General features: G+C 43.6%; 2 non-coding genes across 2 annotated transcripts; one reads left to right on the top strand and one right to left on the bottom strand.

The window, feature by feature from the left end:
• Positions 1–28,853: 28,853 nt before the first annotated feature.
• Positions 28,854–28,992, bottom strand: LOC119938039. The gene has a single exon (XR_005454331.1). It is a non-coding gene; the product is annotated as a small nucleolar RNA SNORA7 (small nucleolar RNA).
• A 13,035-nt stretch (positions 28,993–42,027) lies between these two features.
• On the top strand, positions 42,028–42,165 carry LOC119937701. The gene has a single exon (XR_005454186.1). It is a non-coding gene; the product is annotated as a small nucleolar RNA SNORA7 (small nucleolar RNA).
• The last annotated feature ends 29,924 nt before the right edge of the window (positions 42,166–72,089 follow it).

The raw sequence follows: 72,089 nt of genomic DNA, 5'->3' as shown, positions 1-72,089 counted from the left end.
TGACCCAGGTGGGGCTTAGTCTCGACCCCCATTTTACAGATGAGGTAACTGAGGCAAAGAAGAATAAAACGACTTGCCCAAGTGACAGAGCCAGAATTAGAACCCATGACCTTCTGATTCCCATCATCATCATCATCATCATCATCAATCGTATTTATTGAGCACTTACTATGTTTAGAGCACTGTACTAAGCGCTTGGGAAGTACAAATTGGCAACATATAGAGAGAGTCCCTACCCAACAGTGGGCTCACAGTCTAAAAGGGGGAGACAGAGAACAAGACCAAACATACTAACAAAATAAAATAAATAGAATAGATATGTACAAATAAAATAAATAAATAAATAGAGTAATAAATATGTACAAACATATATACATATATACAGGTGCTGTGGGGAAGGGAAGGAGGTAAGATGGGGGGGATGGAGAGGGGGACGAGGGGGAAAGGAAGGAAGGGGCTCAGTCTGGGAAGGCCTCCTGGAGGAGGTGAGCTCTCAGTAGGGCCTTGAAGGGAGGAAGAGAGCTAGCTTGGCGGATGGGCAGAGGGAGGGCATTCCGGGCCCGGGGGATGACGTGGGCCGGGGGGTCGATGGCGGGACAGGCGAGAACGAGGTACGGTGAGGAGATTAGCGGCGGAGGAGCGGAGGGTGCAGGCTGGGCTGGAGAAGGAGAGAAGGGAGGTGAGGTAGGAGGGGGCTAGGGGATGGACAGCCTTGAAGCCCAGGGTGAGGAGTTCCCAGGCTCATGCGCCATGCACGATGCCGTGCTGCTTCTTTTTTATTAGATGCAGCATTCTCAATCTAGAGAAGCAGCATAGCTCAGTCGAAGGAGCACAAGCTTGGGAGTCAGAGGTCATGGGTTCTAATCCCGGCTCCTCCACATATCTGCTGTGTGACCTTGGGCAAGTCACTTAACTTCTCTGAGCCTCAATTACCTCATCTGTAAAATAGGGATGAATCAATCAATCAATCATATTTATTGAGCGCTTACTGTGTGCAGAGCACTGTACTAAGCACTTGGGAAGTACAAGTTGGCAACAGGTAGAGACGGTCCCTACCCGACAGTGGGCTCACAGTCTAGAAGGGGGAGACAGAGAACAAAACAAAACATATTAACAAAATAAAATACATAGAATAGATACGTACAAGTAGAATAAATATATAGAGTAATAAAACCGAACAAACATATATACATATATACAGGTGCTGTGGGGAAGGAAAGGAGGTAAGGCAGAGGGGGAGGAGTGGGAGAGGAAGGAGGGAGCTCAGCCTGGGAGGGCCTCCTGGAGGAGGTGATATCTCAGTAGGGCTTTGAAGAGAGCTAGTTTGGTGGATGTGCAGAGGGAGGGCATTTCAGGCCAGGGGTAGGACGTGGGCCGGGGGTCGACGGCGGGACAGGTGAGAACGAGGCACGGTGAGGAGATTAGCAGCAGAGGAGCGGAGGGTGTGGGCTGGGCTGGAGAAGGAGAGAAGGGAGGTGAGGTAGGAGGGGGCGAGGTGATGGACAGCCTTGAAGCCCAGGGTGAGGAGTTTCTGCCTGATGCGTAGGTTGATTGGTAGCCACTGGAGATTTTTGAGGAGGGGAGTAACATGCCCAGAACCTTTCTGGACAAAGACAATTCGGGCAGCGGCGTGAAGTATGGATTGAAGTGGGGAGAGACAAGAGGTTGGGAGATTGGAGAGGAGGCTGATACAGTAGTCCAGATGGGATCGGATGAGAGCTTGAATGAGCAGGGTAGTGGTTTGGATGGAGAAGAAAGGGTAGATCTTGGCAATGTTGCAGAGCTGAGACCGGCAGGTTTTGGTAGTCTTCAGGATCAAGACTGTGAGCACCACATGGGACAACCTGATCAACTTGTATCTCCCCCAGCGCTTAGAACAGTGCTTCGCACATAGTAAGCGCTTAACAAATACCATCATTATTATTATTTTATCCCCATTTTACCGATGGGAAAACTGAGACCCAAGAGCCATTAAGTGACTTTTCTTAGGTCATGCAGTAATAATAATACTAATAATAGTATTTGTTAAATACTTACTAGGTGCCAAGCACTGTTTTAAGTCCTGGAGTAGATACAAGGCAATCAGATTGGACACAGTCCCTGTCCTGCATGTGGCTCACAGTCTCAATCCCCATTTTACAGGTGAAGTAACTGAGGTAACTTGTCTTGCCCAAGGTCTCACAGCAGACACGTCATTGAGCCTGAATTAGAACCCACATCTTCTAACTTCCAGTCTTGTGCTTTATCCACTAGGCCATGCTGCTTCTCTAATATACTGGATGGGTAGGTGAGGATTGATCCCTGATCTCCTATCCAGTGTTTTAACATTAGGACAAGGCAACTGACTAAAGAACAATAGTGATACGAAAGGTGTTCAGGATAATTTACAGTCACAGTGAGGCAACATCTTTCAAACTCGCTGACGTTTGTTAGAATGATCTTACTAAGTGTACCTGGAGAAATTGGATGACATCAAAAATTCTTTCTCAAAAAGGGCCTGCAGCTCATGATTTTTAAGCCAAAAAGATTACTGTTAAACCTAAATCCCACCGTCCCCATATGAGCTTTTCCTTGGACTTCCTTACTGTTTCGGGTAAAGCTTGGTGCCTTCCTAGTTCATTCCAGCTGTCCCATGACAAGAAGTTTATTTGCGTTGAATAGAGTATTTCTGACAGTAAAATCTGCTCTCAGGATCACACCTGGAGAGTTTGCAGTACTCTACCAGTCTTGGCTACGGGAGGAAGAGTCAAGCAGTGGCATATCCATTCCATTCCTGACTTGGGCAGTAGCTAGGGAGTGACAGGCAATCTGCTACTGTCAAAACTCCTCTGTGCTGGGCAGCAGCAGCATGGGAGAGCGTCGAGGGCAAAGACTTAAGTTTCTGTGGGGAAGTGTAAACCATTTCCATATTTTCACCAGGAAACCTCCACGGATACACTTCCAGAATGAATGCAGATGGCAGTGGGGCAATCTGGGAGAGATGTGTTCATGGAGTCGTTACGGGTCAGAGATGACTCAAGAGTGTAAGACCAGACAATAGTGAAATAATGAAGAAAGCTTGTGTCAGCTTTAATTCCAAATTCTTGTCATTACAGCAGTTTCTTCTCGGGAGATTATCTGGATGATTTACTATGCGCCAAGTAGCGTGGCTCAGTGGAGAGAGCACGGGCTTTGGAGTCAGAGGTCATGAGTTCAAATCCCGGCTCTGCCAACTGTCAGCTGTGTGACCTTGGGCAAGTCACTTAACTTCTCTGGGCCTCAGTTCCCTCATCTGCAAAATGGGGATTGAGACTGTGAGCCCCATGTGGGACAACCTGATCACCTTGTATCCCCCCAGCACTTAGAACAGTGCTTTGCATGTAGTAAGCGCTTAACAAATATCATTATTATTATTATTATTATTATTAAGTACTGTTCTAAGTCCTGGGGTAGATACAAAATAATCAGGCTGGACAAAGGCCATGTCCCATGTGGGACTCACACCTTTCATTTTACAGATGAGGTGACTGAGGAAAAGGGAAGTTAAGTGACTTGCCCAGGGTCATACAGGAGACAAGAGGTAGAGCTGGGATTAGTAACTAGGTCCTCTGTCTACCAGGTCCATGGTCCTTCCAGTAAGCCATGCTGCTTGTGTTTTCTTGTGCTGAAATTTAGGACCAGCCTTGATGTAATAATAATAATAATAACAATAATGGCATTTATTAAGTGCTTACTATGTGCAAAGCACTGTTCTAAGTGCTGGGGAGGTTACAAGGTGATCAGCTTGTCCCCCGGGGAACTCACAGCCTTAATCCCCATTTTACAGATGAGGGAACTGGGGCACAGAGAATCAATCAATCAATCAATCAATCGTATTTATTGAGCGCTTACTGTGTGCAGAGCACTGTACTAAGTGCTTGGGAAGTACAAGTTGGCAACATATAGAGACGGTCTCTACCCAACAGTGAGCTCACAGTCTAGCAGAAAAGTTGATCAGGTTGTCCCACGAGGGGCTCACAGTTTTAATCCCCATTTTACAGATGAGGTAACTGAGGCACAGAGAAGTTAAGTGACTTGCCCAAAGTCACACAGCTGACAGGTGGTGGAGCCAGGATTTGAACCCATAACCTCTGACTCCCAAGCCCGTGCTCTTTCCACTGAGCCACGCTGCTTCTCCGTGCTTCTCCGTGAATGATGTGGTCCGATGTCATTTCTCAAAGTCACTCAGTCTAAAACTGGGGAACATGTCTCCTCTTTGTCCTATGGGCTGGAGTTAGTAGACATGTCCTCGCCCTATTTTAGAAAAGTAAATTGTACTATTATACTAATCAAGTGCTTTCTCTCAATTCGTAAATGTTAATCTCCCGAAACCTACATTTCTTCTTTTAGGTATATTGGATATTCAGGAGGCTTGTATTGAATAGGCAGAAGTTTATTGATACAGCCAGAGTCAAAACTCTGAATTAATCACAAATAGAAATACAGAAAAAGAAGATGCTTAAGATCTCCAGTTATATTTCAGGGTTCTCTGTCATTTATTTCCAGTGGGAAGAAATAATATCAGAGGGTGACAGATACAAGGCGTAGAGATTAACAGCTGATGCAAATTCACTTTGCCACTTTGCTAGCTCCAAAAAAAATCCACCTCACATGCTGTTCTAGCTCATTTTGAAGAAATAAGAGATTTTACAGTTCCATGGTGGCGTAGTTCCTTATGCTATAGATTTTTCTGCTGTTTACAGATTTCTCAGTCTTTGTTGGCCCAGGAAGTGAGGATTTCATTATCAGGTTATCAGCTGGAGAAATAACATGTAGCCTAAATGGAATAGATTTGTGTCATGGGGCTTGGTTTTCTAATTAAAGGGCTAGTGCCAAGGTTCATTCATTCATTCAATCGTATTCATTGAGCGCTTACTGTGTGCAGAGCACTGTACTAAGCGCTTGGGAAGTACAAGTTGGCAACATATAGCGATCGTCCCTACCCAACAGTGGGCTCACAGTCTAGAAGCTCACACATTCCTGTGACTGGGCCTGCTTGTTAACATGTTTTTGTGATCCTTATATGGGTCATTGGCATTTTAATGACATTTTAACATTTTAATGTTAATAAATCAATGAATGATATTTATTGAGTGCTTGCTGTGTGATAAACATTGTACTTATCACTTGGGAGAGTCCAGTACTACAAAGCTAGTGGACACAGTCTCGGCCCACATGTGAAGCACTTACTATGTGATAGGTACTGCACTAAGTGCTGGGGAAATTCAAGATAATCATGTTGGACACAATCCAAGGCTCACATAAAGCTCACAGTCTTTATCAACCTTTTACAGATGAGACAACTGAGGCACAGAGAAGTTAAGTGTCTTGCCCAAGATCACACGGCAGTCAAGTGGTGGAGTCATGATTAGAACCCAGGGCCTCTGGCTCCCAAGTCTGTGCTCTTTCCACTACACCATGGTGCCTCTGGAGAACTTTTTCTTCTTGAGAAGCAGCATGGCGTGGTGGAAAGAGCATGGCCCCGGGAGTCAGAAGGTCATGGGTTCTAATTCCTGCTCTGCCCCGTGCCTGCCATGTAATAATAATAATAATGGCATTTTATTTATTATTATTATTATTATTTATTATTTATTATGGCATCAGAGAAGCAGCGTGGCTCAGTGGAAAGAGCACGGGCTTTGGAGCCAGAGGTCGTGGGTTTGAATCCCGCCTCCGCCACATGTCTGCTGTGTGACCTTGGGCAAGTCACTTAGCTTCTCAGAGCCTCAGTTCCCTCATCTGTAAAATGGGGGTGAAGACTTGAGCCCCGTGCGGGACAACCGGATCACCTTGTATCCCCCAGCGCTTAGAACAGTGCTTTGTACATAGTAAGCGCTTAACAAATGCCATTATTATTAAATGTGACCTTGGGCAAGTCAGTTCACTTCTCCGTGCCTCAGTTACCTCATCTGTAAAATGGGGATTGAGACTGTGAACCCAACGTGGGATAGGGACTGTGTTCAAACTGACTTACTTGTATCCACCTCAGTGCTTAGTACAGTGCCTGGCACATAGTAAGCGCTTAACAAATACCAGACTTATTATTACTTTTATCCTGAAAGAACATCACACAAGAAAAGGCAACCAGACTTTAATGGATCGGGAGAGAGAGAGAGAGAGAGAGAGAGAGAGAGAGAGAGAGAGAGAGAGAGAGAGAGAGACACAGAGAGAGAGAGAGAGAGAGAGAGAGAGAGAGAGAGAGAGAGAATTAAAGACCTGAAAAAAGGAGGAAAGTACTCCAATAATAATAATTATTATTTCTTTGTGCCAAGCACTGTTATAACCACTGGGAAAGAAACAAGGCAATCAGGTTGTCCCACATGGGGCTCACAGTCTTAATCCCCATTTTACAGATGGCATAACTGAGGCACAGAGAAGTTAAGTGATCTGCCCAACGTCACACAGCAGACAAGTGGCGGAGCCAGGATTAGAACCCACATTCTCTAATTCCCAAGTCCATGTTCTTCCCACGAGGCCATGCTGCTTCCCTGATGACTGGGATTGTGTCTTCCAAAGCCACAAGTACAGTGTTCTGCATAGAATTAATGCTCAGTAAATACAAGTGATTGATTGATTGATTGATTGAAAAAGGCAGGGTTATTCACTCTGGAGGAATAAGAGCAGCGTGGCTTAGTGGATAGAGCTTAGGCCTGGAAGTCCGAAGAACCTAGGTTCTAACCTCGACTCCACCACTTGTCTGTACGTGACCTTGGGCAAGTCACTTAACTTCTCTGTGCCTCAGTTACCTCACCTGTAAAATGGGGTTTAAGATTTTGAGCCCCATGTGGGACAGAGTCTTTGTCCAACCTGTTTAGCTTGTATCTATCCCAGCATCCCCACAAGTGCCTAACACATAGTAAGTGCTTAACAAAATCATCATTATTATAATGCAGTTAATGGTGACCAGAGATTGCTTCCCTGCAGGTAGATGAAGATGAAGGGGTTTACACAGGAGCATGAGGGATTTAGGTTAGATGTGGGTTCTGCCCCTTTAACAAATACCAGACATTATTACTTTTATCCTGAAAGAACATCACACGAGAAAAGGCAACCAGACTTTTCTCCTTTTTTTTATAGTTTTTTTATAGTTTTATAAATTATAATAAATTATAAATTATAATATAATATAGTTTTATAGTTTTATAGTTTTATAGTTTTTTATAGTTTTTTTTATAGTTCCTTTTTTGATTTAATTACAGGTTTCAGTGGTTGAGTACATGGGCCCAATTTGTGTGATTACTCAGGGCTGAGTGTTGTAGGTGGGCTGCTTTGAGGATGCTGGGTTGAAGTAAGGTGCTAGCGCTTTCTATAAAATATGCACTTAAGAAGTATCTTTGATTTTAAATGCCCCATGGACAGGGATTGTCCCAAAAACATAGTACAGTGCTCTGCACATAGTAAGGGCTCAGTAGATACAATTACTTGATTGGTTCCTTAGCCAAGGGTGTGCTGCTGGAAAAGCTGGCTGAAAAGAAAATAGGGATAGGATAGCTATGCCATCACCGTCAGGAAGAGGAAGGGAGTACGAGTACTTGCCGATGAGCTGGTTAGGGGTCTGTTCTGTCTTTTGCTGGGGAAAAGTGTTTTTCTTGCCACCCAGAGCCCCATCTAAGAAGAGGATCTTGGATGAACAAGGTACTTCTCCATGCAGTTGAAGGAAAGCAACAGAAAAAATCAGGTAATCTACATCTTCAGGAAGCACTAGGGACTTTAGATGGATTATTGAGGACAGTGAATGTGAGACGGGATTCACTGTCTCAGCTCTGTTCTTTGTGAGTGAAGTGTGTGTGACTTTGTCTACAGCTATCCTCTATATTTGAAAAAGACACTATTATTACTTTTACTGAGTGCCGTCAAGTCGTTTCGTTTTCATAGCAACTCCATGAATATGCTTTCTCCAGAACGTCTTACCGTCTACCATAATCTGCAACATTTCTAACAGTTCTTCCATTATCGTTGTTATGGTCTCTATCCATCTAGCTGCCAGTGTGCCTCTTCCACATTTTTCCCTGGACTTATCCTAGCATTAGTGTCTTCTCCAGAGAATTAGTCCTCCTGATTATGTGTCCACACTGATGGTAAAGTTCACCTATAAGGGCTGTTCTTTGTGGTGTTGTCATGCTTAATGTTTGCAGGGCCTGGTATTCTTTCTTTTGTCTCTCCCTCCTTAAAAATCTTTTACTTGAGAAGTGTCATTCCTTTCTTGATAGCAGTGAGCCCTGTTAGTCTATTTTCAGCAGGTGGGATGTCACAATGTCTGCGGCTGTGTTTTGCTGGGTCCTTATACCATGACTTTTAATTTCTCAATTTCAGCTTTTCCTGTAGCAATTTCTTGGGTATCTTTATTTCATGCCCACATGTCATATGTGACACACCATCGTGCTCCCCATCTTTTAAAGGATTATTAAAATGACATTTCCTGCAAGAGGCCTTCCCCAATAAGCCCTCATTTCCCCTACTCCCTCTCCCTTCTGCATCACCTACATGCTTGAATCTGAGCCCTTTAGGCACTTGATAGTCACCTTAGCCCACAATACTTAGGTACAAACCTATAATTTATTTTCATGCCAGTCACCCCCTCTAGACGGTGAGCTCCTTGTAGACAGGGAACATGTCTACCAACTCTGCTTTATTGCATCTTCCCGAGCACTAAGCACAGTACTCTGCACAGAGTGGGCACTCAAATATCATTCATTGATCACTCATTCTCTGCAAATGCCCCACCCAGCATATTTGTGTTAAGGTGAGCCCAACTTGGATGCTAGGAGACTATGTTTGAGAACTTCATTGTTTGTGATTCTTTTTGTTTTGTTTTGTTTTGTCATTTGATGTGGAGTCTGACCTATGACTGACACTGAGTGCTCTGTACACAGTAAAAGTTTAATAAATATCATTAACTATTCACTGAGCTGGATGTCATCTGATTATGGTTTAGGGCTCACAGATGGAGAGGGACAACAGTCCAACTAGGGAAACTTTTAGTTGCTGATGCAGCAGAGCATTTAGAATAGGGGAGGATAATAATAATAACAGCATTTATTAAGCAGTTACTATGTGCAAAGCACTGTTCTAAGCGCTGGGGAGGTTACAAGGTGATCAGGTTGTCCCACAGGGGGCTCACAGTCTTCATCCCCATTTTCCAGATGAGGTCCCTGAGGCGCAGAGAAGTGAAGTGACTTGCCCAAAGTCACACAGCTGACAAGTGGCGGAGCTGGGATTCGAACCCATGACCTCTGACTCCAAAGCCCGGGCTCTTTCCACTGAGCCATGCTGCTTTTCCACATACTCTGTGTGTTCAGTAAATACCCTCTGTACTAAAGTAACTCAAACTGCAGTATTCCTAATATCAATTTATCATTTATTATAATAACAATAATGGCACTTGTTAAGCCCTTACTCTGTCCTGAGCACTGTTCTAAGCACTGGTGTAGATACAATCAATCAATCAATCATATTTATTGAGCGCTTACTGTGTTCAGAGCACTGTACTAAGCACTTGGGAAGTACAAGTTGGCAACATATAGAGACAGTCCCTACCCAACAGCGGGCTCACAGTCTAGAAGACTGTACAAAGTAATCAGGTTGTCCCACATGGGACTCACATTTTACAGATGAGGAAACTGAGGCACAGGCAAGTTAAGTGACTTGCCCAAAGTCACAGCTGCCAAGTGGCAGAGCCGGGATTAGAACCCACGACCTTTGACTCCCAAGCCCATGCTCTTTCCATTAAGCCACACTGCTTCTCTATTGAGCACTTACTGTGTGTAGAGCACTGAACTAATGTGAAAGTACAATACACCAGAGTTGCCATGTTCCCTGCCCTCTATGAGCTTGCAGTTTAGAGGGGAGATAGACTTCAATATAAATAAATTACAGATATGTACATAAATTCTGTGAGGCTGAAGGAGAGGTGAAGAAACCTATCCCGCCTCTGACTTCTCGTCCACGTTGTGCCTCTGGCCTGGAATGTCAATCAATCAATCAATCGTATTTATTGAGCGCTTACTATGTGCAGAGCACTGTATTAAGCGCTTGGGAAGTACAAATTGGCAACATATAGAGACAGTCCCTACCCAACAGTGGGCTCACAGTCTAAAAGGGGGAGACAGAGAATAAAACCAAACATACTAACAAAATAAAATAAATAGGATAGATATCCTACAGACGATTAGTACAGTGCTAAGCACTTAGTACAGTGCTCTGCACACAGTAAGCACTCAATAAATACTATTGATTGATTTATCACTCTTTCCACCTTCAAAGCTTTAGTGAAGGCTCATCTTAAAGAGGTCTTTGCTGGCTAGATCCTCATTTCCTTTTCTACTCCCCTCTGTGCTGCCCGTGGATTTCCATTCTTTATTCAGCCCTCCCTCAGCACCACAGCACTTACGTACATCTCCGTAATTCATTTAAATTAATGCCTGTCTCTCTAGACTGTAAGCTTGTGAGCAGGGAACATGTCTAGCAACTGTTATAGTGTACTTTCCCAAGTACTTAATGCATGCCCTGCACACAGTAAGCATTAAATATGATTGAAATGTGCAAATCCAAATGCATGACCGACACAGAAGGGTGTAGTAGAAAAGGAAATGACGGCTCAGAAGGGGAAGATCTCTTGCAGGAGATGTGCTTTTAAGATGAGGAACAGCATGGCATGGTGGATAGAGCATGAGCCTGCGAGTCACAAGGTCATGGGTTCTAATCCCAGCTCTGCCACTTGTCTGCTGTGTGGCCTTGGGCAAATCACTTCTCTTTGCCTCAGTTATGTCATTTAATAATAATAATGAAAATGATGGCATTTATTAAATGCTTACTATGTGCAAACTGTTCTAAGCGCTGGGGAGGATACAAGGTAATCAGGTTGTCCCACGGTGGGCTCACAGTCTTAATCCCCATTTTACAGATTAGGTAACTGAGGCCCAGAGAAGTGAAGTGACTTGCCCAAAGTCACACAGCTGAAAATTGGTGGAGCCGGGATTTGAACCCATGACCTCTGACTCCAAAGTCCATGCTCTTTCCACTGAGCCACGCTGCTGCATTTGTAAAATGGACGTGAACATTGTGAGCCCTATGTGGGACAGGGACCATACAGTGCCTGGCACAGAATTGCTTAAACAAATACCATAATTATTAGGGAAGCAGCGTGGCTTAGTGGCAACAGCACAGGTTTGGGAGTCAGAGAACCTGAGTTCTAATCCCGGCTCTGCCACTTGTCTGCTGTGTGACCTTGGGCAAGTCACCTGACATCTCTGGGCCTTAGTTACCTCATCTATAAAATGGGGATTAAGACTGTGAGACCCACGTGGGACAAACTGAGTACCTTGTATCTACCCCAGTGCTTAGACCAGTGCTTGGCACATAGTAAATACTTAACAAATACCATTACTATTATTATTATTATTATTATTATTATTAGAGTACAGCTTCCTCACTCTTTATATACCACTCCTATGAAGTTGATCAAACCAGGATTCAGTTGTTAGGAGAGAGCAAGGAGAAAGTGAAGGAAGGGCTTGTTTTCTGGCATCTCTTCTCCTGCTCCGCATCTTCAAAATGAAACTATCCCCTTAGTGTAACATGTACAGAAAGTCCCCGACCTTCAAGGAGCTGCCCCATTCCAGAGAAGCAGTGTGGTTCAGTGGAGAGAGCACGAGATTTGGAGTCAGAGGTCATGGGTTCAAATCTCGGCTCTGCCAATTGTCAGCTGTGTGACTTTGGGCAAGTCACTTAACTTCTCTTGCCTGTTACCTCATCTGTAAAATGGAGATAGATTAAGACTGTGAGCCTCCTGCGGGACAATCTGATCACCTTGTAACCTCCCCAGCACTTAGAACAGTGCTCTGCACATGGCAAGCACTTAACAAATGTCATCATTATTATTATTCCCCGTCATTTATTTATTTAAATGTTTGTTTCCCCCTTCTAGACTGTGTTCTCCTTGTGGACAGGGATCAATCCTACCAACTCAACTACATTGTTCTCACTCAAGAGCCTAGTGTAGTGCTCAGCACATAGGAAGTGCTCAAGAAATAACCACTGATTGACAGGTGTTAGAATTTTATGTTCTTTGCCACCTAGCATCATTTTGGAGAATTCGTCATAATAGCCTTGCTCCACGATCCCAAACTACCCATCCCCCCCTTGCTTTTTAATGGTATTTATTAAGTGCTTACTATTTTCCAGACATTTTATTAAGCACTGGGGTAAATGCAAGCTAATTGGGTTGGATACAGTCCATCAATCAATCAATCAATCGTATTTATTGAGCACTTACTGTGTGCAGAGCACTGTACTAAGCACTTGGGAAGTACAAGTTGGCAACATATAAAGACAGTCCTACTCAACAGTGGGCTCACAGTCTAGAAGTCTAGTCCATGTCCCACATGGGGCTCATAGTCAATCCCCATTTTGCAGCTGAGGTCATCTAAGCACAGAGAAATGAAGTGAATTGTCCAAGGTCACACAACAGATAAATGGCAGATCTGGGATTAAAGTCTTTCTGACATCATCATCATCATCATCAATCATATTTATTGAGCACTTACTATGTGCAGAGCACTGTACTAAGCGCTTGGGAAGTACAAATTGGCAACATATAGAGACACCCAGGCTCTAACCACAAGGCCAACCCCACACTTTCTTCAGACCTTCTCATCTCTGAACAGTTAAGATGAAGTCGACTCCCTTTTAAAGTAAATATGCCACATCTAAAAGGTTAATGAATTATATCCTGACAACTTCATTGAAAGAATCTATGAAGATTGAGCTACTTTTTGGAACAGTGAGTTTCATTATGTGCATGAGCCTCAGTACTGATAAATTCAAATCATTAATGTATGCTTACAGTTTCCTAATGGAATCCAGTCCCTATAGACAGAATGTTCAGTGATTACATTAGATAAATCATTAATGCTAAAGTGATCAGTGGTATGGCTACCATCACAGGATTCTCGTTGTTTCAATTAGGCTTTCTGCCCTCCTGAGGTTGGAAGCAAATGAGAGGGTGGTGAATAATAATAATAATAACAATAATGATAGCATTTATTAAGCACTTACTATGTGCAAAGCACTGTTCTAAGCTCTGGAAAGGCTACAAGGTGATCAGGTTGTCCCATGTGGGGCTCACAGTCTTAATTTCCATTCTACAGATGAGGGAACTGAGGCCCAGAGAAGTGAAGTGACCTGCCCAGCTGACGATTGGCGGAGCCGGGATTTGAACCCATGACCTCCGACTCCAAAACCCAGGCTCTTTCCATGGAGCCACACTGTCGGCTTTGTGATTTAAGCTTCCTATTTTCTCCCCGAAAAGAGGATACAAAAAAGTCTTCACCAGAAAACATGGTACAGTCTATACCAAATGAAGCCGTGTGACGTGTAAGCCTGGGCTTGGGAACTGGAAGGACTTGGGTTCCAATCCCAGTTTGGCCACTTGTCCGCTGTGTGACCTTGGGCAAGTCACTTCCCGTCTATGCCTCAGTTACCTCATCCGCAAAATGGGGATGAAGATATCGAGCCTCATGTGGGACAGGTGAAGGAACTGGAGTGTTTAGAATCAATCAGTCTTATTTATTGAGCACTCACTGGGTGCAGAACACTGAACTAAGTGCTTGGGAGAGGACAGTATAACAGAGTTGCTAGACATATTCCCTGCCCACGGTGAGTTTACAGCCTAGAGGGGGAGACAGACATTAATATAAATAAATTATGAATATGTACATAAGTGCCATAGGGCTAAGGGAGGAAATCCAAGTGCAAAATCAACATAGGAGTGGGAAAAGAGGAAAGGAGGGCTTAATCAGGGAAGACCTCTGGGAGATGTGCCTTCAATGAGGTTTCGAAGGTGGGGAAAGGGACAGTCTGTCAGATATGAAGAGGGAGGGCATTCCAGGCCATCAGCAGGTCTTGGGTGATAGGTCAACAGAGAGACAGATGAAATCAGGGTACAGTGAGAAGGGTAACATTGGAAAAGTGAAGTGTGTGGGCTGGATTGTAGTAGGAGAATAATGAGGTGACATAGGAGTGGTGAAGGGGATTGAGTGCCTTAATGAGGCAATTGAGTAGCAGAAACTCACTCTTCAGAGGGAAGGCTGCTTTGTCTGTGAGAGATATGAATTCTCCATGGAATTGTTTTGAAGAGCAAACAAGAACAAAAAATGATACTTGTTCAACTACTTTTCATTCATGGTTCCCCATAAGTGTTTGAAACTCCAGTGGATTAAATCTCATCTCAGGAGGCTTGGGTTTCTATTTTGAAAAGTGGGGCCCCTCTTGGTGATACCAAGAAGTAGCTTGAGACTGTTTGGAGTTGAATGTGTGACTGTTAGTTTGCAATCTTAACACAGATTGGAAATCTCAACAGCATAACCCACTCAATCACTTGTGCCACGTTGTGCAATCCTATTCTCTCTCTTCAAATTCAGCCCAAAGATTTGAATGATCAGATGATGCAGCTTATTTTGTGAAAAAATAAAATACAAATGCCATTTGTCCTTTTTTATGGTATTTGTTTTGGGCTTTCTGTGTGCCAGGCACTGTACTAAGCACTGGAGTAGATGGAAGCTAATTAGGTTGGTTACAGTCCTTATTCCCACAAAGGGTTCACAGTCTTTAATCCCTATTTTAAATGAGGTAACTAAAACACAGAGAAGTTAAGTGACTTGCCCAAGATCAGACAGGAGACACAAGGGATTAGAACCCATGTCCTCTGATTTCCAAGTCTCTTTTCTTGCCACTAGGCCACACCACAAGGATGAAGAAAGAAGTATGGGTCATTTAGCAGTCTTAAAACCAGATATTACACCTATCTGGGGATAACACAATTAGTAGCAACCTCAGTTAACTTCAGTTCTCCCACACTAGACTGATAGCTTGTTGTGGGCAAAGATGGTATCTACGAACTCTGTTATAATAATAATAATAATGATATATGTTAAGCACTTACTATGTGCCAAGCACTGTTCTAAGCACTGGGGTGGATACAAGCTAATCAAGTTGTCCCACATGAGGCTCACAGTCTTAATCCCCATTTTACAGATGAGGGAACTGAGGCCCAGAGAAGTTAAATGGTGTGCCCAAGGTCACACAGCAGAAAAGTGGTGGAGGCAGGATTAGAACCCAAGTCCTCTGACTTTCAGGCCCGTGCACTTTCCACTAAGCCACACTGTTATGTTTTGCTCTCCCAAGGTTTTAGTAAATATGATTGATTAATCAAGTAAAATTGTTTAAAAAAACACAGAAGGTAACATTAACACAGGCCCAACTTAGAAAGAAATAAAGGTGAGGGAAAAGTAAAATAAGGATGATAATTATGGTATTTGTTAAGGACTTACTATGTGCTATTCATTCATTCAATCATATTTATTGAGTGCTTACTGTGTGCAGACCACTGCACTAAGCGTTTGGGAAGTACAAATCGGCAACATATAGAGACGGTCCCTTCCCAACAATGGGCTTACAGTCTAGAAGGGGGAGACAGACAACAAAACAAAACAAGTACAGTGCCAGGCACTGTACTAAGCACTAGGGTAGATAGAAGCAAATTGGGCGGACACAGTCCCTGTCCCATGTGGGGCTCCCAGTCTCAATCCCCATTTTACTGATGAGGTAACTGAGGCATAGAGAAAGTGAAGTAGTTTGCCCAAGGCCCCACAGCAGATAAGTGGCATATCCGGGATTAGATCCCGTTACCTTCCAACCTCCAGGTCCATGCTGTACCCACTACATCATTCTGCTCCTTCGTTTTGTAAAAACAAACAAAATTTTGAGGCCTGGGGAAAGAGCTTAAAGAAACATGGGAAGTCTTCCTCCCTGAAAAATTTGCATCTAGTCTGTGAAAGCCTACGGCTGGAATCAAATAGCTCTCATGACCCTAATAATAACGATGGTATTTCTTAAGAACTTACTGTGTGCCAGGGACCGTACTAAGCGCTGAGGCAGATAGAGGCAAATCAAATTGTATATAGTCCCTGTCCCACATGGGGCTCACAGCCTCAATCACCATTTTACAGATAAATCAACTGAGACCCAGGGAAATAAAGTAAATTGCCCAAGGTCAAACAGCAGACAAGTAGCAGAGCTGAGATTAGAACCCATAACCTTCTGGCTCCCAGCTCTATGCTTCTACATCTCTGCCCCTGCTCTCTCCCCCTCTATCCAGGCTCGCATCTCCTCCTGCCTTCAGGACATCTCCATCTGGATGTCTGCCTGCCACCTAAAACTCAACATGTCGAAGACTGAACTCCTTGTCTTCCCTCCCAAACCCTGCCCTCTTTCTGACTTTCCCATCTCTGTTGAGGGCACTACCACCCTTCCCATCTCACAAGCCTGCAACCTTGGTGCCATCCTCGACTCCGCTCTCTCATTCACCCCTCACATCTAAGCCGTCACCAAAACCTGCCGGTCTCAGCTCCGCAACATTGCCAAGATCTGCCCTTTCCTCTCCATCCATACCGCTACCCTGCTCATTCAAGCTCTCATCCTATCCCGTCTGGACTACTGCATCAGCCTTCTCTCTGATCTCCCATCATTGTGTCTCTCCCCACTTCAATCCCTATTTCATGCTGCTGCCTGGATTGTCTTTGTCCAGAAACGCTCTGGGCATGTTACTCCCCTCCTCAAAAATCTCCAGCGGCTACCAATCAATCTGCGCATCAGGCAGAAACTCCTCACCCTGGGCTTCAAGGCTATCCATTACCTTGCCCCCTCCTACCTTACGTCCCTTCTCTCCTTCTACAGCCCATCCCGTACCCTCCGCTCCTCCGCTGCTAATCTCCTCACCGTACCTCGTTCTCGCCTGTCCCGCCATCGACCCCCGGCCCACGTCATCCCCCGGGCCTGGAATGCCCTCCCTCTGCCCATCCGCCAAGCTAGCTCTCTTCCTCCCTTCAAGGCCCTACTGAGAGCTCACCTCTGCCAGGAGGCCTTCCCACACTGAGCCCCTTCCTTCCTCTCCCCCTCGTCCCCCTCTCCATCCCGCCATCTTACCTTCTTCCCTTCCCCACAGCACCTGTATATATGTATATATGTTTGTACATATTTATTACTCTATTTATTTTACTTGTTCATATCTATTCTATTTATTTTATTTTGTCAGTATGTTTGGTTTTGTTCTCTGTCTCCCCCTTTTAGACTGTGAGCCCACTGTTGGGTAGGGACTGTCTCTAGATGTTGCCAACTTGTACTTCCCAAGCGCTTAGTACAGTGCTCTGCACACAGTAAGCACTCAATAAATACAATTGATTGATTCTAGACTGTGAGCCCGTTATTGGGTTGGGACTGTCTCTGTATGTTGCCGCCTTGTACTTCCCAAGCACTTAGTACAGTGCTCTGCACAGAGTAAGTGCTCAATAAATATGATTGAATGAATGAATGCTCTATCCACCAGGCCTGGTGGATACACTGTGGATTTTTCATATTAAAAGGTTTGTGGTGTTTGATCCCCAAAGAACGGCACAGATGCTTTTACCACCTATTTGAAAAAAGCAGAGAGCTTTGATAGTATCAAATCAGAGACCGCTGTTATTTAGTGTAATGAACAGCATCCACTTCCAAAAATGTACTCTTTTCCTCCTCTTTTGGAGAAGACTGAGCAGTCTGTGAACTCTTGATCTCTCCCTCTATCCTGCTCCCCTGTCATGTAAAGTGAAAAAGGAAACCTTTCTCCTGGGGAGAGTTACTTGGTAGTATAACTGTGCTCACAGAAAGGGAAGCAAGAACTCATGCATTTAAAAAATCAAATGAAGTTCCAATCCATCAGTGGCATTTGAGGTCTTACTTTCTGTACAGTACTAAATTTAGTTCTTGGGAGAGTGCTTAGAGCTAGAGGCCTAATCCCTGCCCTCAGTGAGTTTACAATCTAGTTAGGAAGTAGATATTGCATATTGCATAAAACATATTGCGGGTAGAGGAAGCATCCAAATATAAAGATTTTATACATAAGTGCTGTGTGGGAGGAGAGAGTGGAAGTGGTCAGTGGCTAAGGACTCAAATGCAGAGGTGACCAATAAAGAGCCTACAGTCTAGCTGGGGGGAAACCACTAAAATAAATTACAAGTAGGCTGAAACAACAGAGTTAAAAATTTTGTATGGAAGTACTACCCACAGGGGTGCAGGTAAGTACCCAAGTGCTTAGATGAGGCTGAAGTTGCGGTAGATGAAAATCAGTCAATCATATTTATTAAGCACTTCCTATGTGCAGAGCACTGTACTAAGCGCTTGGCAGAGTACAATATAATAGTATTGGTAGACACATTCCTTGCCCAAGAGTTTAGTCTAGAGCGGGAGACAGACATTAATATGAATAAATAAATTTTGGATATGTACATAAGTGCTGTGGGGCTGAGGGAGGGGTGACTAAAGGATTAATTCATTCATTCAATCATATTTATTGAGTGCTTACTGTGTGCAGAGCACTATACTAAGCTCTTGGGAAGTACAAGTTGGCTAAATATAGAGACGGTCCCTACCCAAAAGCGGGCTCAAAGTCTAGAAGGGGGGAGACAGACATGTCTCCAACATGTTGCCAACTTGGCAAGTTATGTTGCCAACTTGTATTTCCCAAGCGCTTAGTACAGTGCTCTGCACACAGTAAGTGCTCAATAAATACGATTGAATGAATGAATAGAAGGGGGATGAAAATGCAAGGAAAATAGGGTGAGGAGATGAGTGATTAATCAGGGAAGGCCTCCTGGAGAAAATGCAATTTCAGAAGGGCTTTGAGGATGCGGAGAGCAATGGACTTCTGGATGTGAGGCAGGGGGAACAGGAAACAGGGTGCTGAGGAAGAGGCACTGGGTAGATTGGGCTTGAGAGGAGTGAAATGGGTGAGCTCTGGAGTGGTGAGCGAGGAGCAAGGATAAAGGTGAGAGGGAGAAAGGTGATTGAGTGCCTTAAAGCCGGTGGTCAGAAGTTTCTGCTATATGTCTAGAGTGATGGGCAACTATTGGAGGTTTTTGAGAAGTGGGGAAACGGGTACGAAGCTATGGTTTAGAAAATGTTCTGGGCAGCATAGTGAAGTATTCATTCATTCAATCATTTATTGAGCACTTACTGGGTACAGTGCACTGTACAAAGCGCTTGCAAAGTACAATTCAGCACCAGAAACCATTCATTCAATCATCTTTATTGAGCGCTTACTGTGTGCAGAGCACTGTACTAAGTGCTTGGGAAACAATTCAGCAACAGAGACAATCTCTGCCCACAATGGGCTCACAGTCTAGAAGGGGGGAGACAGACATCAAAGGAACTAAACAGGCATCAGTAGCATCATTATTAATAAATAGAATTATATATATATATATATATATATATATACAACATTAGTAAAAATGTACATAAGTATTGATTGGAGAGGCTGGAATCAGAGAAGCATCAAGGAGGCTGACCCAGTAGTAAAGGTGGGATATAACTAGCTCCTCACTAGTGTGGGAAGGAGAGGATTCAGGAGAAGCAGCATGGCCTAAATGCTAGATAATAATAATAACAATAATGATATTTAAGTGCTTACTATGTGTCAATCACTGTTTTAAGCGCTGGGGTAGATAGATCATCAGGCTGAACACAGCGTCTGTCCCATATGGGACTCATAGTCCTAATCCCCATTTTACAGATGAGGTAACTGAGGAACAGAGAAGTCAGGTGACTTGCCCAAAGTCACCCAGCAGACAAGTGGTGGAGCCAGAATAAGAACCCTCATCCTTCTATCAGGTCCCATTCTTATAATAATAATAATAATAATAACAATGTTGGCATTTGTTAAGCGCTTACTATGTGCAAAGCACTGTTCTAAGCGCTTGGGGGATACAAAGTGATCAGGTTGTCCCACATGGGGCTCACAGTCTTAATCCCCATTTTACAGATGAGGTAACTGAGGCTCAGAGAAGTTACGTGACTTGCCCAAGGTCACACAGCAGACATGTGGTGGAGCCGGGATTCGAACCCATGACCTCTGACTCCAAAGACCGTGCTCTTTCCACTGGGCCACGCTGCTTCTCCTATCCTTATTCTCTTATCTCTTATTCTTCTCTTATTCTTATCCACTAAGCCATGAGCCTGGGATTCAGGAGGACCTAGGTTCTAATCTTCACTCCTCTACTTGAATGCTAAGTCATCACACTTCTCTGTGCCTCAGTTATGTTATCTGTAAAATGGGATTGAGACCGAGAGCCATGTGGGACGTGGACTGTGTCCAACCTGATGAACTTGTATCTACGCCAGGGTTTAGTACAGTGCCTGGCACATAGTAAGTACTTAATAATTACCATTAAAAACACTGTGAAAAAAGAACTGGCATAATTTGACAACTGAGTGAATTGTTTGACTCTTCTCAGCTGTTGTACAGCCAAGAATAGGTAGCATTCATTCATTCACTCATTTGTATTTATTGAGTGCTTACTGTATGCAGAGCACTGTACTAAGCGCTTGGGAATTACAAGTTGGCAATATATAAAGACGGTCCCTACTGAACAACGGGCTCACAGTCTAGAAGAGGAAGACAGACAACGAAACAGCAGCGTTGAAGCCTCAAACTGAGTAAAAATAAACCATTATCAAGTGATGGCCAGAACTCCTGGGAACCACAGAAATTTCCCGCTTCTCAGATGCTCTGGTAGCTAACAGATCGAACAGCAAATACAGAGACTTAAGTATTCCCTAGTGTATATACTGTGGGTTTGATTTCTTACTGGCACGTTGCAGTTTCACAGCTTTTTCAATCTTCCAGAGCAGAGGTGTTTTGAACTCTGGATACTTGGAGCCACGTGAATCCATTTCAGAAGTTCAAAGGTTACAAAACAGATGTGCAGCCTCATAAAACAGCAACTTATACTGCACCCCACTGATCTCTCCCTGACACGGTGCCTTCTCCTCTCCAATGTATTACAGATTTTGCCACTTCTGCACCCATTTCATAAATTCAATTAATGGTGGATATGGGCAGGGCTGGAGTGATAATTTTGGTGTGACCAAGTTGGGAGAGTCACCAGGCATGAAACTGGTGATGGGAATCTTCAAATAGCCCATGAAGAGCTACAAAATGTGTGTTCTCTGGGAACTCAGTCAACGGAGAAGCAAGTGGCTCAGTGGAAAGAGCATGGGTTTTGGAGTTGGAAGTCATGGGTTCAAAATCCAGATCTGCCACTTGTCAGCTGTGTGACTTTGGGCAAGTCATTTAACTTCTCTGGGCCTCCGTTACCTCATCTGTAAAATGGAGATGAAGACTGTGAGCCCCATGTGGTACAACCTGATCACCTTGTATCCCCCACAGCGCTTAGAACAATGCTTTGAACATAGTAAGCACTTAATAAATGCCATTATTATTATTAATGGTATTTACTGAGTACCAACTGTGTGTAGCCACCAAACTAAACCCTTGGGTTGAGCATATGTTCCCATCTTCAAAGAGTTTACCTACAGTGGGAGAGACAGACACAAAAATGTATCGTAGAATGGAGCAATGTGACATAGTGGAAAGAACGTAATCTTGGGAGTCGCCTTCTTAATGGCCTTGAGCAAGTCTCTTCTTTGTTCCTCAGTATCCTCAGTGGTAAAATGGGAATTCAATACCTGTTCTCCCTCCCTATTAGACTGTGAGACCCAGTGGCAAAGGGATTGTGTTTGACCTGGCTAATTTGCATCTATTAAGACTGTGAGGCCCGTGTGGGGCAGGGACTGCATCCAACCTGATTAGCTTGTATCTACCGCAGTGCCTGGAACATAGTAAGCACTTAACAAACACCATAAAAAAAACCCAATAAAACTGATTTTCTGTGCAAAGAGAAGAGCCAAAATCCTGACCCTACCAACAGGATCCACCCTGCTAACTGGTCAATTAATCAGACAGGCAAAACTGTTTCTTCCCAAAACACTCACTCTGTCACACGTGTTTCTATACTGGCCCAGAGCGACTGTATATTCCAGAAAGGGAGCGAGCGTGGTGTGCTTTTGAAAAATCAGATGTACGCACAGAAAGAGAACCACTCCAGCGTAATCTGTCCCTGGAGAGTGAAGGAGCAGACAGGCCTGTATACCCCCTCCTCCTCCTCCTTTACATCCTCCTCCCCCTCTCCAACAGGAGCTGTGGAGCCCATGCATCCAAGTTTAATTATCCATGAGCCCAGAAGGAGATGTATATTTCCAGGCATTGGGCTGTCAGGGTGGACAGATGAAATAATAGTCAGTAGCCGGAAGATGGATCCTACAGCCGGCCCCGGGAGCTTGGAGAAGAGGGGCAGTTTTCCGGGAGTGAACCAGTCAGAGGTGCCGTGGGCTGATCTGGGTGGGCAGGGAATCTGTCTGTTATTGTTTTCTTGTACTCTTCCAAGCACTTAGTACAGTACTCTGCACACAGTAAGCACTCAATAAATACTACTGACTGACTACCCCAGCACTTTAACCAGTGTTTGACCCGAGGTAAGAACTTAACAAATATAATATTAACAATAATAATGAGGAAATAATAGGGCGTTAATGCAATCAGTACTGGGTAGGGGGTGGGCATACCCAAGCAGCATGGCTCAGTGGAAAGAGCACGGGCTTTGGAGTCAGAGGTCATCGGTTCAAATCCCGGCTCCACCGCTTGTCAGCTGTGTGACTTTGGGCAAGTCACTTAACTTCTCTGTGCCTCAGTTACCTCAGCTGTAAAATGGGGATTAAGACTGTGAGCCCCACGTGGGGCATCCTGATCACCTTGAAAACTCCCCAATGCTTAGAACAGTGCTTTGCACATAGTAAGCACTTAATAAATGCCATCATCATCATCATTATTATTATTATTACTTGGACTGGTGGGGGGATTGTGTAAATTCATTAGGGAAAGCCTCCTGGAGGGGACTCTGGAGACAGACACTAAAATAGCTTACAAGAAAGGACAAGAAACAGCTTAAAGAAAAGTTAATATGTGTTGTGACAGGGAAGGATTGAGTGAGTACCCAAATGCTTAGGGGATGAGGACTCAAGTGCATGGAAAATAATAGTAGTAATAGCAGTTGTAGTTTTAGGAATTGTGTATATTAAGCACTTACTATGTAGAGAACACTGTATGAAGCGCTTGGAGAGAATACATAGGTGAGAATTAAGCATGAATTTCTGTATACCCTCCCCTCCCAAGAGGGGAGAAGGGATTGGAGACTGACATATCAGGAATAATGAAACATCAAAAAACAACATGGACAAATGCTTAAAATCAGTAGGGTGCTATAGCTAGAGGAGCACAATTTCAGGCTCCTCAGGGTTCAGAGTTAAGGAAACATCCACAGCCACCAGTTTTCCCAGCATTTTGTGGAGGCCGCATGCTGTGCATGTGAGCCGGAGTGGCTTTTATCCCCAGCCTGGTGGGCACAGAGCATGCTAAAAGCAGAGACTCTTGGGGTTGGGATGGAAGGGTGATAGCTACCACAGATGCTTTTCTCGTGTCAATAAAGGGGTCTGAGGGTGCACAGAAGGTAGTAGAGAGGGGAAAGAGGGTGGGGAGATGAGCTATTAATCAATCAATCAATCAATCGTATTTATTGAGCACTTACTATGTGCAGAGCACTGTACTAAGCGCTTGGGAAGTACAAATTGGCAACACATAGAGACAGTCCCTACCCAACAGTGGGCTCACAGTCTAAAAGGGGGAGACAGAGAACAGAACCAAACATACCAACAAAATAAAATAAATAGGATAGAAATGTACAAGTAAAATAAATAAATAAATAAATAAATAGAGTAATAAATATGTACAACCATATATACATATATACAGGTGCTGTGGGGAAGGGAAGGAGGTAAGATGGGGGGATGGAGAGGGGGACGAGGGGGAGAGGAGGGAAGGGGCTCAGTCTGGGAAGGCCTCCTGGAGGAGGTGAGCTCTCAGCAGGGCCTTGAAGGGAGGAAGAGAGCTAGCTTGGCGGAGGGGCAGAGGGAGGGCATTCCAGGCCCGGGGGATGACGTGGGCCGGGGGTCGACGGCGGGACAGGCGAGAACGAGGTACAGTGAGGAGATTAGCGGTGGAGGAGCGGAGGGTGCGGGCTGGGCAGTAGAAGGAGAGAAGGGAGGTGAGGTAGGAGGGGGCGAGGTGATGGACAGCCTTGAAGCCCAGGGTGAGGAGTTTCTGCCTGATGCGCAGATTGATTGGTAGCCACTGGAGATTTTTGAGGAGGGGAGTAATATGCCCAGAGCGTTTCTGGACAAAGATAATCCGGGCAGCAGCATGAAGTATGGATTGAAGTGGAGAGAGACACGAGGATGGGAGATCAGAGAGAAGGCTGGTGCAGTAGTCCAGATGGGATAGGATGAGAGCTTGAATGAGCAGGGTAGCAGTTTGGATGGAGAGGAAAGGGCGGATCTTGGCAATGTTGCGGAGCTGAGACCGGCAGGTTTTGGTGACGGCTTGGATGTGAGGGGTGAATGAGAGAGCGGAGTCGAGGCCAGGGATGGCTTCCTGGAGGAGATGTGACTTCAGAAGGGTCTTGAAGATGGTATGAGGATTTAAGACAGTGAGCCCTGTGTGGGTCAGGGACTGTGTCCAACCTGATTATCTTGCATCTACCACAGTACATAATAAAGTCCCTGGCACCTAGTAAGTGCTTAGCAAATACCATTTAAAAGAAAAAAATTTCGGGCTGCACAGCCAGATATGGAGTAGAGAGGAGAAAAGATTGGAAGTTGAGAGGAGGGTGAGATAGTTTCAAGCAGATCCAAGTGATCGAGAAGCAGCGTGACTCAGTGGAAAAAGCACGGGCTTTGGAGTCAGAGGTCACAGGTTCAAATCCCGGATCCACCAATTGTCAACTGGGTGACTTTGGGCAAGTCACCTAACTTCTCTGTGCCTCAGTTCCCTCATCTGTAAAATGGGGATTAAAACTGTGAGCCCCCCATGGGACAACCTGATCACCTTGTAACCTCCCCAGTGCTTAGAACAGTGCTTTGCACATAATAAGCGCTTAATAAATGCCATTATTATTATTAAGCTGGGGTATGAAAAATGCCTGACAGCAGGGTAATCTTTCAGGTGGAGAAGAAGTGGTGGATTCTGGAGCTGTACTTGGACGTCAGAAGAGCCCGGCCTAGCTCCACAGCCACATTTGGCTACTTGCAACATAGATGCTGGCACTAGCCCCCGGCTTGTAAAAACCAGGATTTTCCTTGACACTTAACTACTGAAGTTACTGTAGAAAGTTTACTTAGTTTGTGTGTTTGTTTTAACCAATGTGCAGGGGAGTGACACATACACACTCTCACTCACTCTACTCCAAGGGTCCAATACCAGTTGGCTGGTCAAGGAAGCCTGTTCTGCTGATCCCATAGCAGAAGGTTGTGATAAGAAGCAGCATGGCTTAGTGGAAAGAGCCTGGGCTTGGGAGTCAGAGATCATGGGTTCTAATCCCCACCCTGCCTCATCAGCTGTGTGACTTTGGGCAAGTCACTTCACTTCTCTGTGCCTCAGTTACCTCATCTGTAAAATGGGAATTAAGACTGGGAGCCCCATGAGGGACAACCTGATTACCGTGTATCTCCCCCAGTGCTTAGAACAGTGCTTGGCACATAGTAAGCACTTAACCAACACCATTATTATTATTATTATTCCAGTGCTTAGAACAGCGCTTTGCACATAGTAAGCGCTTAATAAATGTCATAAAAAAAAGGTTGGAAGTAATTCCTGGCGACAAGATCTGCTTGCCGTGCAAGTCTCCTCCGCGTGCTTTTTCCCCCACTGTTTCCCTCTGAACGTTGCATCCTGTCTACTTTCGAGTGTTGCTTCCTGTCTCACCATTCAAAGCGACGGCCTTTTATCGGCCTTAGGCATCGCAGCCGTGGCTCCACATGGCAGTTGTTGATTCATCCAGGCCCGTTTCTGGGTAGAGCAGGGCAAGAAGACCACATCTCTTTCTGTGCCCTGACCCCATGGGCCGGCAACGACCCGCCCTAAGTAGAGCACCCTAGTTCCTTTGCGAGTTTCTTCTTTGTTGTTGTCTGCGGCATCACTAACAGTCACTAGTAACTCCTCTTGTTGCGGGTTCACCACAGATGCTAAACATAAGAAAGAGGTATTTCATGCTTCACCACTTTTCTGACTCCATCTGAGAATCCCCAGCCCAGGGATTTCACTACTTAGATACTCATTAAATTATTTTTCACTTCATTGGTTTCATTGGTCAGATGCCGGGATGGCTGGCTGGCTTTTGATCACCAAATTGTTTCATGCCCTGCTCCCACACTCAGAGACGAACCCTGGGGATGTCAAAATGGCAACTGGAAAGTTTCTTTGTTATGCCCACGTGGGTGACTCTGGAACAATTCCCAGGTATTTGACCTTCAAGCTCAACCTCAGTCCCATCCCTTCATGATGAGGGCAGCATTCAACGTTTTAAGCAACCTTTAAAATACACTTTATTCTGCTGCTGCATGCAGGCTTTTCAACATTTTGCACACAGGTCCTCAGATCACCTTTGCAAAGGATTAAATCTGAAGCACGTGAACATTGATATCCACCCCATAGATCCGAGATCTGGTGGGAGTCCACTTGGATCTGGGCCATCTGTAAATCACCTGACTGGCCTATAGCTCCTAGTGACTTTCAAATAACTGATGATGCATAAGAAGTAAGGTGGCATTGTCCCTTTTCGAGTAAATAGGTTTCATTTTTGTCCTAAGATCAGAAATGAAGTTCTCTGCAAATATTTAATTCATACCCCTTGTGGAAAGAGCACGGGCTTGGGAGCCAGAGATCATGGGTTCTAATCCCGTCTCCACCACTTGTCAGCTGTGTGACTTTGGGCAAGTCACTCACCTTCTCTAAGCCTCTATTACCTCATCTGTAAAATGGGAATTAAGACTGTGAGCCTCATGTGGGACAACCTGATCATCTTGTAACCCCCCCAGCACTTAGAATAGTGGTTTGCATATAGTAAGTGCTTAACAAATGCCATCATTATTATTCTTTAAGTGACATTGGTTGCAACTTGAATGCTACAGCTCAGGGCAGAATCAATTGGAACCTCTTCTAACCTGCTCGACAAACCATGGAACTAACTTATTTCTCTAAACCATAAGCTCACTGAGGGAGGGGAATGTGTCTGTTGTTATATTGTACCCTCCCAAGTGCTTAGTATAGTGCTTTGCACACAGTAAGTGCTCAAATATGATTGAATGAATGATAGAAATTACATTGTACCAAGGAAAGTGTAGGCTTTACTTTTATGCAAATTTAAAAAGCTTAAGGGTTTTTGGGTGAGAATGAACATGTAACATTCTAAATAGGACTTCATTCGATTGTATTTGAGTGCTTACTATGTAACAAGTGCTATAACAACAAACAGACACATTCCCTACCCACAGTGAGCAACAGAAATAGATTTCAGTGTAATTGGATTTTAACTCTTTCTACTTTTCCTTTATAAGAGATTTCGTGTATGAGGCCTGATTTTTTCGGCCAGGTAGAAGAAAATGCTAAGAATGCCATAAAGCAGAAAAGTGAAGCAACCCTTTGAGTGCTGTAAGTTTTATATCTCAGTGGTTTGTGAGTATAAAAATGTAAAAATCACAGCAATAACTAGCTTTATTGTTAATATCCTCGGTAAGAGAGGAATTGTACTGGCTGCCAGGATCTTTAAGAATTGACTTTTCCATCAGCAAGGTAGCTTTCTCACTCGCGAGACTAATCAAATTGGATTTTTAAGCCTAAATTTTAAGTAGAACAAGTGGAAGAAATCAAGGCAGCCAGTTTATTATTATTAGTATTATGTGCCATCGAGCCATTTCCGATTCATACCGATTCTATGGATATACTTTCTCCAAACGTCCTGTCTTCTGCCATAATCCACACCCTTTCTAATGGTTCTTCTGTTATCGTTGTTATGATCTCTTTCCATCTAGTTGCCAGTTTGCCTCTTCCACTTTTTCCTTGGACTGTTGCTAGAATTAGTGTCTTCTCTGGAGAATTAGTCCTCCTGATTATGTGTCCAAAATATGATAATCTAAGTCGAGTCATTTGACCTTCCAAAGACCACTACAGTTTAATTTGCTCTAAAATCCATTGTTTTTCTTCCGGGCAGTCCATGGTATTCACAAAAGCCTTCTCCAACACCTCATTTCAAAGGAATCAATGTTCTATCTATCCTGTCTTTTCACTGTCCAGATTTCGTATCCATACATTGTCACTACAAACACCATAGAGTTGACAGTTTGTACTTTTGTGGCAATTGTTACATCAGAACATTTCATGACTTTTTCCAGGCTCTTCATAGCAAGTCTTCCTAACATTAATCTTTGGTGTATTTCTTGGCTACTAATTCCTTTATTATTGATTATTGATCCCAGGAGGGAAAACTTGTCAACTATTTCAATCTTCTCTCCATCCACTACAAATGCATTAAAACTTCCAGTTGTCATGATCTTGGTTTTCTTGACATTTAAATGTAGGCCCATCTTTTTGCTCTATTCTTAAACTTTTAATAGTAAGCCCTTCAGATCGTCTCCATTTTCTGCTAGTAGGGTTGTATCTTCAGCATTACGAAGGTTGTTTATATTCCTTCCTCCAGTCTTTACTCCCCGTTCATCTTCATTCAGTCCAGCTTCTCTCATTAGGTATTTGGTGTAAGGGATGAACAGTTAAGGAAGTATTGTCTTGTCTTGTCTTGTCTTATGCTGTCGAGTCATCTTTGACCCAAAGTGACACCATGGCCACATCTCTCCCAGAATGCCCCACCTCCATCTGCCATCATTTTGGTAGTGGATCCATAGAGTTTTCTTGGTAAAAATACAGAAGTGGTTTACCATTTCCTCTTTCCATGCAGTAAACTTGACTCTTTGCCCTTGACTCTCTCCCATGCTGCTGCTGCCCAGCACAGGTGAGTTTGACTTGTAGCAGATTGCCTTCCCCTTGCTAGCCACTGCCCAAGCTAGGAATGGAATGGATATGCCTTCTGCCTGACTCTCCCTCCTGTAGTCGAGACTGGTAGAGTACCGGAAACTCTCCAGGTGTGACCCTGAGAGGGGAGATAAAGCAGCAGCCTGCTAAAATAACTAAACACATTTAACATAAATATTGCATGTGGACAATATTTCACATGTGTATTGGAAGGGAATTCAAGAAGTCATCTGATCCAGTCCCCTTCTTTAGGTGAAAGACAAAACCACCTAATTGGTTTCCTTCATAAAAAGACCTCAGGGACTGTATTCTCCACAAACAATGTGAGCAGAGAACTTGTCTACTACCTTTGTTGTAGCACACTTTCCCGAGCTCTTAGTACAGTGCTCTGCACATGGAAATCACTCAATAAATACCATTGATTGATTGGTAACCTTTCTCAGTAGCCCAGCCCACTCCAGTTTTTAGCCCCCAGGAGAGTCAGGGAATTTTTCCTTTGCTCAAACTAAACTCATTTCTACTTCTTCGGTCCTCCTGATTGAGAAGCATCAGTTAGTTTTCTTCTCACGAACATTTTTCATCCACTTGAAGACAGTTAATTCTTCTCTAAACCCACCCTTCATTCTAAACAACCTAAGCTGATTTAACCTTTCTTTCAAGACCTGCAAGCAATCCCTTTTAATCTGTTTTGAATTGCTTCATCTTGTCTGGATCTGCTCCAGATCCAGAAACAAGATCTGGGGCTCGGCTAAGAGTCTGATCAAATGCAGAGCATAGCAGTGGAAATACTTCTCAGCTCTTGCATCACACACTCCTTTAAATATATCCCCATATACTGTCAATACTCATATTCAGCTTGTGACCAACAATGATTCTCTGCTACTTTTCTGAGATGCTTGTCTGTCATCTGCCTTTCCTCCACCCGTACTTGGGATGGTAGCACTTTGTCCTTATGAATATTTCTTGCTCTCTCAGTCCTTAAAAGGTGAATAATGAGTTGAACATTTTTCCAACGGCTTCTTCACCTTCCTCATCTTCCTCTAGCCTTCCTTTCTTCCTTCCCCTTTAGACAAAAATAACTGTGTTTTGTTCAGTAAAACCTAGGAGTTAATCATGTTAATTTTGATTAATCAATTGGCCTTTTCTTCTTTTCCTTAGGATTTAAAGTATAATATTTTAATAATGCTACTAATAATAAAAGTAGTGTTTGTTAAACCCTTGGTATTTGCTAAGCACTAAGCAAAGCACTGGGGTAGATACCAGATAATCAGAGCCAACAAAATCCCTGCTCCACATGGGACTCACACAGTCTAAGGGGGTCTTATTCAATTTTATCAATGAAGAAACTGAGGCAGAGAGAAGTTCAGTAACTTGCTCAAGGACACCCAGCAGGCAAGTGGTGGAGCAGGGATTAGAATTTAGGATCTGTGATTCCCAGGCCCATACTCTTTCCAAATAGGCCAAATAACTCCTATCCTCTTCAGGTCTGACCTCTTCCAGAAGGCCTTCCTTGGTTAATTTCTAACTCTCCAAATGTACATGTACATTCCACTTTTTGCCTCTTCCTCCTGTTTTTCCTGCTAGATTATAGAATAATAATAATGATATTAATTCATATTTGTGGTATTCATTAAGTGCTTACTATGTACCTGATTCAGTACTAAGCACTGGGGTAGATATAAGGTAGTTCCCACACGGGGCTCATAGTCTAAGTAACGGAGAGCAGGTATTGAAACCCCTTTTGCAGATGGGGGAACTGAGGCCCAGGGGAGTTGTGAGTTGCCCAAGGTCACACTGCGGACAAGTGGCAGTGCCAGGATTAGAATCCTGATCCTCTGATTCCCAAGGCTGTGCTCTTCTACTAGGCCATGCTGGTTCCTTAAACTCCTTGACGACAGGGATCATGTCCAGAACTCTATTGTGCTCTCCCAAGAGTTTGCAGTATTTGGAACATAGTAGGTGTTCAATAAACACTACTGATAGATTATTTTTAAGTCACCATTTCCAAACTAAATTCAGATTTTCATCCCATTAGTCAAATCCTTATTTGAAACCTTAAAGCCAAAATTGCCTTCATAGTGTTCCAGGTTTGAATAATATAATGCTTCAGGGATGGACTCTTAAAACTCAGCAAAATGGAGAAGTCTTTTTAAAATGGAGTTTAGAGACCATGATTTGAGACTAAAACCTGTTTGGAAGTGGAGGATTCGGCTGGAAAGGGCACCTGCTCATTTATTCGGACAATGGAGCCAGTGGATTCAGTAATTTACTCCAAACTCAGGTTCAATCAATCAGTCGTGTTTACCAAGCATCTATCGAGTGGTTGGCACTGGGTTAAGAGTTTAGACTACAACAGTAGAAATACACCCACAAAATACCCTCCAGTGAATTACAATATTATGGGAGAGAGGGACCAAAAACATATTATTGGGACAAAGTCCAGAGGAAGATTAAGGATAAAAGTATCATGGTTTTCAGGGCATTCTCCCTCTCCGTTGACCCATCCTCATGCCCTCTCTCCTGTCTGGAACTCCCACCCCTTCATATCTGATAGATCACCACTCTCTCCATCTTCAAAGCCCAAGTAAAATTATATCTCCTCCAGGAAGCTTTCACTGTCCAATCTCTCATATCTCCATCCCATTTTCCTTCCCTACTGTATCACCTATGACCTTAAATCCTTATCACCTGATCGATGAATCAGTCATATTTATTGAGTGCTTTCTGTGTGCAGAGTACTGTACTAAGCGCTTGGGAGAGTGCAATATAACTGTGTTGTGTTGGTAGACATATTCCCTGCCCATGAGCTTAAATACTCACCCGTTGCTCTCACAGCACTAGAATACATGTCCTTATTTTTTTGCTCCCACTACATGTAACGTTTTATATCTGTCCCTTGGTAACTTGAATCAGTGATCAAGCGCTTAGTACAGTGCTCTGCACACAGTAAGTGCTCAATAAATACGATTGAATGAATGAATGAATATTTACTGAATGTTTACTGGGTGCAGAGCACTGTACTAAATGTTTGGAACAGTGCAATACAATCCTCTCTGTTCACTCTATCGCTCTCTCCCAAGTCCTTAGCAATAATAATAATAATGATAATGATGGTATTTAAGCGCTTACTATGTGCCAAGCACTGTTCTAAGCAGTGGGATAGACACAAGGTAATCATGTGGGGCTCGGTCTTAATCCCCATTTTCCAGATGAGGTAACTGAGGCACGGAGAAGTTAAGCGCTTAGAACAGTGCTTGGCACATAGTAAGCACTTAATAAATGCCATTATAAAAAATAAAGGGACTGGCCCAAAGTCACACAGCTGACAAGTGCAGTGCTCTGCACACAGTAAGCGCTCAATAAATACAGTATTTAATAAGTACAGTGCTAAGCGCTCAATAAGTACAGTGCTAAGTGCTTAGTACAGTGCTCTGCACATAGTAAGCGCTCAATAAATACGATTGATGAATAAATACGATCGAATGAATGAAAGTGGGGGAGCCGGGATTAGAACACACAACTTCTGACTCCCAAACCTGAGCTCTTTCCACTAAGCCCTGGTGCTTCTCTAGCTTCTCTGTATTCATTCATTCATTCAATCATATTTATTGAGCGCTTACTGTGTGCAGAGCACTGGACTAAGCGCTTGGGATGTCCAAGTTGGCAACATATAGAGATGGTCCCTACCCAACAGCGGGCTCACAGTCTAGAAGGGGGAGACAGGCAACAAAACAAAACATATTAACAAAATAAAATAAATAGAATAAATATGTACAAATAAAATAAATGAATAAATAGAGTAATAAATATGTATAAACATATATGCAGGTGCTGTGGGGAGGGGAAGGAGGTAAGGTGGGGGGATGTGGAGGGGGAGGAGGGAGGGGGCTCAGTCTGGGAAGGCCTCCTGGAGGAGGTGAGCTCTCTGTAGGGCTTTGAAGGGAGGAAATCCTGTAACTTATGCATTATGTACCCATGGTGAAGCAGTTAACTCCCACCCACGAGCATTCAGAAGGGACACTCCCCCATCCCACGGCTCCTCAGTTGGGGCAGGCAGAGCGGGCATCCCACGGTCTGGGAAGAGGTGACCCGAAGCCAGCCGCTGCAATTATCAATCTGTTGCACAGAAGGTCAGAGGCCGCAGGTATTTATTACCCGTGCTCCCAGGCCATTCCAGCTTCCGGCCTCAGTTTATCCAATCTCCGCCCTCCCCCCAACCCCATACCTACTCCAACTCCATAGAGAAGCAGCATGACTCAGGGGAAAGAGCACAGGCTTTGGAGTCAGAGGTCATGGGTTCAAATCCTGGCTCTGCCACTTGTCAGCTGCGTGACTTTGGGCAAGTCACTTCACTTCTCTGGGCCTCAGTTACCTCATCTGTAAAATGGGGATTAAGACTGTGAGCCCCCCAGGACAACCTGATCACCTTGTAACCTCCCCAGCACTTAGAGCAGTCCTTTGCACATAGTAAGTGCTTAATAAATGCCATTATTATTTTTATTATCATACTTAATTCAATTGGCACGGGGGTGAGGGATGCCTTCTGTGTTCCTAGCTTGGGTTGCCAATCTAGCAGTTTTGGTTGTGGGGGTGGTATCCCACCCTCATTCATTCATTCATTCATTCATTCAATCGTATTTATTGAGCATTTACTGTGTGCAGAGCACTGTACTAAGCGCTTGGGAAGTACAAGTTGGCAACATATAGAGACGGTCCCTACCCAACGGCGGGCGCACAGTCTAGAAGGGGGAGACAGACAACCAAACAGAACATATTAACAAAATAAAATAAATAGAATAGATATGTACAAGTAAAATAAATAGAGTAATTAATACGTACAAACATATATACATATATACAGGTGCTGTGGGGAAGGGAAGGAGGTAAGGAGGGAGGGATGGAGAAGGGGAGGAGGGGGAGAGGAAGGAGGGGACTAAGTGTGGGAAGGCCTCCTGGAGGAAGTGAGCTCTCAGTAGGGCTTTGAAGGGAGGAAGAGAGCTAGCTTGGCAGATGTGCGGAGGGAGGGCATTCCAGGCCAGGGGGATGATGTGGGCTGGGGGTCGACGGAGGGACAGGCGAGAACGAGGCACGGTGAGGAGATTAGCGGCAGAGGAGCGGAGGGTGCAGGCTGGGCTGGAGAAGGAGAGGAGGGAGGTGAGGTAGGAGGGGGCGAGGTGATGGACAGCCTTGAAGCCAAGGGTGAGGAGTTTCTGCCTGATGCGGAGGTTGATTGGTAGCCACTGGAGATTTTTGAGGAGGGGAGTAACATGCCCAGAGCTTTTCTGGACAAAGACAATCCAGGCAGCGGCGTGAAGTATGGATTGACGTGGGGAGAGACAGAAGGATGGGAGATCGGTGAGGAGGCTGATGCAGTAGTCCAGATGGGATAGGATGAGAGCTTGAATGAGCAGGGTAGCGGTATAGATGGAGAGGAAAGGGCGGATCTTGGCAATGTTGCGGAGCTGAGACCGGCAGGTTTTGGTGACGGCTTGGATGTGAGGGGTGAACGAGAGAGCGGAGTCGAGGATGACACCAAGGTTGTGGGCTTGTGAGACGGGAAGGATGATAGTGCCGTCAACAGTGATGGGAAAGTCAGGGAGAGGGCAGGGTTTGAGAGGGAAAACAAGGAGTTCAGTCTTGGACATGTTGAGTTTTAGGTAGCAGGCAGACATCCAGATGGAGATGTCCTGAAGGCAGGAGGAGATTTCGAGCCTGGAGGGAGGGAGAGAGTGCAGGGGCAGAGATGTAGAGTTGGGTGTCATCAGCATAGAGATGATAGTTGAAGCCGTGGGAGCAAATGAGTTCACCAAGGGAGTGAGTGTAGATCGAGAACAGAAGGGGACCAAAAACTGAACCTTGAGGAACCCCTACAGTAAGGGGATGGGAGGTCAAGGAGGATTACTTCTGAGTTCCGCCTGCTGGCTCGATCGGTTGCGAGATAGCATTTGACCTTGAGATAGTGGGTACGCTGACTTCACCTTAGAACATACCATCCAGCGTGGCTCAGTGGAAAGAGTGAGGGCTTGGAAGTCAGAGGTCATAGGTTTGAATCCCAGCTCTGCCACTTGTCAGCTGTGTGACCTTGGGCAAGCCACTCAACTTCTCTGTGTCTCAGTTACCTCACCTGTAAAATGGGCATTAAAACTATGAGCCCCAAGTGGGACAACCTGATCACCTTGTAGCCCCCCCAGTGCTTAGAACAGTGCTATGCACATAGTAAGCGCTTAACAAATACCACCATTATTATTATCATTATCCCTTGGTCTTCCCCATCCGTGCCCGCCTGACCCCACCTTCCCGCATCCATTCCAGGTTGCGTGGTGGTGGAGCTGCACTGGAAGCCGTGCCTCTCGGTGCTGACCTTCCCCTGACCACATGGGTAGATCTCCCTGCCTGGCTTGCCACCGGAACCAGGAAGGCAGATCCGTGGGTTAGGGCAGAGGACAGTTCCTATCCCTTTTCCAGGGACAACAGAAGGCGGTGCCCCACTCTTAAGGAGTGCAAGTAAGAGGTATGGGGGAATGGAGAGTGGTTGGTGGCCCACTAAGATGTTGAGGAGCGGTGTAGCTTAGTGGAAAGATCACAAGCTTTAGAGTCAGACGTTGTGGGTTCAAATCCCGGCTCTGCCACTCATTAGTTGTGTGACTTTGCGCAAGTCACTTAACGTCTTGTTGCCTCAGTTACCTCATCTGTAAAATGGAGATTAAGGCTGGGAGCCCCATGTGAGATAACCTGATTGCCTTGTATCTACCCCAGAGCTTAGAACAGTGCTTGGCACATAGTAAGCACTTAACAAATACCATCATTATTACCATCATTATTATTATTGAGGCATTGTACTGAGGTAAGGGGCCAGGGATGGCTGAAGTGCCTGTTGCATGTGGATTCTGACAATTTTGACACCTAGAGCTCACCTCCTCCAGGAGGCCTTCCCAGACTGAGCCCCCTCCTTCCTCTCCCCCTCCTCCCCCTCTCCATCCCCCCTGCCTTACCACCTTCCCTTCCCCACAGCATCTGTATATATGTATATATGTTTGTACGGATTTATTACTCTATTTATTTTACTTGTACCTATCTATTCTATTTATTTTATTTTGTTAATATGCTTTTTGTTCTCTGTCTCCCCCTTCTAGACTGTGAGCCCACTGTTGGGTAGGGACTGTATCTATATGCTGCCAACTTGTACTTCCCAAGTGCTTAGTACAGTGCTCTGCACACAGTAAGCGCTCAATAAATATGATTGATTGATTGATGTTCTGTTTTGTTTTCTGTCTCCCTCTTCTAAATTGTGAGCTCATTATTGGGTAGGGACTGTCTCTATATGTTGCTGACTTGTACTTCCCAAGTGCTTAGTACACTGCTCTGCACACAGTCAGTGCTCAATAAATATGATTGAATGAATGGAGTTGTGCAGCAGCGGGATATATACCAACCCCCCACCCCACTAGCACACCTTCAGTTAAAAGCAAAAAATCTCTGCACACAATGTGCTCAACAGATATCAGTGATTGGCTGATTTTATTTCAAAGCCCTTCCCTCTGCTCCTCATGAAAAGGCATCGTCCAAAGCCTTGACCATCTTGTTCTTTCCAAAGAGGAAAGGACAGTTTTCAATCAATCAGTCATATCTATTGAGCACTTACTGTGTGCTGAGCACTGTACTAAGCACTTGAGAGAGTACAATAAAACAGAATTAGTAGACATGTTTCCCCCGGGCTTTGGAGTCAGAGGTCATGGGTTCGAATCCCAGCTCCGCCACATGTCCGCTGTGTGACCTTGGCCAAGTCACTTCACTTCTCTGAGCCTCAGTTACCTCATCTGTAAAATGGGGACTAAGAGTGTGAGCCCCACGTGGGGCAACCTGATCACCTTGTATCCTCCCCAGTGCTTAGAACAGTGCTTTGCACATAGTAAGCGCTTAACAAATGCCATCATCATTACTTTTGTTTTTTCAAGTGCTTAGTACAGTGCTTTGCACACAGTAAGCACTCAATAAATATGATTGAGTGCTTTTAGACTGTGAGCCCACTGTTGGGTAGGGACTGTCTCTATATGTTGCCAATTTGTACTTCCCAAGCGCTTAGTACAGTGCTCTGCACATAGTAAGCGCTCAATAAATACGATTGATGATGATGATTGATTGATTGATCCTATGGTATCAACTGGCCCAGCTATGTTTTGTAACACATCAAAAGGCGCTGAAATAGTGAAATGGACGAGTTAGAAAATCACCTTAGATTAAAGCTCTCGATTTCTTGATCCCTCCCCAAACTTTGCAGATTGAATTACAATTTCTTTGGGTCCTTTAGCCAACAATGTGTGTTCCAGGCGCACAATACAGGTGCGCGCAGGCTCAACTGTTTAATTGGATTATGGACGTCCCTGGGCCCCCGTGTCCCATCATCTTCAGCTCAGTTGAAGGGGTTGATTTACAGAATGCTCTGAGCTGCCATCCGCCGATTGCTTCCTGCAGACAGGATCTGACGGATTGAAGCATCTGCCGCTGGCACAGATGTAACCCACAGCCCCCGCAGCTGCCACCCCTGCCCCCAGGACAGAGAGGAGGCGGGAGGAGTGGGGGTACTCCAGGAGTGGGGGTGTCTATGGCAGTGTCGGAATGGGCAAATGTTTTTCACGCTTCCCGTTCTTCTCCAGTGCTGGAATCTATTTAGGCATGTGTTCCGCCCTCCAGATGTAACTGATGCTGGTGGAAAAAGCTTTTTTGAGATCGCTCAGCTTGCTTTGTAAAGATTTATTACTCTATTTATTTTACTTAATAATGTTGGTACTTATTAAGCGCTTACTATGTGCAAAGCACTGTTCTAAGCGCTGGGGTAGATACAAGGTAATCATGTTGTCCCACGTGGGGCTCACAGTCTTCATCCCCACTTTACAGAAGAGGGAACTGAGGCCCAGAGACGTGAAGTGACTTGCCCAAAGTCACACGGCTGACAAGTGGCGGAGCCGGGATTTGAACCCATGACCTCTGACTGCAAAGCCTGTGCTCTTTCCACTGAGCCGTGCTGCTTCTCTGTATTTATAAAGATTTATTACTCTATTTATTTTACTTGTACATATTTGCTATTCTCTTTATTTTGTTAATGATGTGCATCTAGCTTTATTTCTATTTATTCGGATGACTTGACACCTGTCCACATGTTTTGTTGTCTGTCTCCCCCGTTTAGACTGTGAGCCCGTTGTTGGGTAGGGACCATCTCTATATGTTGCCAACTTGTACTTCCCAAGCGCTTAGTACAGTGCTCTGCACACAGTAAGCGGTCAATAAATACGATTGAATGAATGAATGATTAGATGGACTTCATGCTCTAGACTCTAGTCAGAGGATTAGTGCTATTACAGCTGTATCATCTCTCTAAGCGCTTAGTACAGTGCTCTGCACACAGTAAGCGCTCAATAAATGTGATTGATTGAATGAATCTCTCCACAAACCTAGTCCTTAAGAAGTTTGTCAAGTATAATAATTGAAGCAGTATGGCCTAGTGGAAAGATCAATATCTGGGATTTAGAGGGCCTGGGTTCTAATCCCAGATCTGTTACTTATCTGCTGCGTGACCTTGGACAAGTCAGTTCACTTCTCTGTGCCTCAGTTACTTCACCAGCAAAATGAGGGTTGACTGTGAGCCCAATATGAGACAGGGACTGTGTTCAACCTGATTTGACAATGAGTTTGTTGTGAGCAGGGAAGGTATCTACCAACTGCTTAGAGAAGCAGTGTGGCTCAGTGGAAAGAGCACGGGGTTGGGTGTCAGAGGTCATGGGTTCTAATCCTGGCTCCGCCACTTATCGGCTGTGTGACTTTGGGCAAGTCACTTAATTTCTCTGTGCCTTAGTTACCTCATCTGTAAAATCGGGATTAAGATTGTGAGCCCCACTTGGGACAACCTGATCACCTTTTATCACCCCAGCATTTAGAACAGTGCTTTGCACATAGTAAGTGCTTAGCAAATGCCATCATTATTATTACCAACTGTGTTGCATTGTACACTCCTAAGTGCTTAGTACAGGGCTCTGTACACAGTAAGCCCTCAATAAATATGATTGATTAGTGTGTATCTACCCCAGCGCACAGTACAGTGTCTGGCACATAGTAAGTGCTCAACAAATCATAAAAAGTACAAAGTGTGTTAAGTGCTTACTATGTGCCAAGCACTGTACTGTGTACTGGGGTAGATAATCAGGTCAATCAATCAGTCAATCAATTGTATTTATTGATTGACTGTCTTACACAGTCCATGTCTCACAAAGGTTTCATACCCTAAGAAAGAAGGAGAACTGTGTGATATGGAAGTTTGAGGGTTTACTGGAGTCCAGTAGGGTTCTTCTTTTTTTTCTTCTTGTATTACAAATGAGATCTCTTTGTTTTAAAACCATAAACCAAGACCAGTATTAGCCATTCTTTATTTCAGCCTAGTAAAAGGAAGATATGGATTTAGGAACTCCATTCAGGATCCAACTGAAAGCAATGTGCAGACCTCAGAGACCAGGACTGAATCAGAATCTCAAACCAGTTAAGATCAAAATTGGGATTTAACTGGAAACGCCAATGTGAAGGATCACAATAGTGAATACTAAAGACTAGGTTGGCAAAGAAGTATCCATAGCTACTGGTGTTTAAGGCTGTCAAGGCTAAGCTGATGGTCTTGCTGCCAAGCCAAGTGCTGTCTGAAAGCTTCATTTAGGGGAGAAGCTCAGAGACAAAGATGCTTAGCAGAGTGTTTTGCACATAGTTATCACTCAATGATTGATGGACAGCAATAGCATTAATTAAACACTTACTGTATGCAGAGACCTCATTTCCACTTCACTCACTCTCTTCTACATCACCCGTGCACTTGCATTTGCTACCTTTATTCATTCATCCATTCAATCATATTTATCGAGCACTTACTGTGTGCAGAACACTGTACTAAGCACTTGGAAAGTACAATTCAGTAACAAGTAGAGACAATCCCTGCCCACAAAAGGCACTCCTCCCTCAGCCCCACAGCAATTATGTACATATCTAAAATTTCTTTATTTATGTTAATATCTGTCTTCCCCTCTAGACTGCAAGCTGCTTGTGGTCAGGGAATATATGTATATGTGTTTATATTAAGCGCTTAGTACAGTGCTCTGCACACAGTAAGCACTCAATAAATACAATTGAATGAATATTGTACTTTCCCAGGTGTTCTGCAAACAGTGAGTGCTCAATAAATATGATTTCTCTCTCCGTTTCTCTCTCTTTCTCTCCCCTTCTCTTTCCTCTCTCTCCCTTTCTCCCTCCCTCTCCCTTTCTTTCTCTCTCTGCTTTGTGTCTCTCCTTTTTCTCTTTCTCTCCTTCCCTGTCTTTCTCATTTATACCAAAATGCATATCAAAGCAGGCTCTGAAATTTTTGCCAATCCAGTGGTAATTGGTGTTTTAAAACCATTGATTAATGTTGTCACCCTGGGAAATACATGAGAATAATTCATATTCCCACTGATATTTTTCCTATCATGAAGCAAAATTTCAAGTGTTAAATTCTCAGAATCCCACTTTGGGAAATGCTGATTTTGATAATAATAATAATAATTATGATGGTATTTGTTAAGCACTTACTATGTGCAAAGCACTGTTCTACATGCTGCGGAGGTTACAAGGTGATCAGGTTGTCCCACGGGGGGCTCACAGTTTTAATCCCCATTTTCCAGATGAGGTAACTGAGGCACAGAGAAGTTAAGTGACTTGCCCAAAGTCACACAGCTGACAGTTGGCGGAGTCGGGATTTGAACCCATGATCTCTGACTCCAAAGCCCGTGCTCTTTCCACTTGATAGTTACTTGGTAGAGCTTAGATGATCTGTTTCCCCTCCCTCACCAAATAAATTAATTCACAGGTCTGAGGGAAAGGTATATGTGGGAGAGCTGGAGAATGGGGACTGTTAAGGCAAACCGACATTTATAATAATTCAAATAAGGGGTTGAAACTTCATAAATATAGAGTGGATTGGCCTGCTGTGCCAAAAAAGTAATTAGTATCAATTTAAAAATTAGTGATTGGAACATGAGTGAAAGGCAGAAGCACATGATTTATTCACATCTAGACTAAGATCATTTTTGAGTATGATTTGCAGTAGTGGATTTAGTGTAAGCTTATGAGTGACAGTTAATTATCTGAACTCGGATGGCCCTTAGCATATCTAATTGTTCAAGTACTATTTTGCTAACAAGTCTGATCTGCCACGGTGTTAGTGGCCACTGATGATTACCTTACTATTACCCTGGAAAGAGTATGGGCCTCGGTTCTAATCCCCGCCACACCACAAACCTGCTGTGTGAACTTAGTCGAGTCACTTAACTTCTCTGTGTCTCAATTCTCTCATCTTCAGCATTGGGATTCAATTCCTGTTCTCTCTCCTACTTAAGACTGCAAGTCCCATTTCAGACCTGTTTATCTTGTATCTACTCCAGTCCTTAGTAAAGTGCTTGGCACGTTGTAAGTTCTTTACAAATGCCATTATTATTATTGTTGTTATTATTATTATTAATAACCCAATAGCACCCAGTACTGTGCCCTGACCTTCATAGATCCCTTTGGATAAATGAAGAACTTTCATTAATAAAAAGTTTCGGGCACCTGAGAAAGTTTGTGTTCAAGAAAAGACTGATTAGACAAAACAAGTGATTCCTAAATTCCCAAAATATAAAATCTAATTGTTTTATTCTCTATTCCTCAATGTGGCTGAGATGAATGGTAAATTTTGTACATCCTTTTGCAAATCTGTGTTATAGGCTTTATTGTCACACACCTTGTCATGACTCTAGGGTCATTAACTCTAGGGTTAATAAATTAGAGGTGCAAATATAAATCATAATATAAAATATCTTAAACCCATCTTCCTTTCCTCAAATGTTGGTAATCTGAATGGACATAAGGTATCTTATTTTCCTATCTTGAGCTGTCTGGAAACTTTCCATTTTGATGATTGTTACTGGTGCAAGATATTTTATATCTCTGCCACGTTAGGTAGTATGACTCTCCTAGATGTTTCTCTTTTGAAATCTGATGTTCCAAGGTCAAGCTGCCCAGATGTGATAACCAGGTGTCATTTGGGCCATGAAGTTTTGTTTCTTTGGACTGGAAGTGAGTCTTTAGAGAAAATGTTATTGTAAGCTTAAGTGCACCTCTCAGGGTTGCATCTGCAGTGTTTCCAGTACTCTACCAGTCTCGACTCTAGGAGGGAGAGTCAAGCAGAAGCATACCCATTCCATTCTTAGCTTGAGCAGTGGCTAACGAGTGGAAGGCAATCTGCTACAAGTCAAAACCCCCCTGTGACGGGCAGCAGCAGTGTGGGAGAGAGTCGAAGGCTGAAACTCAGGTTTACTGTGTGGAAGGAGACAATGGTAAACCAATTCTGTACTTTACCCAACAAACTCTGCGGATACACTACCAGAATGATTGTAGAATTGGAGGTGGGGCGTTCTGGGAGATGTGTCCACGGTGTCACTGTGGGCCGGACATGACTAGACAGCATAAGACAACAACAACGATTGACTCCAAAATGCCCCTACTTTTTCCTCTAGGTTTTTATCACATGAAGGATAGTAACTAAAGCATTCAGTCCATTTTCCCCCCACTTCTCAAGAACTTCTGGTGGTTTCCCACTCACCTTTGCATCAAGCAGAAAACTCTTACTCTAGCCTTTAAAACACTCAATCTCTTTGTCCCCTCCTACCCTGATTTTGTACTACAACCCAGCCCACACACTTCATTCCTCTAATGTCAACCTACTCACTATACCTTGATCTCTTTTATCTCAATGCCGGCCCCTTGCCCACATCCTGCCTCTGGCCTGGAACCCCTTCCACCTTCATATCCAACAGACGATCACTCCCCAAACCTTTGAAGTCTTTTAAAATCACATCTCCTCCAAGAGGCTCCCCCTACTAAGCTCTCATTTCCTCTTCTCCCACTTCCTTCTGCATTGCCCTTGCACTTGGATTTGTACCCTTTATTCACTGCTTCCCTCAGCCCCACATTACTTTGGCCATATCCATAATCTATATTAATGTCTGTTTCCCTCTCTAGACTGTAAGTTGTATGTGGCAGGAAATGTGCCTGTTAATTCTGTTATACTCTCCCATATGCTTAGTTCAGTACTCTGCACATAGTAAGTGCTCAATAACTACTAGTAATTGATCCTCTCCCAAGTCCTTAGTACAATGCTGTGCACACAGTTTGGGTTCAATAAAAGACTGATTAGACAACAAGTGTGCTTGCCAAGTTTACAGAATATGAAATATAATTGTTTTATTCTCTATTCCTCAATGTGGCTGAGATGAATGGTAAATATTGTATGTCCTTTTGCAAATCTATGTTATAGTCTTTATTGTCACAACACGTTGTTATGATACTAAACTCTAGGGTTAATAAATTAGGTATGCAAATATAAACCTTCCAGGTATTTGCTGGCCCCTGTTCCAGCCTGGGAAGAAAAAAGAAATTCCTTCTCTGTGAAGCCTTTTTGATATTTATAACTTTGGGAAGGTGGTCACTGTTTCTGTTAATGTTGAGATGAAGAGCCTCAAAGAGAATGAAACTCTGCTCCCCTAGTCATAATGCTCTAATACTCTTCTATTTATAATAATAATAATAATAATAATAATAATAATGATGGCATTTATTGAGCACTTACTACATGCAAAGCACTGTTCTAAGCACTGGGGAGGTTACAAGGTGATCAGGTTGTCCCATCGGGAGCTCACAGTCTTTATCCCCATTTTACAGATGGGGTAACTGAGGCACAGAGAAGTGAAGTGACTTGCCCAAAGTCAAACAGCTGACAACTGGTGGAGCCGGATTTGAACCCATGACCTCTGACTCCAAAGCCCAGGCTCTTTCCATTGAGCCACGCTATTCATCATTGTTCTTGTCTTTTGTATTATATCATCTTATGCCTTATCTTCTGCTGCCAGCTTCCCCCCTTTTTCTGAATCAGGAATGCTGAAAGAAAGGCATGAGAGAGAGCGATGGTGTGTCTGGACAATTGGTGTGGAAGAGAAGAGTGGTGACTTTTTTTCTAGGCATTTTTCCACCCACAGAACGTAACGACACCGGCCATATTGTCTTTGCATCAGAGAACAACTGGATATGGGATGATTGGAATATCTTTGGGAGTGAATATAATTTAAAAGTCTTTTCTTTCCCTGTGTTTGTGTGTTTTTCCTGTTCCACAGAGTCTAACCTGTGCCCTGATTTCTCTGAGCGATGTACCCTCATTAACAATTTCTCCATCCCTCTGATGGTTTATTTCAGATATACTGTCAATCTCCAGAAATAATGTCTATACATTGGCAGCTAGTTATTGTTTGCACAATAAGCCTCTCTTCTTAGACCTATATTTTAGGGATCTTCAGTGTACAGTGAATCATGAAAATGTCTTTAGCTAGCTCTTGTGCTGTTACTGTACTCTCTTCACATCCCAAAACAGCTGTTCATAATGCATCATGGTGGCTAAACAGATCACTATTTCAAAGCTACACCTGAGGCACCTTTATTATTTTGCTATATTACATCTCATTCTCTGCGGTGTGAAAGGTATGCAGTTGGTCTCAGAAACTAAACATCTGATCTTTGGAAGGATACTCATTGCCTGGGGTGACACCTGACTTTAAATTCTGGAGGAATTATAATAATGACCGGGTCCACCAGGATATAGTATGTGATGACCTTAGGAAAAGACGATTTGATTTGATTCTGAGTATCTCCATGAATTTATAAATTAAATGGAGTTGCAGGAGAAAGGAGCACAATAAAAGTTAATAATAATTATGGTATTAAGCACTTACTATGTGCCAGCCACTGTACTAAGTGCTGGGGTGGATACAAGCAAATGGGGTTGGACACACTCCCTTTCCCATGTAGGGCTCACAGTCTCAGTCCCCAGTTTACAGATGAGGTAACTGAGGCACAGAGAAATTAAGTGACTTGTCCAAGGTCACACATCAGAAAAGTGGGGGCAACAGGATTAGAAGCCATAACCTTCCAAATACCAGGCTCTTGCTCTATCCACTATATCATGCTGCTTCTCTGCCATGAAACACTTGGGAGGTACAACAGAATAAGACATGTTCCCTGCCTGTAGAAGTTTACACTTTAAAGAGAGAGTCAAGCACAGAAATGTTTGGAAGCTGTGGAAGCAGAATAAAAAAAATTGCATGTTCAGTCTAATATCCACACATGCATAGATGCTGAGGAGAGGCATAGCGATGCTGAGAACATCAGTGTTTGAAGGATTGATTAAAGTTTGGGGTACCAATAATCCACTAGAGACATAGCTGAGAATCCATCACTTGAGAATCCATCCATCATCATAGATCATCCAGTAGGCCTTCCCCAGTTAATCTCTGATTTCCCCGACTTCCCTTCCTTCAGCATTACCTATGTATTTGGATCACTTTATCAAAATAAATCATTTAATGAGCACTTATTGTGTACAGAGAACTGTAATAAGCTCTTTATGTACTTAATAATAACAATGATAGTATTTGTTAATAATAATAATGATGATGGCATTTATTAAGCGCTTACTATGTGCAAAGCACTGTTCTAAGCGCTGGGGAGTTTACAAGGTGATCAGGTTGTCCCACGTGGGGCTCACAGTCTTCATCCCCATTTTACAGATGAGGTAACTGAGGCCCAGAGAAGTTGTGACTTGACCAAAGTCACATAGCTGACAATTGGCGAAGCCGGGATTTGAACCCATGACCTCTGACTCCAAAGCCCGGACTCTTTTCCACTGAGCCACTCTCCTTCTCTAAACGCTTGCTATTTGCCAGGCACTGTTCTAAGGGCACTGTACTAAGCGCTTGGAATAATAAGCAGACATTCCCTGCCCACAGTGAGGGGAGACAGATGTTAATATAAATGAATAAATTACAGATAATACTTAAGTGCTGTGGGGCTGAGACAGTGGATGAATAAAGGGAGCAAGTCAGGGTGACGCAGAAGGGAATGGGTGAAGAGGAAAGGAGGGCTTAGTCAGAGAAGGCCTCATGGAGAAGATGTACCTTCAATAAGGCTTTGATGGAGGGGAAAGTGATTGTCTTTCAGATATGAGGAGGGGGTAAGCATTCCAGGCCACAGGCGGTGTTAGGGCGAGAGGTCGGTGGTGAGATAGATGAGATCAAGATCCAGTGAGAAGGTTAGAATTAGAGGAGCGAAGTGTGTGGGCTGGATTGTAGTAGGAGAGTAGCCAAGTGAAGTAAGAGGGGGACAAGGTGATTGACTGCTTTAAAGCCAACGGAGAGGAGTTTCCTTTCGATGTGGAGGTGGATGGATGACCACTGGAGTTTCTTGAGGAGTGGGTAAGCATGGCCTGAACATACCATCTTGGGCAGGGGGATGAACTCAATGACTAGTCCATGTTCCTTCTGGTTCTAGAATTTTTTGAAGGGATGCTTGCTGGCGACAAATACTGCTAGAGGCATTTACAGTGATAGCATTAATGCCATTAGTCAGATGCCCTGGTATGTGCTAAGCACTGGGATAGATATAAGGTTATCAGATCCAATATCATTCCTATCCCAGTTGAGGCTCACATTCTACCTTATCCCCTTTCACAGACGAAGAAACTTAGATGCAGAGAGGTTAAGTAACTTCCTGAAGACACCCAGCAGGGCAGAGGCAGAAATGGGATTAGAAACTATGTTTCCTGATTCTCAGTCCTGCGCAGGTTTACATTAGGCAACCCTGCCTCCCTGTGAAAATCTGTGAAAAATCCATAGGATGGTCACAGTTTTCTTAAGGTCCAAGTAATTTCATTTACCTAGACATGTATATGCTCAGATTCTCAGGATCTGAATAGTCTCCCTTCCTAAAAGCCTGTTCTTTGTATTTCCCTAGATCCCTATCTGTAATTCATTTTATCGTCTGTCTCCCCCAGTCTCTTTGAGGTCAGGGGTGGGGGTCTACCCATTCTATCATACTCTCCTAAGAGCTTAGAATGGTGCTCAGCACACAGTAGATGCTCAATAAATACTACCGATTGCCTGATTTAGCTTCATCTGTCTAGGCTAGGATCATTCAAAGGTATTTATTGAGCACTTAGTTTTCTCAGAGCACTAATTTTTGTGCGGTTAACTTTTCCTTAGAAAATTCTACTTTTTGGTCCAATTCTGCAAGAAACCAAGGGAACATTAAGCGCTAACCTAACAATAGAAATGCCTGAAATGAGCATGCCAAATTATCATTCGAAAAGAAATGGAATTTGAGTGATTAGTCTGTATGTGTTTTGGGGAATGCAATCGTTAGTAGACATTATCCTTGACCTCAAGGGGTTTACAGTGTAACTTGAATCTTTTTTAGAACATTCCCCATCGTTTGCACGTAATGGAGACATTTGTTTTAAATTACTAAAAGTTTGTTCCTGATTTTAACACATTGCAATAATTGAAGATGATCAGGGAAGCATAGTGGTTCTGTTTCCCTACCAACCTGAGGTACCTTGCTGTGAACAAAGAAACCTTTCCAATACAAAGTCTTCTGGACTGTAAGCTCACTCGTGTGCAGGGAATATTTATTTATTATTATTAAATAATAATAATTTATTATTATTTACAATATTTATTGTAAGCTCTCAAATACCATTGACTAACTGGTTCTCCCTCTCTCCATCCTGCTGCACTGGAGGCTGTGAAGACAGGTTCATTCATTCATTCAGTCATATTTATTGAGCACTTACTGAGTGCAAAGCACTGTACTAAGCACTTAGTCTCAGATCTCAGTGAAATGGGGAGTAATACTGTGAACCCACGTGGGACAACCAGATCACCTTGTATTCATTCATTCATTCAATCGTATTTATTGAGTGCTTACTGTGTACAGAGCACTGTACTAAGCGCTTGGGAAGTACAAGTTGGCAACATATAGAGATGATCCCTACCCCACAGTGGGCTCACAGTCTAGAAGGGGGAGACAGAGAACAAAACAAAACATATTAAGAAAATAAAATAAATAGAATAGCTATGTACAAGTAAAATAAATAGAGTAATAAATACGTACAAACATATATACATATATACAGGTGCTGTGGGGAAGGGAAGGAGGTGAGGTGGGGGGGATGGAGAGGGGGAGGAGGGGGAGAAGAGTGCTTAGAACAGTGCTTTGCACATAGTAAGCGCTTAACAAATGCCATCATTATTATTATCTCAGGGTACTGCCAGGCAGGTGCTGTAGAGAGAGAAATGAGAAGGTCTCATCCCAGACAAAATCTTTTAATGAAGAAAACTCACGTACCAAAGAGGACTCAGGCACATGGCTATGATATTTACACAGCAGTGGGGTGCAGGAAATTGCTCTGTATGATCTCACCCTAATGCTCTGCAGCCCTTTGGTACCGAATTCTACCATCAAGTAACAGTATCAAATCCTTCTCCCCCATTTTATCCGTAAATAAGTTGGATTCAGATCCTCTTCCCCCTTCTTCACTACCGAGTGAAACAACCAGCATTTGGAGTCTCACCTCCCTGCATGCTCTTGACTCCACCCTCAGCCCCCTCCACTGTGGTCAATCCAACTCAAGCTGTCTGTCCGCAGTGTTCTGCAGGAAAGAAAATGTTGCCTGCAGTATGAGATCTCATACAACTTTTGGAAGGCCCAGATCATTTTTCTACAAAAATGTTCAGGGCATGTCACCCTGCTCCTCAAAAAACTCCAGTGGTTACCCATCCACATCTGCATCAAACTAACTTCTCACCATTGGCTTTAAAGCACTCCACCATCTAGACCCCTCCTACCTCACCTCCCTTCTCTCCTACTACAACCCAGCCCGCACTCTCCCCTCCTCTAGTGCTAACCTTCTCATTGTGTCTCGATCTTGCCTATCTCGCCGCCGACCCATAGTCCATGTTGTGCCTCTGGCTTGGAACACCATCCCTCCTCAAATCCAACAGACAATTACTCTCCCTGCCCTCACAGGCTTATTGAAGGCACATTTCATCCAAAAGGCCTTTCCAGACTAAACCCCCTCTTTCCTTTTCTCCTACTGTCTTCTGCTTCCCCCTGACTTGCTCCTTTTGTTCTCCCCAACCCCGTCTGAGCCCCACAGCACTTATGTACAAATCTGTAATTTATTTGTACTGATGTCTGAGCTAGTTGTGCACAGGGAAAGTCTGTTTATTGTTTTATTATACTCTCCCAGTGCTTAGTACGGTGCTCTGCACACAGTAAGCACTCAATAAATGTGATTGAATGAATGAAAAATAATGGTAATACTGGTGTTTAAGTGCTTACTATGTGCCAAGCACTGTTCTAAGCGCTGGGGTAGATACAAGGTAATCATGTGCATAAGCCTCAGTGCTGATAAATTCAAATCATTAATGTATGCTTACAGTTTCCTAATGGAATCGAGTTCCTATAGACAGAATGATCAGTGATTACATTAGATAAATCATTAATGCTAAAGTGATCAGTAGTATGGCTACCATCACAGGATTCTCATTGTTTCAATTAGGCTTTCTGCCATCCTGAGGTTGGAAGCAAATGAGAGGGTGGTGAAGAATAATAATAATAATGATAGCATTTATTAAGCACTTACTATGTGCAAAGCACTGTTCTAAGTGCTAGAGAGGCTACAAAGTGATCAGGTTGTCCCACGTGGGGCTCACAATCTTAATCCCCATTTTACAGATGAGGTAAATGAGGCACAGAGAAGTTAAGCGACTTGCCCAAAGTCACGCAGCTGACAAGTGGCGGAGGCGAGATTAGAACCCATGACCTCTGACTCCCAACCCCGGGTTCTTTCCACTAAACTACGCTGCTTCTCTATGAATGACTATGGTGGCTCTTGCTGTGGCTATGGCTAGATCATGGACTTTGAATCATGATGAGTCTGAAATTCTGCTCCTCCAGTCACAACTCTCTACTTTTGTTTTATATATTGTGTATCTGTACTTGTTTATCTGTTTCAATGTTTTATTGTTTCACTGTCCCTGGTCAGCTTGTTTCCAGTCCTCTCCCCAGTCTATATTTATAGATTGAGAACCTTTTGAAGGATAGTGCCTATCTTTAATTTCCACTTATGTCCTCTGTCCCAGCACTAAGAACAGTGCTCTGCACACAGTAAATTCTTAATAAATACTCTTTCTACTACTACTATGGGATATTATTAAGATAGAGACAGATTTTGATCCTTTTTCTGTCTGGTGGCATTTTGTAGAACAGTTTGACACATTAATTCATTCATTCAATCATATTTATTGAGTGCTTACTGTGTGCAGAGCACAGTACTAAGTGCTTGGGAAGTACAAATCGGCAACATATAGAGATGGCCCCTACCCAACAATGGGCTCACAGTCTAGAAGACACATAGTAAATGCTTAATTAGTACCATAGAACAAAAACCGTAAAGCAAGTTTAGTGCTGTTGCCTTTAGTGATTGTTCAGAGCTGCACTACCATTTACATTTTTTATTGATCACCCTTCATCCCTCCTCCCTTTTTGTTTTCTCTTTCCATTTCCCCTTTGTGATTTTCCCACTCACTCCTGCTATTCAATCCCCAAACAATTCTATTTAATGTTGTGATGATTATTGACAAGAGCACTTGGAGACTTTTCTGAAGAAAATCACCATAGAAATCAAATATATAAGTTCATTATCTCATTTATTCGCAATTCTCAGATCCAAGTTTAGAGTGAACGGAAACTCAAAACATTGCTCATTCCCAGGGGATCCCATCTCAATCACTGACTTTCTAGGGACTAGAGAAAGCTCTCAGATAATTTTTTTTTCCCCTCAACAAAACTTCTTAATGGGAGAATCTGATTCCTGGAGGCTCTGATTTTCCTTTGGCACTGTCAGATCAGTTACCCCACTGTAGTCCTCACCATAGCCTTGTGAGTTAGGGGGAGGAAGGCATTATTATTCCCATTCCACGGATGAGCAAACTGAGGTCCAGAGAGACAAAGCTATTTGCCAAGTTCTCACATCAGTGGAGGGGCTGTGAGACTATAAACTCATTGTGGGAAGGGAATGTGTCTGCCAACTTTGTTGCACTGTACTCTCCCAAGTGTTTAGTAAAATGCTCTGCACAGTCAATGCTCAATAAATACTACTGATTCATTGAGTAGCAAATCTAGAACTGGAACCTAAAAATCTTGACTGCCATACCCATGCTCTTTCCATAGGTCACACTGTTTCCCTTATTATCAATCGATTGATGGTAATTATTGGACATTTACAGTGCAGAGTACTGTACTAAATGCTTGGGAGATTATAATACAGGACACCATCTCTGTCCTTAAGGAATTTACCATCTACATCTCAACTCGGGTAATTCTAGAATTAATTTGTCTCTTTGAAAAACAACCAGTCAGTGCTCCAAAGTGAAAGTCCTTCTCTGTATCCTTGGGTTTAATTTTCTGGGTGACGCTCATGTTAGTGCAATAATTTTCAGGAAGATGAAACGTAAGCTCTTCAAGGGCATGGATCATATCTACTAACATAATAATAATATTGATGGTATTTGTTAAGCACTTACTATGTGCCAAGCACTGTTCTAAGCACTAAGTTCTAACTATTTTATTCTCTCATTCATTCATTCAATCATATTTATTGAGCACTTACTGTGTGCAGAGCACTGTACTAAGCGCTTGGCACTGTACTAAGCACTTAAGTACTGTATTCTGAAATAATAAATACTATTGATTAATTGGTTAGGAAGAGGAAAAGGGCAGGAGGGGCATGAGCTGCATTATTAAGTTCAGGTGGTGGTCTTGAGAGTTTTGTGGGCTTAATTTTTGTCCTCTGCTAAGGGGATTTGAATGCTACCCAGCATCAACTCTCTGTTATCCAGAAATGGGGATGATCCATTTCCATTCTCTGTAGCCAATCCAGGAGTTAGCTATGCTCTTAAAACTGATTCCACATATAACTCAACTACTAGGGAAGCAGTGTGACCTACTGGATAGAGAACAGGCCTGGGAGTCCGAAGGACCTGGGTTCTAATCCTGACTCTGCCACTTGTCTGCTGGGTGACTTAGGGCAAGGCATTAAAATTATCTGTGCCTGTTACCTCATCTGTAAAATGGGGACTAATAAGTAAACCCTATGTGGGGCAGGGACTGTATCCAACCTGATACAGCATAGCATTTCTACCCCAGAGCTTAATACACTACCTGCCACATAGCTCTTAGCAACTGCCATTATCATTAATACTTTCACCTCTTAAGCTTGAATAACCTTTGCTTGATGATAGGGTTAGCAGCATTACTTGGCAACTGCCCTAGCAGAAGACAGTTGGGGATGAGAGTGGAATTGGCCCTTGAATTGATTTTTCATTTTAATTAGCTGCTCACAGAAAATGCAGTTGGGACACCACCTTTTCTTCCTTCCCTTCTTTCTTTCTTAGATAATTTTAGCTTGGTACAGGAAGAAGAAGAAGGATTCCATGTTTAGTCAAGCTTAAGGATTGAGGATGCTGTTGAAAAGCAGGCAAACTGTAGGAAAGTAGCATGCTGGAATCTTGTTTCTAAATAAGGCTGTCGTTCTAACTGGAATGATAATAATGATGGCATTTGTTAAGCACTTACTATGTGTGAAGAACTGTTCTAACCACTGGGATGGGGGGATACAAGGTGATCAGGTTGTCCCACGTGGGGCTCACAGTCTTAATCCCCATTTTACAGATGAGGTAACTGAGGCTCAGAGACATTAAGTACCTTGCCCAAGGTCACACACCAGACATGTGGTGGAGCTGGGATTAGAACCCATGACTTCTGACTCCCAAGCCCGTGCTCTTTCCACTGAGCCACGCTGCTTCTAATGGAGAAGCAGCACAGCCTAGTAGATAAAGCGTGGGCCTGGGAGACAGAAGGACCTGAGTTCTAATCACTGCTCTGACACTTGTCTGCTGTGGGACCATGGGCAAGTCAGTTTGTGCTTCTGTTACCTCCTCTATAAAATGGGGATTAAGGACTGTGAGCCCAATATGGGAAATGAACTTCTTTCTACTTCAGTAGCTAGTATCTGCCCCAACACTTTGTACAATACCTGACAGGCACGTAGTAAGTACTTGGCAAATACCAATTAAAAAAAATTGCAGCTGCCCTGATTGCAAAGCAAAATCTAGGTAACTGGCTGCAAATATCTAAATGGGAAATTGGAATGGATTTTCCAGACCACACTTCAGTTTCCAAAAATAAATGGCTTTTGGTGCCTTTCTTGGTAGTGTATTAGAGCAATTGGGAATCAATCAGTGGGATTTATTGAGAAACAACTGAGTGCAAAGCACCTGGGGCAAAAACAAGAACAACAGAAGCGAAGTACAACCCCTTGCCCTGGGAGGAATTCACAATCCAGTGGGAGCACTGGTTCATTACTACCATGTTGGGTCATTGATGCATTACTGATTTAAGGGTTGCTTGCAGGTTACCCATCCATGAACAGAAGAGGGAAAAACCTTGCTTACCTTGGAGGGTGGGGGAAAGAAAGATGATTACCAGCTACTGACACAGTTGATATACGGGCAAACATCACTGGAGGGGAAACCAGGAACATTTACGTGTACGAGAAGCAAGAGACATTCTAAATGCAAATAGCCAGATGCCTCAGTGGTGCATAATGTTTGAGGACTACACAGAGGAATGGTGCACATAAAAGCATGTTAAGGATCCCTTTATGAGTAATATCAGGACAACACATGATAGACTCACTACCAGCAGAAAAGAAAACATAGAGTAGCCTCCTTAGCCCACTTAGGACAGTAACAGGAGTGGTTTGGTTATTGACAGAATAGTAAAATTGAGGTATACTGTATCACAGTTCGCTATTACATAATTCCCCCCCCCCCCGCCCCAACCCCCGCTGGCCTTTCCTCAACATAAGGTTGGCACACTCTATAATGGTTATATTACAGGTAGATTTGTTTTACTACAGGCGTATTTATCTGAAAGAGTTGGTTCTTGGCAGCCAGACCCTAAAATTAATTTAAGGTGGCAGAGATATCCATCCGGAGGAATAGCTCCACTCAATGTTGGAAATTAAATGCGATAACACTTGCTATTTATATAGTGCCTTTCACCTGAGTAGCTTGAAGCACTTTAAAAAATAATTGAGGAAATTCTCCTCTGTGCTTCATTTATACAGCACTGTTGTATGTACTGCCATAGTCCCTAGGGAATTTGACAAGTAGAAATAAAAATGCTCAGTTGGGACAAGGAGAGAGAGGAGAACAAATGGTTAGTGGGATTCAGTACAGTAGAATGGAAGGAGCCTGAAGTTGCCAAAAAGTGTGGATTCTAGCCCTTTTCTGATCTTTGCTTGACCTTGGATGTCGCATAATCATTATCTCACCCATAAAATGGGGATAATAATACCAGCCTTCCCTCCCTCATGGACAACTGAGATAATGGATGTGAAATGGTTTTGAACTTGTAGAAAAGTATGCTAGAAATTCAAGGACCGAAAGTGATAGTGAAAGAGAAAAGTCAGTCAGAAAAAGGTCAATGAATGTGAAGCCCCTACAGGGTACAGAATACTGGACAGCATGCTTAGGTTTTAAAAAAAGTGAATAAATAAAGTCCCCGCCTTCCTTATGTCTCTTTCTTGTGGGGAAGAGATGAAATGGTGAGCATCATCTACTCTGATTATACTTCTTCCTAGTGGTTCTTGTTAAACTCTTACTACATGCCAGGCACCCCCTTATGATGGCACCTGGAGAATTTCTAGCTTGGGCAGCGGCTAGCGAGTAAAAGGCAATCTGCTACAAGTCAAAATTCACCTGTAAGTAAGACTGTGAGCCTTATGCAGGACAAGGACTGTGTCCAACCCAATTTCCTTGCATCCATCCCAGTTGTGAATACAGTCCTGGCACATAGTAAGCACTTAACTAATACCATTATTATTATTATTATTATTATTGTTATTCCTAGAAAACTCTATGGATACACTACCAGAATGATTGCAGATGGAAGTGGGGCATTCTGGGACAGATATGTCCAAGGAGTCATTATGGGTTGGAAATGACTCGACAGCATAAGACAAGACATGCCAGGCACTGTAGTAAGCCCTCAGGTAGGGATAAGGTAATCAAGTTGGACACAGTCCCTGTCCAACATGGGATTCACAATCTAAGTTAGCGTTAGAGCTCCGTATCTTGCCTCCCAAACCCTGTCCTCTCCCGAACTATCCCGTCACTATAGATGGCACAACCATCCTTCCCATCTCACAAGCCTGTAATCTTGTTGCCACCCTTGATTCTGCTCTCTCATATCCTATCCGTCACCAAATCATGTTGGTCTAACCTTCACAACATCGCTAAGATTCGCCCTTTCCTCTGCATCCAAACTGCTATCACGTTAGTACAATCACTCACCCTATCCCGACAAGATTACTGCATCAGCCTCCTTGCTGACCTCCCAACCTCCTGCCTCTCCCCATTCGAGTCCATACTTCACTCCGCTGCCCCAATTACCTTTCTACAGAAGTGCTCAGAGGATGTCACCCCCCACCACCCCAACAAAAATCTCCAGTGGTTGCCTATCCACCTCCATATCAAACAAAAACTCCTCACAATTTGCTTTAAAGCTCTCCATCACCTTGTCCCCTCCTACCTCGCTTCCCTTCTCTCCTTCTACAACCCAGCCCACACACTCCACTCCTCTGGTACTAACTTTCTCACTGAAACTTGATCTCAACTGTCTCGCTGCCGACCCCGGCCCACGTCTTACCTCTGGCCTGGAACACCCTCCCTCTTCAAATCCATCAGACAATCACTCTCCCCTCAATTCAAAGCCCTGCTGAAGGCACATCTCCTCCAAGAGGCCTTCACAGACTAAGCCCCACTTTTCCTCTTCTCCCACTCTCTTCTGCATCACCCTGACTCAATCCCTTTGCTCTTCTCCCCTCTCCCTGCCCCACAGCACTTATGTATATATCTGTAATTTTATTTATTTTGCCTGTTTAGTTGTATTGATGTGTGCCTTCCCCACTCTAGACTGTGAACTTGTTGTGGGAAAGGAGTGCCTCTCTTTATTGCTGTATTGTACTTTTCCAAGTGCTTATAGTATAGCGTTCTGCACACTGTAAGTGTTCAGTAAATACATTTAATGAATGAATGAGTTAGGAGGATTTAACTCCCATTTTAGAGTGGAGGTAACTGAGTCACATAGAAGTTGTGACGTGTACAAAGTTACGTGGTAGAAAACAAGTCCTCTGAATCCCAGGCCAGTGCTCTTTCCACTAGGCCACATTGCCTGGATAAGCTTTCATTTCAGAGAAGCGGCATGGCTCAATGGAAAGAGCATTGACTTGGGAGTCAGAGGTCGTGGGTTCAAATCCCAGTTCCACCAATTGTCAGCTGTGCGACCTTGGGCAAATCACTTAACTTCTCTGGGCCTCAGTTACCTCATTTGTAAAATGGGGATTAAGACTGTGAACCCCACGTGGGACAACCTGATCACCTTGAATCCCCCTCCAGCGCTTAGAACAGTGCTTGGCACATAGCAAGCGCTTAACAAATGCCATTATTATTATTATTTTAATACAACCTTACATAGCAGGTTGCAAAGAAAACATTTGAAACTTAGGACCGCTTTGGCAGTTTTACAGTGACACTTCCCCAGTCACGAATCTTTTTCTTACTCTGTGTGACCCTCCTTTCTATGACTGTCCAAGTCATTAGAATACAAGCGTAACAATAATCGTAAAAATAATGATGGTATTTGTTAAGCACATACTATGGGCCAGACATTGTACTAAGCACTGGAGTAGATACAAGCAAATTGAGTTGGACACAGCCCTGGTCCCATGTGGGGCTCATAGTCTCAATCCCCACTTTACAGATGAGGTAACTGAGACACAGAGAAGTGAAGTTTCTTGCCCAAAGTCACCCAGGGGACAATTGTTGAGCTGGGATTCTGATTCCCAGGCCTGCTCTCTATCCATTACACCATGTTGTGAACTCCTGGACACCACAGGCATAGTTAGCATTTCCCCACAGTCACAGATTTCCACAGGAGGCATCAAAAAGAATAAAACTGATGGGAAGAAGGGGGTATTTTTTCCCAATTTTTCTTTTTTTTTCTTAAGGTATTTGTTAAGCACTTACTATATGCCAGGTCCTATACTAAGCTATGGGGTAGTTCCAAGCTAATCAGGTTGTACACAGTTCCTGTTCCGCATAGGGACCACAGTCTTAATCCCTGTTTTACAGATGAGGTAACTGAGGCACAGAGAAGTGAAGTGACATGCCCAAGGTCACACAACAGACAAACAGCTGAACCAGGATTAGAACCTCCTCTTGTTTGAATTTTCATGACTGTTGCAGCTTGATAGGAGGCATTTGGGAAATCAAGTTAATCAGCCACCGTTGTTTGTTCATAACCCCTCTTCAGCGGAGTGGGTATGAGGGGGTATACGCCCTCTTCAGGCTTCACAGACTCCATCCTTGGCTTCACAGACTCCGTCCTGGCTTTACAGACTCCGTCCTCTCCTGGTTCTCCTCTTATCTCTCCAGTCGTTCATTCTCAGTCTCTTTTGCAGGCTCCTCCTCCCCCTCCCATCCTCTTACTGTAGGAGTTCCTCAAGGGTCAGTTCTTGGTCCCCTTCTGTTCTCAATCTACACTCACTCCCTTGGTGACCTCATTCACTCCCACGGCTTCAGCTATCATCGCTACGCTGATGACACCTAAATCTACATCTCTGCCCCTGCTCGCTCTCCCTACCTCCAGGCTCGCATCTCCTCCTTCCTTCAGGACATCTTCATCTGGATGTCTGCCCGCCACCTAAAACTCAACATGTCCAAGACTGAACTCCTTGTCTTCCCTCCCAAACCCTGCCCTCTCCCTGACTTTCCCATCACTGTTGACGGCACTACCATCCTTCCCATCTCACAAGCCCACGACCCTGGTGTCATCCTCGACTCTGCTCTCTCATTCACCCCTCACATCCAAGCCATCACCAAAACCTGCCGGTCTCACCTCCGCAACGTTGCCAAGATCCGCCATTTCCTCTCCATCCATACCGCTACCCTGCTTGTTCAAGCGCTCATACTATCCTGTCTGGATTACTGTATCAGCCTCCTCACCCATCTCCCATCCTCCTGTCTCTCCCCTCTTCCATCCATACTTCACGCCGCTGCCCGGATTGTCTTTGTCCAGAAATGCTCTGGGCATGTTACTACCCTCCTCAAAAATCTCCAGTGGCCACCAATCAACCTACGCATCAGGCAGAAACTCCTCACCCTCGGCTTCAAGGCTGTCCATCACCTTGCCCCCTCCTACCTCACCTCCCTTCTCTCCTTCTCCAGCCCAGCCTGCACCCTCCGCTCCTCTGCCACTAATCTCCTCACCATGCCTCGTTCTCGCCTGTCCCGCTGTCGACCCCTGGCCCACATCCTCCCCCTGGCCTGGAATGCCCTCCCTCTGCCCATCTGCCAAGCTAGCTCTCTTCCTCCCTTCAAGGCCCTACTGAGAGCTCACCTTCTCCAGGAGGCTTTCCCAGACTGAGCCCCCTCCCTCCTCTCCCCCTCCTCCCCCTCTCCATCCCCTTGCCTTACCCCCTTCCCCTCCCCATAGCACCTGCATATATGTTTGTATGTATTTATTACCCTATTTATTTATTTATTTTATTTGTACATATTTATTCTATTTATTTTGTTTTGTTAATATGTTTTGTTTTGTTCTCTGTCTGTCCCTTCTAGACTGTGAGCCCACCGTTGGGTAGGGACCGTCTCTATATGTTGCCAACTTGTCCTTCCCAAGCACTTAGTACAGTGCTCTGCACACAGTAAGCACTCAATAAATATGATTGAATGATTGAATTAAAGTCACATATTCCTTCCATCCTAAAATGGACTATACAATAAACTCTACTTCTTTACCTCAGAGAGTTCACAGTCCAGTAGACACCCTGATTTGGTTCCCTTTCGAATGGTATTTGCAACCCATTTGTGGAGGATATTTGTAAACTCCTTGATCAAGGATCATCTTTTTCTCTTGTATTCACTTGAGTACTCTGCACACAGTAGGGATTTACTAAATACTATCAATTGATTGATTGACTGCTTCAGAGGTGCTGTGGTTTCTTCCTTTGCTCCCCAGCACCTCTAGGACTGGGGAAGTGCTACCTCTTGTCAGAATCGGTCATTCAGTAGTATTTATTGGGCACCCAAAGTGGACAGAGCTCTGCACAAAGCACTTACAATCAAAGTAAAAGACAGGATCTCTTCCCTCAAGGAGTTTATGATCTAATGGGGCACACAGGTGCAAAATAATTTGCTGAATAAAAGACAAATGAATATTCCCCAACTAAATCCTCGCTTCGATTCCCTCTCCCTCTGCCTCATCTATGCAGGGGAAGCAGCATGGTTTAGTGGATAGTGTACGGGCCTGGGAGTTAGCCGGACCCTAGTTTTAATCCCTGCTCTGCCACTTGTCTGCTGTGTGACCTAGGGCAAGTCACTTAACTTCTCTGTGCCTCAGTTACTTCACCTTTAAAATGGAGATTAAGATTGCAAGTCACTTAACTTCTCTGTGCCTCAGTTACTTCACTTTTAAAATGGAGTTTAAGATTGCAAGTCACTTAACTTCTCTGTGCCTCAGTTACTTCACCTTTAAAATGGAGATTAAGATTGCAAGTCACAACTTCTCTATGCCTCAGTTACTTCACCTTTAAAATGGAGATTAAGATGGAGATTAGAGAAGCAACGTGACTCAGTGGAAAGAGCACGGGCTTTGGAGTCAGAGGTCATGGGTTCGAATCCTGGCTCCACCACATGTCTGTTGTGTGACCTTGGGCAAGTCACTTAACTTCTCTGAGTCTCAGTTACCTCATCTGCAAAATGGGGATTAAGACTGTGAGCCCCACGTGGGACAACTTAATCACCCTGTATCCCCCAGCGTTTAGAACAGTTCTTTGCATATAGTAAGCGCTTAACAAATGCCATCATCATCATCATCGTTGCAAGTCACCTAACTTCTCTGTGCCTCAGTTGCTTCCCCTTTAAAATGGAGCTTCGGATTGCAAGTCACTTAACTTCTCTGTGCCTCAGTTACTTCAACTTTAAAATGGAGATTGATTGCAAGTCACTTAACTTCTCTGCGCCTCAGTTACTTCACCTTTAAAATGGAGCTTCAGATTGCAAGTCACTTAACTTTTCTGTGCCTCAGTTACCTCATCTGTATGGGGATTAAGACTGTGAGCCCCACGTGGGACAATCTGATCATCTTGTATCTTCCCCAGAGCTTAGAACTGTGCTTTGCACATAGTAATCACTTAAGAAATGCCATTATTATTTATTATAGTAAGTGCTTAACAAATACCATTATTATTATTATTAAGGTGACAGCTTGTTTTGGGCTCACCGCATCAGTAAGCGTTAACAAATATCAACAACATATGTAGTCTATAATGCACTTGACATTCACGCCAACCTCAGTCCCACAGCACATATGAACTCTTTGTTTCTGTATTATACTTTCCCAAGTGCTTAGTACAGTGCTCTGCACACAGTAAGTGCTTAATAAATATGATTGAATGAATGAATATGAACATAACCAAGATTTATTTTGATATCTTTGTTTCCCTCTAGACTATAAATTTCTTGTGGGCAAAGAACGCATCTACCAACTTATTCGTATTGCTTAGCATAGTGCTCTGCGCATAATAATCGTGCAATAAATGCCATTGATTGATTGACAACTAAGCAACTGAGTAGGGAATATAAGTCAATGTGTTATGAATAGATATGAATATCTGTGTGGAACCAGCACAGAAGTTCTGGGGTGATAGTAGGTGAGTAGATGACTTAAGGGGGAAAAAAATGGGGGAAGACCTCCTGGAGGAAGTGTGATTTCAGAAGGACTTTCAAGATGGGGAGAGTTCTGTTGTCTGGCACATTTGAAGGGGAGTGAGTTGTGGTCAGAAGAAAGGGCATGAGTGAGGGGGCGAAGATGGGAGAGTTGAGAAAAGTACAGAGATTTGGTTAACAACAGAACAGGGAATACAAACTCAAGTGTAATGGGAGAAGACTGAATGAAAGGAAGAGAGCTGATGGAGTGCTATCAAGCCAATTGGTGATATTTATTGAGCACTTACCATGCTCAAAGCACTGTGCTATGCTCTTGGGATAGTACAATAGGGTAAGTAGGCTACTGTTGCCAGGAGTTAATCAGGAATCTGCTTGCTGAAGGGAGGAAAGAGAAAGTTAGTAAGTGTTTTAAAAAGTGGGGAGATGGGAGTCAAACCATGGACTCATGGAAGCAGTTGGGAAACAGGGAGGAGCCACAGATTGTGATGTGGTAACTCCACATTCTTCTCTCCCTAACTCCCCAGTCCTTTATCTACTTCACCATGGCCCAGTGGCTTTAGCATCAGGCTAAGTTGTTTCATCCACTACAGGCAAGAAGAGCATTGTTTAGGGATCATTTGAAAGGCTGCTTTCAGAAGGTCAAACTCAATCACACTCCTCTCTCTTTTAGCGGCTTAGAGAAGGTTGCTTGGCTGCAGGAAGCAGCATGGCATAGTGGGTAGAGGATGGGCCTGGGCAGAAGGTCGTGGGTTCTAATCCCGGCTCTGCCACTTGTCTGCTGTGTGACTTTGGGCAAGTTACTTCATTTCTCTGGGCCTCAGTTATCTGTAAAATGGGGATTAAGACTGTGAGCTCCATGTGAGACAGGGACTCTGCCCAATCTGATTTGCTTGTATTCATTCATTCAATCACATTTTTTGAGAGCTTCCTGTGTGCAGAGCACTGTACTAAGCACTTGGAAAGTACAATTTGGCAACAAATAGAGACAATCCCTACCCAACAGGCTCACAGTCTAGAAGGGGAGAGACAGACAACAAAACAAAGCAAGTGGACAGACATCAATAGCATCAATGTAAATAAATAGAATTACAGATATATACACATCATTAATAAAATAAATAGAATAATATGTACATGTATACACAAGTGCTGTGGGGCGGGGAGGGGGTTAGAACATAGGGAAAGAGTTGGGGTAATGGGGAAGGAAGGAGGAGCGGAGGAAAAGGGGGGTTCAGTCTGGGATGGCCTACTGGAGGAGGTGAGTTCTCAGTAGGGCTTTGAAGGGGGGAAGATCTGCTAGTTTAGCTGATGTGTGGAGGGAGGGCGTTCCAAGCCAGAGGTAGGACATGGACCAGGGGTCGACTGCGGGACAGGTGAGAATAAGGCACAGTGAGGAGGTTAGCAGCAGAGGAGTAGAGCATGCGGGCTGGGCCGTAGAAGGGGAGAAGGGAGGTAAGATAGGAGGGAGTGAGGTGACGGAGAGCCTTGAAGCTGAGAGTGAGGAGTTTTTACTTTATGCGAAGGTTGAAAGGCAACCACTGGAGATTTTTGAGGAAGGGGGTGACATGCTCAGAGCATTTCTGTACAGAGATAATCCGGGCAGCAGAGTGAAGTATAGACTGAAGTGGGGAGAGACAGTAGGTTGGGAGATCAGAAAGGATGCTGATGCAGTAATCCAGTTGGGATATGATGAATGATTGTACTAACAAGGTAGCAGTTTGGATGGAGAAGAAAGGACGGATCTTGGTGATGTTGTAAAGGTGAGACCAGCAGGCTTTGGTGACAGATTGGGTGTGTGGGGTGAACGAGAGAGCGGAATCGAGGATGACACCAAGGTTGTGGGCTTGTGAGATAGGAGGGTTGATAGTGCTATCCACAGTGATGGGAAAGTCAGGGAGAGGACAGGGTTTGGGAGGGAAGATGAGGAGCTCAGTCTCAGACATGTTGAGTTTTAGGTGGTGGGTGGACATCCAGGTGGAGATGTCTTGAAGGCAGGAAGAGATGTGAACCTGGAGGGAGGGAGAGAGATCAGGGCTGGAGATGTAGATTTGGGTGTCATCCGCATAGAGGTAATAGTTGAAGCCGTGGGAGTGAATGAGTTCACCAAGGGAGTGAGTGTAGATGAAGAACAGAAGGGGACCAAGAACTGAAGAGCCCCTTGAAGAGCCCCTACAATTAGGGGATGGGAGATGGAGGAGAAGCTCGCAAAGGAGACTGAGAATGAACAGCCAGAGAGATATGAAGAGAGACAGGAGAGGATGGAGTCCATGAAGCCAAGGTTGGATAATGTGTTCAGAAGGGGATGGTCGACTCCAGCACTTAGAACAGTGCCTGGCACGTAGGAAGTGCTTAACAAATGCCAGAATTATTATTATTTCGTGGGGATAGTAGGAAAGAATTCTATTTAAGTCAAACCAAAGCCTGAGAACGTCTTAATTAATGAAGCAATACAAGCTCCAGACCAACTGATGAATGTAAAATGGATTTAGTGCTTTGGTTACTTTGGTCTTTTGTTTCTGTTAGGCTGGGCAGCTCCCTCATAAAACCTATTGTCCTTTTAAAATCTCATCCCTGCTGAGAAACCTGATTCTGACACATTAGAATTAAGACTGGAGCCAAATGCCTTCAGAAGGACCTATGCTTGCCCTGCATCATTTGTTGGCAGTATTTAAAAACACATTTTTTCTCAAAATCAGAAAGCAAGCAGTGGGGCATCAGCTTTCAGAGATCTGACTTTTGTCTCAGATTTTACAATCCAATTTCCTCCTTGCATTCTCTGCTCCACTGGGACCTCTTATATGAAGCATTCACTAGAATAACACTACATTTCCATTTGTATCTCTTTTGTTGCGCATAAAAGCTCAATTAGCATTCACATTCACCATCAGCCTGTACCTCTGTAATGAACTTTTATCCACTTCCACTTTCCTTCAGTTTAATTAACTAAAATGGATCAAGTGGCTTAGCATTTATGCAAATGCTTTTGGAATAAAAAAAGAAATCTTCTATTCCCGAAAAGCCAGGAAGTTGGAATAAAATCCAACATAACTTAAACTTAACATGGCAGGGCTTGGGGTCGGGGGGTAGATTTGAATCTGCTCTTTTAAACGAGGCCTGACTCTGGTTGCAAAACTCTTCATTGTATTTTTGAAAGAAATCAGGCTTATAGAAAGGGTTTTAATCCATGTGATATTTCATTGACAATGAGGGTCACCAAGGACTCCATTCAGGAATCACTAATGTAATTTTTCCAGGCTTTTCTGTTAGCCGACTGAAGTTTCATCTAACCTTCATTTGGGTAATAATAATAATGGCATTTATTAAGCGCTTACTATGTGCAATGCACTGTTCTAAATGCTGGGGAGGTTACAAAGAGATCAGGTTGTCCCACGGGGGGCTCATGGTCTTAATACCCATTTTACAGATAAGGGAACTGAGGCACAGAGAAGTGAAATGACTTGCCCAAAGTCACACAGCTGACAATTGGCGGAGTTGGGATTTCAACCCGTGGCCTCTGACTCTAAGGCCCGGGCTTTTTCCACTGAGCCACGCTGCTTCTTCAAAACAAAAGACACGTGAATGATGGATGATGGATGAACTCAAGAAGCTCAGCGGTTTGAATTCTGCCCCAATTCAGCTGCCTCATTACAACTGGGCTACACAATCCCAGAGTGTGCTGTTCGTTCCTGAAGCTTTCTTTCATTCGTTCATTCAATTGTTCAGTCATTCAGTAGTACTCAGCGTGACTTAGTGGAAAGAGCACGGGCTTGGGAATCAGAGGTTGTGGGTTCTAATCCCGCTTCTGCCACTTGTCAGCTGTGTGACTTTGGGCCAGTCACTTAACTTCTCTGTGCCTCAGTTCCCTCATCTGGAAAATGGGGGTGAAGTCTGTGAGCCCTACATGGAACACCCTGATTACTTTGTATCTACCCCAGCACTTAGAACAATGCTTGGCACATAGTAAGCGCTTAACAAATGCCATTATTATTATTATTACTTACAGAGCACTTGCTGCATACAGAGCACTGTACTAAGTTCTTGGGAGAGTAGGATATAATAGAAAACAGACACATTCCCTGCCCACCGCTTGCCTTAATGTGTGAGACCCCTCTATAGGGACAAGATACCAAAGAAATCAAGCCTGTTCTCCCATTACATTCAGGATGGGTCAACTCTTGATGAAGGCTTTGTGCTCAGGCCCTTTTGCTGCTAGTTAATCCCTCAATAATAATATTATTATTATATTACATTATACATCATTATATAATAATAATATTATTATATATTATTATAATTATAATAATATATTATTATATAATAATAAAATTATAATATATTATTATAGTTATAATAATATAATATAATATAATATAATAAATATAATATAATATAATATAATATAATGTATTAATATAATGGTATTTGTTAAGCACTTTCTATGCGCCAAGCACCGTTCTAAGTCCTGGGATAGATACAAGGTAATCAGGTTGTCCCATGTGGCATTCACAGTCTTGATCCCCATTTTACAGATGAGGTAGTAATAATATTGGCATTTGTTAAGTGCTTACTGCATGTCAAGTACTGTTCTAAACACAATGGTAGATACAAGCTAATCAGGTTGGACACAGTCCCTGTCCCACATGGGGCTTACAGTCTTAATTCCCATGTTACAGATGAGGTAACTGAGGCACAGACAAGTGACTTGCCCGAAGTCACAAAGCAGATATGTGATGGACCCGGGATTAAAACCCAGGTCCTTTTGATTTCCAGGTCTGTGCTCTAACCACTAGCCCATCAATCAATCATACTTATTGAGCACTTACTATGTGTAGAGCACTATACTAAGTGCTTGGGAGAGTATAATACAACAGAATTAGCAGACACATTCCCTGCCCATAACGAGCTTCCAGTCTAGAGGGAGCCTTGAAAATCTGAGTGGGGTCAGAATAATAATAATAATGATAATAGTGGCATTTGTTAAGCGCTTACTATGTGCAAAGCACTGTTCTAAGCGCTGGGGGGGAATACAAGGTGATCAGGTTGTCCCACGTGGGGCTCACAATCTTAATCCCCATTTTACAGATGAGGGAACTGAGGCTCAGAGAAGCCAGTTGACTTGCCCAAGAGCGACAGAGATGGTCTGGTCATATAAAGCATGTTTAAGGAAAGTCGGGGTACTGTGTTTACCATTCACGGAGGCAGAGAATGCTCTAATAATCACAAGCAAATATGTAAAAGATTGTCATCGGCAGTGTTCATTCAACAATTAAGCATATTTGTTGAGTACTTACTGTTGCAGAGAACCATACTAAATGCTTGGGAGAGTACAAAATAACAATAAACAGACACATTCCCTGCCTGCAATGAGCTTACAGTTTAGGCCGAAGGACAGATATTAATATAAATAAATGAATTTCAGATAATAATAACTGTGGCATTTGTTAAGCACTTACTATGTACCAGGAACTGTACTAAGCACTGGGGTATATACAAGCAAATCAGTTTGGACACAGTCCCTGTCCCACATGAGGCTCACAGTCTTAATCCCCTTTTTACAGATGAGGTAACAGACACAGAGAAGTGAATTGACTTGCCCAAGGCCACACAGCATCAATCAATCAATCAATCGTATTTATTGAGCGCTTACTGTGTGCAGAGCACTGTACTAAGCGCTTGGGAAGTACAAGTTGGCAACATATAGAGACAGTCCCTACCCAACAGTGGGCTCACAGTCTAGAAGGGGGAGACAGAGAACAAAACCAAATATATTAACAAAATAAAATAAACAGAATAGGTATGTACAAGTTAAATAAATAAATAAATAAATAGAGTAATAAATATGTAAGTAATAAGTACATAAGCATGCAAGTAGCAGAGTCAGGATTAGAACCCATGACTTTCTGACTCTTAGGATCATGTTCCATCCACTAAGTCATGCTATAAGTGCTGTCGTGCTGGGAGTGGGGGGATGAAGCAGACAATCCCAGAGAAGCAGCGTGGCTCAGTGGAAAGAGCCTGGGCTTGGGAGTCAGAGGTCATGGGTTCTAATCCCGGCTCCGCCACTTTTCAGCTGTGTGACTTTGGGAAAGTCACTTCGCTTCTCTGTGCCTCAGTTACCTCATCTGAAAATGGAGATTAAGACTGTGAGCCCCACGTGGGACAACCTGATCACCTTTTATCTCCCCCAGCGCTTAGAACAGTGCTTCACACACAGTAAGTGCTTAACAAATACCATTATTATTATTATTATTATTAAAAAAGGGAGCAAGTCAGGGTGGCACAGAAGGGAGTGGTTGAAGGGAACGTGGTAAGCCCGTTGTTGGGTAGGGACCGTCTCTATATGTTGCCAACTTGTACTTCCCAAGCACTTAGTACAGTGCTCTGCACACAGTGAGCGCTCAATAAATATGATTGAATGAATTAATGGTGCATCTACTTCTGTCTGGGCCTTAAAGGTAGAATTTAAGGCCTGTCCTTTCTCAGTCCTCCCGATGCTTATGGAGAAAACCCTTTGACCATGGCTATCAACTGGATTGCAAGCTTCCTAAGGGCAGGGGTCATGTCTGCCAACTCTATCGAATTGAATATTCTGAATTCTATAGTTCTATTTATCTATTTTGATGCTATTGATGCCTGTCTACTTGTTTTGGTTTCCTGTCTGTCTCCCCCTTCTAGACTGTGAGCCCGTTGTTGGGTAGGGATTGTCTCTAACCGTTGCTCAGTTGTACTTTCCAAGCACTTAGTACTCTGTTCACAGTGCTCTGCACACCGTTAAGTGTTCAATAAATGCGATTGAATGAATAAATTAATGAAGCACTTAGTATGGCGCCCTTCATGCAGTGAGTGTTCAAGCAATACCATGGACAGGGAACATGTAGCGTGGCTCAGTGGAAAGAGCCCGGCCTTGGGAGTCAGAGGTCATGGGTTCGAATCCTAGATCCACCACTTGTCAGCTGTGTGACTTTGGGCAAGTCACTTAACTTCTTTGTGCCTCAGTTACCTCATCTGTAAAATAGGGATTAAGACTGTGAGCCCCACATGGGACAACCTTGATTACCTTGTATCCCCCCAGGGCTTGGCACATAGTAAGCGCTTCACAAATACCAACATTATTATTATTATTACTCTGTTCTGCACTCTCCCAAGTACTTAGTACAGTGCCCTTCGCATACCATGAGGGATCAAGAAATACAACGGTCAGAGTATGTGTCTATCAACTCTGTTGTACTACGCCAAGTGCTTAGTACAGTGCTCTGCACACAGTATGCTCTCAAATACCATAAATTGATTGATTGATGAAGATAATTATACCTGTAATGTTACCAGTACAGTTACCAGTACAAATCAAGAGGTGCCACCGTGGCCAGAGACAAGACACTGTAAGCTCGTTGTGGGCAGGGAATGTTTCTACCAACTCTGTTGTACTCTCCCCAAAGATTAGTACAGTGCTCTGCACACAGTTAGCACTCAATAAATACTATTAATGGATTGATTGATGTGCTAAATGGCCCCTCAAAGTTTCTTCAGCCGTACAAGTTGACATTCTTGAGTACGATGTTATGTATCCATTAATATTTCTCTCATAACATTTTCTGTTGTTGTGGCTTTTACAGGTTTAACATGCTAGTGAAGCTGTTATTATTATTGGCATTTAAGTGCTTCCTTTGTGCATCTCTTCCTCCTCCTTTTACCAGACTTATAATAATCATTCTCCTTTGTTCTTTCTCTGAGGATTCCATAGCTTAGTCTCCAGTGTTTAAAACTGGATATGGTGCTCTAATGAAAGCTCAATCTATGATGATAATGATCTATTACAATAATAATGATAATGAGGAAAAAGTGAAAGAACATTACTTCATCCCTGGACCTGGGCTCACAATCTAAGAAGGGGAAACTGATAACAGGCATAAAGGGGGAGAGTAAGGGGCAGATATAGAAACAAAAGAAAGGTAATAGTGGATAATAGGGGCATTTGGTAAATCTTATTCATTCATTCATTCATTCACTCATTCAATTGTATTTATTGAGCACTTACTGTGTGCAGAGCACTGTACTAAGCCCTTGGGAAGTACAAGTTGGCAACATATAGAGACGGTCTCTACCCAACAGCAGGCTCACAGTCTAGAAGGGGGAGACAGATAAGAAAACATATTAACAAAATAAAATAAATAGAATAAATATGTACAAATAAAATAAATAGAGTAATAAATACTTACAAACATATATACATATATACAGGTGCTGTGGGGAGGGGAAGGAGGTAAGGCAGTGGGGTGCAGAGGGGGATGAGGGGGAGAGGACAGGTGTTAAGGACAGTAGTATCAGGTGTTAAGGACAGTACTAAGTGCTGGGGTAGAATTAAGTTAATCAAATTGACATAGTCTATGTCCTACGTGGGGCTCACAGCTTAAGCAAGAAGGTGAACAGTTATTGAATCCCGATTTTACAAATGCGGAAACAGGCATGGAAAAGTGAAGTGACTTGTCCAAGGCCACGCGACCGGGATTAGAACCCAGCTCCTCCGACTCCCAGGACTCTGCTCTTTCCACTAGGCCACGCTGCAACCAGTAGTGCATTACTACTGAAGGGCAAGTGCTCCCCACTCCTGGCAGGGCTGTCCTCGGCCCCACGGTCCTAACCACTAAAAATGGTTACAGGGCCAGTTCTTTGGGCCCCGTTCCAAAGGAATGGAATGGATTTTCACCCGGAAATAATGGGCTGCAGTGAAATGGATGTTTCCCGCTATCTCTATAGGTATAGGGCCAGGGAGATGGAGCCCGGATGGGGAGTTCTGGGCTGCGTATCTTCGTCAAACCAGCATGGCCAAATGGTTAGAGCACGAGCCTGAAAGTCTGAAAACCCTGGGTCGTATCCCGGTTCTACCACTTGTCTACTGAGTGACCTTGGGCAAGTCACTTAGCTTCTCTATGCCTCAGTCACCTCATCTACAAAATGGGGATTAAGACTGTGAGCCCCATGTGGGACATGACTTATACCTACCCCAGCTCTTACTACAGTGTCTGTAAAATAGTAAACACTTAACCAATACCAATCAGAAAATAAAAAAAAAATGAGAAGTCCAAAATGATGTAGCTTTGAGGGAAGGGGAAGTCAGAGAGCTTGATTCCCACTTAACTTCTCTGGGCCTCAGTTACCTCATCTGTAAAATGGGGATTAAAGACTGTGAGCCCCACGTGGGACAACCTGATCACCCTGTGTCCTCCCCAGCGCTTAGAACAGTGCTTTGCACATAGTAAGTGCTTAACAAATGCCAATTATTATTATTATTATTTGGTCTAGAACCCTGAATTCTGTGCTCTCTTTGCTCTTTCCCCATTCTAGCCCCACAGCACTTATGTGCATATTTGTTATTTTATTTGATGTCTGCCTCCCGTACTCTAGACTGTAAGCCCATTGTGGGCAGGGAATGTGACTGTTTATTGCTGTATTGCACACTCCCAAGATTTTATAGTACAGTGCTCTGCACACACTAAGTATTCAATAAATACAATTGAATGAATGAATGTACTCCAGATGGTTATGTCAATTACAACTCTAGCTCCCCTTTATGTGCACTCATTCGTTCATTCATTCAATCATATTTATTGAGCGCTTACTGTGTGCAGAGCACTGTATTAAGCGCTTGGGAAGTACAAGTTGGCAACATATAGAGATAGTCCCTCCCCAACAGTGGGCTCACACTCAGGCCCTTGGAGAGGAAAACAAGTAATCGTCAGCCTCCTCAGCATCAGTCATATTTATAGAGCACTATGCTAAGAATTTTGAAGAGTACAATATTACATAGTTATAATAATGGCATTTATTAAGTGCTTACTATGTGCAAAGCACTGTTCTAAGCGCTGGGGAGGTTACAGGGTGATCAGGATGTCCCATGGGGGGCTCACAGTCTTAATCCCCATTTTACAGATGAGGGAACTGAGGCACAGAGAAGTTAAGTGACTTGCCCAAAGTCACACAGCTGACAAGTGGCAGACTGAGCCCCCTCCTTCTTCCCCCCCTCCTCCCCCGTCCATCCCCCCGCCGTACCTCCTTCCCCTCCCCACAGCACCTGTATATATGTATATATGTTTGTTTGTATTTATTACTCTATTTATTTATTTATTTTATTTGTACATATTTATTCTATTTATTTTATTTTGTTAATATGTTTTGTTCTCTCTCTCCCCCTTCTAGACTGTGAGCCCGTTGTTGGGTAGGGACAATCTCTATATGTTGCCAACTTGTACTTCCCAAGTGCTTAGTACAGTGCTCTGCCCACAGTAAGCACTCAATAAATACTATTGAATGAATGAAGTGGCGGAGCCGGAATTTGAACCCATGACCTCTGATTCCACAGCTCATGCTCTTTCCACTGAGCCATGCTGCTTCTAGTTGGTAGTTGGTACATAGTTGGCAGACATGTTCCATGCCCCCAAAGAGCTTACAAAATTAAGAAGTGACGAGAAGCAACACGGCCTTGCAGAAAGAGCACGGGGTTGGGAGTCAGAGGACCTAGGTTCTAATCCCAGCACTGCCACTTTTCTGCTGTGTGACCTTGGGAAAGTCATTTCATTTCTCTGTCTCAGTTAATAATAATAATAATAATGGTATTTGTTAAGTGCTTACTATGTGCAAAGCACTGTTCTAAGCGCTGGGGAGGTTACAAGGTGATCAGGTTGTCCCACGGGGGGCTCACAGCTTTCATCCCCATTTTACAGATGAGGTAACTGAGGCGCAGAGACGTTAAGTGACTTGCTCAAAGTCACATAGCTGACAGTTGGTGGAGCAGGGATTTGAACCCATGACCTCTGACTCCAAAGCCCGGGCTCTTTCCACTGAGCCACGCTGCTTCCTTCATCTTAAAAATGGGGACTAAGACTGTGAACTTGATGTGTCCAAATTTGCATCTACCTCGGCGCTTAGTAAACCTTGCATCTACCTTGCATCTACTTCAGCACTTATTACAGTGCCTAAACATAGTAAGCACTTAACAAATACTTTTAGAAAAATAAAATGACAGCCCTAAGCAGAAGCTCGAGAACTTCTCCTTGATACTTACCATTCTCCTGGGATTCCTATGAGGTTGAATGAACTGATGTCTGAACAATGCTCTCAGCTTTTCAGAGAAAAAACGGGTGCTCAAATGATTATTATGCCTATCGCTGTTAGATGACAAACATTGTGTTTACTAAGAAGAGTTATGAAGTCACTGCCCCAGTTTCACACTTCTCTGCAAGTAAACACAGTGGAAATTGAAAGCAACTTTCATCAGTGAACTAACCAAAGTAAATATACCCTTAGGAGAACTAGGCAGGGTCATAGAAAGGGGTGATGTTCAAATGTATTTTCTAGAAAAAATAAGAACTGTTGAGATCAGAAAGCTGTAAGGGCCTGAGATCAGATGGCTCAGATCCCTGTCTCAAGGCAGGCGATGA

The sequence above is a fragment of the Tachyglossus aculeatus genome, chromosome 1 (genome assembly GCF_015852505.1).
Source record: "Tachyglossus aculeatus isolate mTacAcu1 chromosome 1, mTacAcu1.pri, whole genome shotgun sequence".
In the NCBI taxonomy this organism is placed as follows: domain Eukaryota; kingdom Metazoa; phylum Chordata; class Mammalia; order Monotremata; family Tachyglossidae; genus Tachyglossus; species Tachyglossus aculeatus.
The sequence above is the reverse complement of the archived record's forward strand: the minus strand, read 5'-3'. Positions and strand labels throughout refer to the sequence as shown.